At 41.3% G+C, this 72,089-nt stretch overlaps 2 protein-coding genes across 4 annotated transcripts; one reads left to right on the top strand and one right to left on the bottom strand.

The window, feature by feature from the left end:
* The first annotated feature begins 13,531 nt into the window (after positions 1-13,531).
* UPK1B (uroplakin 1B) lies at positions 13,532-45,769 on the top strand. Of its 3 annotated transcripts, none has more exons than XM_090265212.1 (9): positions 13,532-13,685; positions 19,215-19,327; positions 29,041-29,130; positions 30,136-30,336; positions 32,932-33,006; positions 33,711-33,833; positions 35,720-35,899; positions 41,238-41,321; positions 44,737-45,769. In XM_090265212.1, exons 3-9 carry the CDS (start codon positions 29,062-29,064, stop codon positions 44,785-44,787), a joined length of 783 nt encoding a protein of 260 aa, XP_090121338.1. In that variant the 5' UTR covers positions 13,532-13,685; positions 19,215-19,327; positions 29,041-29,061; the 3' UTR covers positions 44,788-45,769. The 3 variants fall into 3 exon arrangements, with proteins under 3 accessions (XP_090121338.1, XP_090121406.1, XP_090121311.1); XM_090265280.1 differs by having other exon boundaries at positions 19,218-19,327; XM_090265185.1 differs by lacking the exon at positions 19,215-19,327 and having other exon boundaries at positions 29,043-29,130.
* A 6,241-nt stretch (positions 45,770-52,010) lies between these two features.
* On the bottom strand, positions 52,011-71,028 carry B4GALT4 (beta-1,4-galactosyltransferase 4). Its single transcript, XM_090265403.1, has 6 exons — positions 70,635-71,028; positions 68,853-69,085; positions 66,644-66,831; positions 57,685-57,807; positions 55,525-55,629; positions 52,011-52,943 (listed from the first exon to the last, which is right to left on the bottom strand). Exons 1-6 carry the CDS (start codon positions 70,885-70,887, stop codon positions 52,811-52,813), a joined length of 1,035 nt encoding a protein of 344 aa, XP_090121529.1. The 5' UTR covers positions 70,888-71,028; the 3' UTR covers positions 52,011-52,810.
* Between the last annotated feature and the right edge of the window lie 1,061 nt (positions 71,029-72,089).

Genomic DNA, 72,089 nt, shown 5'->3' on the forward strand with positions numbered 1-72,089 from the left:
TATTGATAGTTTCTATGTTCTTTTTTATGCTGGTGTAGTTCTCTGTAAGTTCCTTGTAGCTTCCCTGGAGTTCTTTGTAGTTTCCCTGGAGTTTTTTGTAATTCCCCTGGAGTTCATTGTAATTTTCTTGAGTTTGTCAAGTTCATCGAGCTTCCTTATAACCATTTTTTAAAATTCCATGTCTGATAGTTGGCTTACATCTTTTCCATTTATCTCTCTTTCTGGGGATTCCTCTTTTCCTTTCATTGGGAGGTAGTTTCTGTATCTCCCCATGTTGGATGCTTCTTGTTTGTTTCTGTTTCTTAGATTTGTCTGCTTTGGTTTCCCGCCTTTGTGGTGTGAGATTTTTTATAGGAGACCTAGAGGATTCAGTGGTGCAGTCTCTTGGATCTCCTGAGCCTGATGCTCTTGGGATGCCCTTTATGCAATTTGTTTAAGCTGTCTGGTTTTATTTCAGTTACTCTTTGGTGGATTCTTCCCTCTGTCTAGTTCATTGAGAGTTACTCTGCCTGCCTTGTCTTGAGCTCTTTTGTGTAGATGCTGTTAAAACATAAACACACAACCGAGGCAAGAAACCCACACCCTCGAAAATATCCCCCACCCACAATCACACTATCAGCAGCAAATGAGCCAGTATTTATATAAATGTAAAGAGTTTAAGACTATTATACTATAGGAGAAACAGGTAAGAGTTATTTTAAATGTTAGAAAGATGATTTTTGAGAGGGAAGCTGATAGAATAATAATAGTAGTAGCAAGTAGGGTCAAGGCTATGTGAGACAGTAAGTAATATTTACAGTGTATGCTTAAAAAGGGGAGGCAAGAATGCAGAATGAAGTGAGAAATTGCAAGTGTATAGTGTTAGGTTTATATAGCAGTTATATGCTATATGTTTAGTGTGAGAAGGAGGATAAACAAAACAGACAAACAAACAAAATTAAAGAAGAAAAATAGGAGAAAGAAAAAGTAGGAAACAGATTAAAGAGTTTTTACCCAGTACAACCTTTGGGCGCTGTCTTCTTTTTCTGGATCCACCCGTCATCAAAATTCCATGAACTTCAAATCTTTTCTGGCTGGCTGGCTGTGAGGCGGTCCAGTTTGATTCTGGGGTTGCTATTCTCTCACTCATGGGCCTGCCGCATCTCTGCTGTGAGCCGCACTTAGTTGAGTCCCCTCCCCCCTGGTCCTGCAGCAACCTCAGCCCTCCTCAGGCTTGTCTAGCAATGCTGTTCTGCTGGTGAGCCAGTGCGCACATGCCAAGTCCTGTCTCTGTTCCTCCAAAAAAGTTTCTGTGTTGCCTCCAAGCTGCAGTATCGGCCTGCATCCCTGCCTGTACACCTGTGTATGCCACTTGCCTGCCTGGGGTCCCTACCGAGTCTGCAGTTCTCTCGCAGCTTTCCCATATTGGCCCCTCTCCCTGGCTCAGTTCTGCTTTTTGGTTTTGGTGGAGTTTGGTGCAAGCACCCAGTGCACAGAGTTGTCATCCCAGGGTTGCTGGCCAAGGGGGTCCCCACCTAGACTCAGTTCACACAGTTTCTCACAGTCTGAGCTGTTCATTGTCTTCCCACACCTCCGGCCATTTCAACCAAACCTTCTCGCTGACTCCCTCTGGGACTTTGCTGGTCGGTGCACCTACGACAGGGGGAAGCTTCCAAGCAGATCCTGACTAATGAGCTGGTCAGCAGCTGCCCCTTTTGGGTGCAGTGTGGCAGAGGCTCTGGGCTGGGAGGCCCAGCGACTCCACTTGGAGAGCTTGGGCCAAGCTTTCTGCCCTCTTTCACGCCACTCCCACACTCCCTTCCCTGTTCGCACTGTCTGAAATTCACACTCACTCACTCCTCTTCGTGTTTGTACTCCAAGTCCTTCCATGAACAGAGCAAGCAGACAACACTGCTACCTACTCCACTGCCATCTTTTCTCCCTCAAAATAGCATATATTATCATTTTATTATTATTAATATCTGACAAGCTTTTAATTAAAAATTTTGGTCCATTTATATCTGATGTTATTAAAGATATATTTGGTTGACATTCTTTTTTCTGTCATAGCTATCTATTTGTCTTACCTGTTCTGTGTCTTTTCCTTTACTTTTTATTTTCTTTTATCATTCCATTTTTCTCTCTATTAATTTAGAAGTTATATTCTCTTAAATTTTTTTGGTTTCACATTGGGCTGACCTTTTAAAATTAATAGACTTGATTCTTTAGAGTAGTTTTAGGTTTATAGAAACATTAAAGTACGATGAGTTCCCATTCCCTCCCTTTCCCCATCCCTGGTGTCCCCTATTATTAATATCTTGCATTGTTACAGTTCATGAGCCAATATAGATATTAAAGTCCACAGTTTACATAGGGTTCTCTCTTTGTGTTGTACATTCTATAGGTTTTTTAAAAAATGTATATCATATGTATCTGTAATTACACTATCATACAGAATAGGGTCACTGCCCTAATATCCTCATATTTTTACTGGTCCCTCTAGAGATTACATGTATTCTTGACTTACCAAAGTCTAAATTATTTGTCTAGTGCAGTAGAAGGGCTCAGTACAACGTCTATACATTTTAACCCCACAACTACTTGGTAATTCCAAGTAGATCAAAATTGCAATTGAAAAAAATTCTTTTTCATTCTCCTCAGGTACAGAAAATGATAAAAAACAGAGACAAAAACAAAACCTGCGAAGAATGAATCTCTCTTCAGCATTGTTTACAACCACCAGTGTCAACACTATGCTCTGTTTCCTACTCTAAAAAAATGGTTTTTGAATGCTTGTTATTAGTGACACTGCCTAAATGTGTTCTTAACTTTTAAGTAAAAATCTATAGGATATATTTGCACAATTCACATAACAAGTACAGATACCTCTGGCTAATCATACAAAAATATACACATTACACTTATCCATACATTGATATTTTAACATGCATTCTTCCTAAATACTGAACAATAACAAATCCCAAAAAAGATCAGAAACAGAATGCTAGCAAATTACATGCAATTCTAAAGAATAAAAACCTATCATGTCTCCAAGCTGTTTGTAAAAATTACAGCCAGAAAATGTGTGGAAAATAATTTGTAACAGCGCCTTTTTCTCTCTTAATGGAAGATAATTACTGTAATATCTTTTCTTGTTTCTTAATACCTCCAACATATTTCTACTACTTTCCTCTTTGATGCTGACTGTTACTTTCTGCCATTAGAATGTGTAATTTAACCTATTCACGGGGCCAGATATCTTCTGATGTCTAACCTACAGCAAAATCCAAACATGTTATACTACTCTGTACAAACCTGTGGGAGAGGCAGAATGTCTCTTTCCCATTACCTTTATTCCCTGAAGAGTATCTACACTGATGGAATGTGTAACCAGTCGAACTGGTATTTCAAAACTAAAAGCCTTAACGAAGTCTGTCTGATACGAGAGTATCTGCCCAACAGTCATAACTGAGATGATCATCTGATACTTCTTTTGTGAGCTGAATCTTTATTTAATTTCTATTTAGACATTAAAACAGACTTGATTTTTTTAATATTGTTTAACTGGTGACTTGGTGTGATTATGTGGTTGCATTGTAATGAATTAAGCTTCTGTTTGAACATTCATGCGTAAATCTTACTTTTTATACCTGAATTATATTTCCAATAATTTCACCCCAAATCCCTGCTTATAACTTCAAAGTTTATTGAGTTTTTCTTTCAGTTGTCCACAAAGTGTGCATGTGTTCACACTCAATAAATGATAGCCACTCAGACAGCTTGTTCGTTGACTGTGGGCTGGCGAAACTAGGCGAAAGCTGATAAATTTGCAGTGAACTTCTGTGAAAAGTTTCAGTGACATGACTAAGGTTACAGTTAATCAGTTGGCTGAACAAAATAACCCAGAGATTGAAGGGGCAACAATATTATCAGTGATTGAACACTGGGGTGTTATCAATAACATCTGAAATTAAGTATTGAATTTAATTCACTGGTTTTCAACTCTGATACCAGACAGCTTTAGTATATCTATTAAAGCAGATCACCTCAAACCAGTCTACACCAGCTACTTCAGCCTTTTCATTGGCTTTCTGTGATACATTTCACAACTGTCACTTTGACCTTTCCATGAGGCAGTGGACCAGAGGGATGGCTTGTTATGGTTCAATGATCCTGTCTAAACATATTTGACTGAAAGGAGAAGGGAGAAAATGGAGATCAAACCTCGCTTTCAGTGAGTCAGGCTCCCTACAAAACAGGCTTTCTTGTACAGATCAATCAGCTAAAAGTACTTATACTTATTTCTTAGTCCTTAGGTGGTAGGCTGTAGTCTCAGGTGAGGAGAAAACACTGCAGGTGAGAATTATTTGGGTGGGAAGTAAAGCTAAAACTCAGAGATAATTTTTTTTATGAGTGACAAACAATATTAGTCTCCTAGTAGCTTTTTAGGTTCTCAAAGGCTTTTTCTTGCAGCATTGTCAGGATTTGCAATGAGCTAACGCTAGTGAGTGGTAGTGTGACCTAGTCATATGAACAGGTAGGATCCCAACAGACAGAGTAGTTTCCCTAATTCTGTGTTATATTGTTTTTTAAAGGAAAGAGCAATTATTCTTAAATTCCATTAAAAATATAGTAAAAATTACAAAAAGAAGTAAAGTATTTTAATACTCAAAGCAGGAGGGAAAAAGAACAGAGATTTTTATTTCTGAAAACAGAAAGCAGATGGGATAGCAATGACAGATAAACCAGGGGGGAGACCCCATCTCAGAACCTACAAAGGCAGCTAAGTGAAGGCAGCAGACATTTTTTCCAGGCAGAGCCTCAGATTGCTCCAACCACAGTGTGGGCAGGTACAGGAGAAAGGCATGAGCTGTGAATAACAAAGGACTCCTCCTTCCTAATGACTTTTACACTCTAGTTTAGTCACCTACCACCAAAACTACCCCACAGTGAAATCACTTATATAGACAAATTACACTTTCAGAAATGACAATAAACCAGGAGAATTTTATAGGGAAAATTTGTGTCAAATTTGTATGATGAGAAAAAAGTGAGATAATTGTCCAACCACATAATTGTTCAACCACAGATGGATCAAAGAAATTGTGACATATTCTTGCAATGAAACTTAATGCAGCTGATTAACAAAATTATTGTTTATTTGAATGCATATAGTTAGTTCTATCCCATATCATATACCAACATATACATACATAAGAATTTACACATACATATAAAGAGTCAAATAGAGAAAGAGAAAACTGAAAGAAATAAAAGAATAAGGAAATATGAAATCTTGAGTTGGAAAGCTCCTTTTAAGCATAATGCCAAAGACAGAAATTATTAAGAAAAATAAATAATTCATATAAAATATAAAAAGTATTGAGAAAAAAAGTTAGCAAAATAGCAAATGATTAACTGAGGATAATAGCTGCAATAAACATGGCAGGTCAATATTCTAAATCTGTAACAACTTCCCACAAATAAATTTAAAAACCATAAATATAACCAAGCAAAAAAGAGGTCTAAGAATATGAATGAGAACTTTATTGAGAAAAACATGTAATTAGCCAAAGAAATAGAAATTAAAACAAAAATCAGATACCAATTAAATATCTTTTATAGATATTTTTTAAGGTACCTAACCTGGCTAAAAGTGTAGAGAAATTGCCACTTTCTTGCACTGTTATGGGGAGTATGCATTTTACAAACTCTCTGGAATGCAATTTCACCACATAAATCCAAAACTTTAAAATGAGCATACCCTAAAGTCAGAAATTCTGATTCTAAGACTTCTTACTAAGGAAATAATGGAACATGTTTAAAATTTTATGTACAAGAATATTCTCAATGGCATTATTTATAATGTTGAAAAATTGAAAATCTATATTTTCAACTTGAGGGATTCAATTAAATACCTGATAGCATAGTCATGTGGTAAGATTAAAACATTCATTAAAATTATGTTGTAGGAGAATCTTGTAGGAAATGTCCACACCATATTGTAAGGAAAAATAACTGGTTTGGAAGACTGTAAATAAGAATGATCCCAATTACATAGGGGAAATGCAAAGGAGAAAGATAGAAAGTATCACCAGGGTAGATTTTTTCTATTTTATTCCTGCTAGAACTGTACCCAACACATATTAGTACCTCAAATAGTTTCTGAATGGATAATTCTATACCAAAATGTTCATTGTGTTTATCACTGGGTGAGGAAGTATAATGATTTTTATTTTCTACAATGAACATACATTAATTTTGTTATCAGAATAGAATAATGAATGTTGTTTTTAAAAGCAGAGAAAATTTTAGAGCAATCCTTTAAAAAATGCAGATACGATCATGCACTTTTGGCTCTTTTCAAGCATTACTTAATGCAAGGTGGTGGTGGTTGTTTTTCCAGGACAAGTAGACCTAATTCATCTTAAACCTCTCAAATTAGAAATTTATTCATTCACTCAAAAGTATTCTAGTTTGGGTGAGGCAGCAAGGGTGGAGAGAGAAAGACAACAAATAAATAAGAGAATACAAAACTCTGGTTACATGTGCAAAAGAAATAAAACATAATGCTATGAGAGACAGTAAGTGGAGTAAAGAGGGCAGGTACTTGATTAGGGTGGTCAGGAAAAGCTTCTCAGAGAAAGTGAGCTGAGCTGCACCTGAAGGGTATAAGGTATCAGCCCTGGGAACTGCTAGGAGAAATGGATTTCCACTAATGGGAAAAACGAATTCAAAAGCCATGTGTTTGGAGCATACAGTACATAGGGTGTAAGTAGTCTCTAACGAAGTTGGGAAGAATACATGGACTACTTGGGAGCCATTGTAAGGCATTTGGACCTTACACTGAGCTGAAAAGGAAGCCAGCAAACTATTTTAAGTAGAGGAACAACAAAGTCTATTTTGTGGTCTTAAAAGTTCTCAGAATGTTTTTGATTAAGAGAGTAGCTTTAAATTGCATCACAGAACCTTCCAACCCAATACCCAATAAAATAAACAAAAACTTTAAAAAATAAAAAGTATATATACTTGTCAGATATCAAATTAAGAGAGGCCACCACCTAATTCACTGTTCTTCCAAAGCAGATGGCCAAGAACAGACAAAGTCTCCAGAGGAAAAGCAGAGAAATACAGCTGTATTTGTAAAAAGGCAAAGGCCTGAGACTTTTACTATTGCCCTTAAATCCAGACAGTGTTGCTTTATCATTTTGAGCTTCTGACCAGGAAGTAGTGGGAAAGATTGAAAGGGGGTGGTGGCTGACTCCTGATGGAAGTGCAAATTTAAAGCTAGACTCAGACTTGAGGTCTGGGTTCAAGCCCTGGAGTCTTCTAACATAATTAGTCAAGCCAAAGAGGAGACAGCAATGGGGAGAAGGAACTGAAAAGGATCAACCAGACAAACAGGAGAAGCACAAAGAGAACATGGTGTTATGGAAGCCAGAAAGGAAAGTAGTATAAGAAGGATGGAGTCATCAGCTGTATCAGTTGCTGCTAAGTGATTGACTGAAATGAAGACAGAGAGGTGTCCGCTGAATGTGGCACCATAGAGGTTTTTTGAAACTCAACAAGCAGTTTCAATGGAGTAGTAAGAATGGAGGCAAGATTGAATCTTGTTGTAAGTTTTTTATAGATAGTATCCAACAGATAAAAACAAATCAGTTGATTAGTAAAAGTATGATCATTCCAGATACTGAGATCAGAGGTCATGTTTTCTCTTAGGACCTCTTACACCCAACATGTACAATTGTGCACAACATTCTCAATAATATCTCTGCGATAAACAGAACAGGTTTCATAGACTTGATGACCTTTAATATTGGACATCAGAGATATTATAAAGGATTTTCTTCATTGGGTGAAAAATTGGGCTAACTGGTCATTTTATTAGAATATGATTATTCCATATAATAATTTCATATAATAACCATAAATGACCTTAAGTCCCTTCTAATTGTAAGATTCTATTAATACTGGCTTGTCCCTTTTTTGGGAGAGGGTTGGATTTCCTTCCAGAAGTCATCTTCTGGTGGCCATAATCGAAAAATATGAACTAGGTAAGCATTTATCGTCCACAGAAACTGAAGGGGATATAAGAATGTCAATATTGAGCAAATGGATTGCTGAGTATGAGAGAGGACCCATTAAAGATCAAGAAATCTGAATTTCTATATTTTAGTAAAATTTGCAAAGAGAGTCAAGACCTGCCGGAGAAAAAGCAATTTTCAGAGCTACTAGAATATTGTGTGGACCTGGGCACCTCAGAAATACAGTTTTCAGATTTGGTTCAGTTGTTTTTAATACAGAAGCTGAGTTTTAATACCATTTTGAAATTTATAGTGACAGTTTAACTACGCTCAAACAATATAGCCTAGTATTTAAGAGTGTAGGCTGTAAGGACAGACCAACTGAAGTCTTTACCTCTAAATAGCTCTGTGACCATGGGCAAGTTAACCTTCTCAATCTGCAGGTCACTCATCTGCAAAATAGGGTGTAATAATAGTATATAATTGACAGAGCCATTGTGAAGAGTAAATTTGACAAGGCCTGGGACTTTTAGTAAGTACTAAAAATGTGGTAAACAGACTCATGGCTTGAGATGTCTTTCCTAAAGCTGGTGATTAGAGCAAAATGGATTATGTAACCCACATTTCTAGTTCTGAGAACTTCCAGGTATGAGACCATCTCTTTTCCACCAGTTGACACTACAACTTCCTCCCTCCCCCATAAAAAAAAGTGGGTTTTAAGTGAGGGGTCTCTTTAGGGAGTGAAGTGTTTGTGAATAGAAACATTCCAGTGGTTCCTTGTCCCGAGGTGACGGTGAAAAGCCCCATGAGCCCTGGCTGCTGTGGCTCAATGGATTGAGCGTCGGCCTGCGAGCCAAGTGTCGCTGGTTCAATTCCCAGTCAGGGCACATTACTAGGTTGCACGTCAGGTCCCCAGTTGGGGGCGAGAGTGAGAGGCAACCACACAGTGATGTTTCTCTCCCTCTCTTTCTCCTTTCCCCTCTCTCTAAAAATAAAATAAACAGACAAACAAATAAATAATTTAAAAAAAAAAAAGCCCCATGAAGTTTTGGAAAGTTTGAGTGTGTGTGTAAGACCAACATCTTGTAACACAGTTAGAAATCGCATTAGTCATCAGCCCTGAGAAATTGCCTTGAAATGACCACAGAGAAGGGAAGCTTTGGAGGGTAATGGTGCACTGTATTATGGCCAGGCAGAGAGGGGACAAGTATACCTTCGTTTAGTTGCTGTAATGTCCTGGAGATGGATTCAGTTTGAGAACTGGGGTTTTGGAGCATGGATGAGATTGGAGGATACAAACTGGCTGCAAACCAATGAAGGGAGCAGAGCACCCTTTGAGGTTTAGGAGAACTAGCTGGGTTTGGGTGAGAACTCTCATTAGCCAGACCTGCGCACCAACCACTGCCTGCACTGAGGCTGCTGGAGATGAGCCAGATCGTGGATGGTGGTGATGACCCAGAGGAAGGGACAGCAGCCTGTCCCAGACCAGTCATATAAGATGACATTGCTTCACTCTCATAGGAATATATACAGAGATTGGGGGGGGGGGGTTGTTGAAGAAAAGACTACCCCCCCACCCCCACAACTGCTCCCTAAGCCTCCCAAAGCAGTGGAGTCTCAACTCTAAATTATAGTGATAAGAAGAAAATATCCAGTCATTCTAACTGAACTGAGATTCTTAGTAATGAGAATTCAGTAATGAGCTTTGAAATTGAATTAAGATATGCTTAAGGAAAAGGAGAGATTAGCAGAATACAATTAGAAGGTAATTATTGGAAAAATAAACCAGTCATACTAATATATCATGTACCTGAAATTCCTCATCTAATCAGTTGCAGTTATTATCTGAAAATTAATCTAGCTAGTCTCTTGTTTCTTGTTATGGGTTTTGTGTTCACATTATCTATTTTGAAAAGATTCTTGTTTATTTTCTCTCCATATAATTCTAGTAATATAACATAAAAGGCCGACTTCTGGCCAAGATTGAGGCGTAAATACACGCGCTGCTTCTCACAACTAAGAAATTTACAACCACTTCAAAACTAAAAAAAAAAAAAAAAAAAAAGGCAGAAAATCAAAAAAATCAAAACTTCAGGGAAGTTCAGCAACACATAAGGAAGAAATAATCAACCAGAAAGGTAGGAGGGGCGGAGCCAGGATGAAGAGAAAAAGGAGCGGAGCAGGGGCTGCGGGGGCGTGCTCCCCGGCAGCATGGCTAGAGGCAGCGGCAGCTTGCGGGAGAGTGGCTGGCGGGCGGGCAGGGCTGGCAACTGCCCTGACAAAAAACACAGTCATACTGATTAAACCCAAGAAGTGATTCAAGCCCCAAACTAGACCACACAGCTTCCAGTTCCAGAGCCTGGGAAAATAGAGCCACATTACTTCTGACTGTGAAGGCAAGTCGGGGTGGGGGCTCAGGAAGAAGCTGCCGGTCTTGAAAAGAAGGCTACTTGCTTAGTACGGAAAGGGGAAGAAGTGCCTGGAAAAGCTGCGGCTTATCCCTCTCAGACCTCTCCCCCAAATACAGCGCCAAAATGCGGTGAACCAGTTGCCAGCACTAACAAATACCTAAGGCTCCGCCCCCTATAATGTAAGAGGTGTGACAGCCCTTGCCCAAGTCACAGAGGCAAACGCAGAAAGACGAGGAGACAGAGAAGTATGACCCAGAAGCAGGGGCAGATCAAGGTCCCAGTGGCACAACTAAGCAATAAGCAGATAGCACGCCTAACGGATGAGGAGGCAGACAACAGGTGCACAGTTTAAGGCAGTGGTGATTAGGATGCTTACAGCTCTGACAACAAAGAGTAAACAGGACGGGGAGAGAATGAAGGCTACCCTGGCTGAAATGAAGGAAAATCCATATGAAACAAGTGGTGAAGGAAAGGAAACCAGGGTTCAAATGAACAAATTGGAACATAATGAAGAAACAAACAGTCAACCAGTAAGAAGGAGGAAATGAGAATTGAAAAAACTGGGCAGAGGCTTAGAAACCTCTGGGACAGCTATAAACGTGCCAACATCAGAATCACAGGGTTGCCAGAAGGTGAATAGGGAGAGCAAGAAGTTGAAAAATTATGTGAAAAAATAATGAAGGAAAACTTCCCTACTTTGGGGGAGGAAATGGACATACGGGTCCAGGAAGCACAGGGAGTCCCAAACAAACTAGACCCATGGACGACCACCCCAAGACACATCATAATTAAAATGCCAAAGATTAAGGATGAAGAGAGAGTCTTAAAAGCAGCAAGAGAGAAGAGGAGAATTACTTACAAAGGGGTACCTATAAGACTGTCAGCTGATTTCTCAAAAGAAACTTTGCAGGCAAGAAGGGACTGGCAGGAGATATCCAAAAGGAGGAAAGCAAGGACCTACAACCAACATTACTCTATCCAGCAAAGATATCATTCCGAATGGAAGGGCAGGTAAAGTGCTTCCCAGACAAAGTAAAGCTGAAGGGGTTCATCATCACCAAGACATTATAATATGAAATGTTAAAGGGACTTATTTAAGAAAAAGGATATCAAAACTATGAACATTAAAATGAAAACAGTATCACAACTATCAACAACAGAAGCTAGGGAATGGAACAAAGGTAAACCAAGCAAACAACTAGAGTGGGAACAGAATCATAGGTATGGGGAGCATGTGGGGGGAGGACAGCTGGGAGGGGGAAGGGGGAGAGGAAGGGAAATGGTGCAGGAATTAAGGAGCAAGGTAGAAGGGTGGGAAATAGACAGGGGGATGTTGAGAAGAGCTTTATGCACAACCCATGGGCATGGACTAAGAGTGGGGAACTGCTGGAGGGAGGAGGGTTGCTGGGTGGAGGGGAGCAAAGGGAAAAGAAATTGGGACAATTGTAACAGCATAATCAATAGAACATACACACACAAAAAAGAACATAAAATGCCTAAGATATAAATGGAGACATGCCTTTGCTTGCTTTTTTGTTACATTTATCATAAAGATTTCTGAAAGAGTACATGTTTTAAATAACTTACATGGTTCTCTTTTTATAATTGTAGTATAGATCCTTTGCAAACATGTAAACTATAAAAACATCATCTGCATCACATTATCCAGATATAACCCTGTTAATATTTACAGTCTTCCTAACTTTTAAATTTACATACATAATAAATACACTTCAAAAAAATAAAAGTGTGTCAAATTGTACAGACTATTTTGTAACCTACTTTTTTCACTTTTTGCACTTACAAGAGTATTTGGTGTATCATAAGTTTTCAATAAATATTTGTTGAATAAATGAGTGAACATATTTTTGTCATTAAACATTTTTCTGTAGCATCCATTTCCATAGCAATTACATAGAATTCCATCGTGTGAATTATCATGCTGTATCTAACCAGTTCCTGAAGAGCTGAGTGGGGACAAAGGGTGTGACAGACACACAGATGCCTCCTGTGGACCCCCTCAAGGGGGGGATGTGCTGCCTGGCTGCTGGAAACACTGGCAGCCTCCACTGTCAGCCCCCTTCAGGGATTATTGCCTGAGCCACAGAAAGCCACCTTCTCAGGGTGACACGTATGTAAGGACTGATCACCCATGGGCCCAATGCAGAGCAACTGTAGCAGTTTCCTGGGTTGGGCAAGGGGTGAGGCCTGAGGCTGTCCCACCTGCGTAGCGGCTCAACTTCTCCCTCAGCCCAATGTTATTTCTTCCCTCTCCTTTCCATGGGTGTTTAATCCCCAATAAATACACTGTACGTTAAATTCTGTCTCAGAGTTGGCTTCCTGCAATACCTAACCTGTTACAGAGATGGTCCTGACCCATGAGAACTCCTGAGTCTATTGATTTAAAACACCCAGTAAATTCTAACATTATTTCCATTACTCATTGCTAAACCAGGCAAAATAAACTGTGGTTCATGTCTACCATTATATGCAGTCATTAAAAGAAATGTGGTTCCTTTTGTTCATGTATTGTTGGTGCGGTGTATGACACACAGTGGCTCCAGAGAAGGTGGGAAAGGAAGGGGAGAAAGCAGAGGGAGGAGGAGGGGAGGGAGGAATTGGACACTATCGGATAATTACTTGAGCACTCTCTCTATGCCTGAATTTCTCCCAATCTATTTGTTCCCAGATCTCTGTTCCTCTTTCTTTGGACCACTTCAGTGAGAGCATTACTTGAGCAATGACTAGTCCCATAAATGTAACATATGCAAGTTATAAAAAAAAATGAGACTAGACATGACCCTGGGCAGATACATATACATGAACCAGCATGACTATGGGCAGTCGGAACAATAAGTAGGCCTTTTAATGCACAAAAAATCAGAATAAAGGATCAAATCACACTAATAGAAACAAACAAACAAAAAAAGCCTTGAGAGGGAATTTGAGGAAAGCCCAGACCTAGGAAGGAGCTGGGAGTGATGCGCTGAGCCCTGTCCAGGTGCTTTCATCTGTCAGAATCGCACATTCCAAAGCAGCAAAAATCTACTGACCGAAAACTTCCTGTTACTTCCGACCTGAGGAGGCAGGCTCAGACAGCGTCAGGTTCAGCCCGTGAGCTGCCTCCTCCCAATCACAGACCATCCTTCCCTAGTCCTGAAGGCTCAAAGACTTGCTGCAGGGTAGAAAAGCACCTCAGGCTAGTTTGGCTTGCAGAAGGGGCCAGCACTGCTCCAGGAGGAGAAGGAAGAGGAAGAGGAGGAAGGGCACCGTAAGTAAACTGGTTTCACTCAGCAGGGAAGACAACAGGGCTCTCAAATGTTTGGGTTGCTTTCTCAGGAGGGCAGCTAGCAGTCTGAACGGGGAGGAAGTTAATTTCCTGTCATTTTTTTGTAATTCAGGATATTGTGACTGTTCTGTTCTCTTTTACTTTAAACTATACAAATACTTTCTTAAGTCCTTTGGTATTGTCCAGTTCTCAGAACTCAGGTTGAAGTTATTCTGGGGGTGTTATTCATCAACCCTGATTTCAAACTCAGATTTCCTCACAGAAAGACCAAGAACCCTTGGAAAACGTGTATCTCCTGATTAAAACTCAGAAAAACATCTTTGTGGACCTCACCCCCAACCCCCCACTTTTCTCATGGAGTCAGAAAAGTAAAACAAAATTTGGGGAAACTGGTCATATTCTTAATAATCATTCTCTTAGCCTAGCAGAGAGAAAGTTTTCTGGTCTTTTTGTCAGAAATCATTTGCTTCTGCCAACTTGTAATGGGATTTGTGAGGAGGTAATTTGCTGGGGTTTCTCCTCTGCAAACAACTCTGCTTTAAAAATGTGTCAATTGAAATAAGTCAACAAATTAGCTATATCTATACACTGTCATTTTTATTCTTCACCAATTGGTCCACAGGTCCTAAATATATTTTTGGCCTAACATTTCTGCATATTACACAAATTAGGTTTCAAATAATGCTAGTATTATTTTTATAAGTTTAAACCCCCAGTTATAACTACCTTTAAAGATTTTTATGACTTTTGAATTTTTATTAATTTTAATGTCCTTTTTAAAATCAAGGTCAATGTTTATTGACCATTTCTTGCTTGAAGAGAGTTGCTAAGCATAATAAGAAAGAATTCAGATTTATATATATGTTTCAGTTATATATATACAACTTGGGTTATACAGTTTTTAAACTTTGTGAAGAACTGGTTTTTATTTTGATTAACTCATCAATGGGGATAAAAATTTCTTATTTTTCTTTTTGCTACAACAGATATATTGCTTTCTTCTAGGTTTAAAAATCAACTCACTGACTGTAATTGAAAAAAATAATCAACTCATTTTAACTACCTGGAAAGAATTATAGACTTTTAGATTCAAAGCATACTTTAGACACCATATTAAAAAAAGAAAGAAAGAAAAGAAAAGAAAAAGAAATCTCAGAATTCTTTTTTTAACATTTTATTTATTTATTTTTTAGAGAGAGGAGAAGGGAGAGAGAAAGAGAGGGAGACGAATATTGGTGTGAGAGAGAAACATCCATTGGTTGCCTCTTTTATGTGCCCCAACTGACCCCACAGCCCTGGCATGTGCCCTTACTAGGATTAGAACCTGGTGACCTTTCACTTTGCAGACTGACGCCCAACCAACTGAACCACACCAGTCAGGGTTCAGAATTTCTTTTTGGCCTCTCCTCATACACTCTTGCCCAGATCAAACACTGACCAGCCCTAGAATATGCTGTAATTTGCTATTGGTATCTGAGTTTCATGGCCAGACAGACTCCCCACAACCCTGATGAATTTCTGTTCCTTAACCAGAGCAGAGAGCAAACTCATGAAGAAGGATTCCAATCTCACATCCCCCAAGGATTCTCCCATCATATCTGAGACCTGGGGTTGGACAGCCCACTGGCATGACCATGACCCATGCCTGAGGTCCTCACTTGGCTGAGAGTGCCTGAGCCATTGCTCATCTTAGTCCTTGATTTCAGGTGGGTGTATGATGCTGAGATCATCACAGCCGTCATCTGGAGTCTAGAGTACACTGTCCCATAGAACTTTCTGTGAGGATGGAAATGTTCTCTGCAGGGTGGAGCAAAAGTATGTTTACAGTTGTTCATATGGAAACTAATACAATAATGAATAAATTATAATAACTAACTATAATACAAGAATAAACCCTGAGTTTTGAATGCTGGCAACTGCAAATCTACTTTTCCCCCACCTTGTATAATGGCTACTAACCACATGTGGCTATTGAGCAGTTGAGATGTGGCTAGCACAACAAAATAATTGAATTCTGGACTTCTGGTCAAGATGGCAGCGTAGGCAGACATGGCTTGCCTCTTCGCAGAACCACATCAAAATTAAAACTAAAATATAGAACAGCCATCACTCAGAACCATCAGAAACTGAGTTGAATGGAAGTAAAACACAGTGGGGGCTGTCATTGGCTTGTACGATGCGAGAAACCCCAAAACCAGCACACCCTGTGGACAGCTACAGACCATATCAAAGCATCACCACCTGCCCCTACACAGCTGATCTTCCACTGAAGGCAGAGAATGGTTGCGAGATGAGAAGGAATGGATGAAGAGATGGTGGGATTAAGAAGTACAAATAGGTAGTTACAGAATAGCAATGGGGATATAAAGTATAGTATGGGAAATGGAGTAGCCAAAGAACTTACATGCGTGACCCATGGACATAAACAAATGTGAGAGGACTGCCAGAAGGAATGGGGGTTGCGGAGTGGAGGTGGGGCAAAGGGCCAGATCAGGACAACTGTAATAGCATAACCAATAAAATAATTTTTTTTCAAAAAAGAATTTAATTTTTAATTGAAATAATTAGAATGTAAATAGCTACTTGCAGCTACTAGGTACCATTTTGGTCAGGTCAGGTTTAGAGCTTTAAAGCAAGAAAAACTAATGGGTTTTGTGATCTGTGGATGTCATGGTCATGAGAACAAGCTCCTCTTTTCATCATCCCCAGGGACTCATCCCACCCTACATTTAAGTAGACTAGTGCTTGTCCTGATAGAAAACCTCCATACCCATTTTTATTCTCACCTCTGTCATACAACTGTCTTCTCTTACTCTGCGTTTCAGGCTCAGGGCTAAGGCAACAGCATATTGTGTTTCGTGTTTCTTCCCATCCTATTTCTCCTTTTATTTTCTTTTGTTAATACAAATTTCTCTAGCATGAAACAGAGTTTGAGGTGTGGTTTGTGTTATTTGGTCCAACAAACTTAGGTGCAGAAAAGAGGTAATGAACTTGAAAAAATGATCTCATGCTTAGTGGGTGAGTCTCACTGGTCCTTTGAAGATTGGTTTGTTTAGTGAGCAATCAATGTTCTTTAGACCTATTCGATGTGCATGGAAACATCAACACTATGGATATAAATAATATTTATAAGAAAACAAACTGAATGAAGTCACACACACACACACACACACAAAGAAATGAAACTCCAGCCTTTGAAAACAATCTCCACTCCTCAGAGCAGAAGAACTCCCAGGATGTTGAGTAATTTAAATAAGTCATCTTGGTGCCAGGCCACTGGGCAGATTTCCGTAAAGTTGGGCTCATAAGAGCTGTTTCTTACATGGAAAACATATGGAGGTGAGCTGCATACTTTGAGTTGGGGGCAATATCATTTTTGATGCTGCTATGCCCTCTGCCATTTATCAATCCCACTCTTAAACATTTACCCCATCCCATCTTCATCTTTGTAGCCTTACCAGGTTTAAGGAAAAAAAAAAAAAAAAAAAAAAAAAAAAGACCTATTACATATGCAGGAAGTCTTTCTTTGGAATAACAAGGAAGTTTCAGTAAATCCCATATTTGAAATAACTCATACATACTGGGGGCTAAAAGGGAAAGGAAAAGGGAAGATACATTATATTATCAGGAATCAGTCTCTGTCCACAGAGAAAGCCCCAAGCCCCAAATCATGAGTTAGGAGTTGTGTCTTTGTAAGTTCTACCCTCTCCTTGGATCCCTTTCCCTTTCATGGCATTGTCTTTCTCCCTTTGGAAACAGCAGGAAGGGGTCTGATAATATTCACAATAAGGCATTGATTGATGACTCATGAGACTCAGTGTGCCTCTTTTATATGTAGCATTTGCATTCTAATCAGAGGCAGCAAAGGAGTGATTCTCTAGTTGTGGGATTTCAGAAATTAGGGTGAAGAGTGAGGAAGACTTTGAGAGGGGGGCAAAAGTGAAAGGCTCTCTTCTCTCCTTTCTAGCTTTGTTATGTGACTCCCCTTGTAGCTTAAATTGTAAGAGAAAAGTGCAGTCTCAAGGGCAGAGCATTGGGAGTTACTCTTAATTTTAAGAAACATAGAGGAAGATAGTATTTCTCTGCCTTAAAAAAAGGAATGATTAGCAACAAATTCAATATAAGGCTGGCTTAAGAGTCAGGAGATCAGGTCTCAGATCTTGACTCTGCAATGACACATCGATGATCTTAAGCAAGTCACTGCCCCTCTTGGAGCCTAAGTTTACTCATCTGTACAGTTAGGGAGCTGACTACCAAGCCTCTAAGTCTGCAATCAGAGCTGATATTCTACCATGATATGAATGGGCATGTGGCCAATAATGGCCCAAAGATAAATAACACTTTCATTTCTTCCTAATCATGTACCTTCTTAGTAAGACAAAAACTACCAACTCAAACTACCATTGACTTCTAGGTGTGTCACTCATCAATTAATATAAAGGCTTATAATTTTATTTCTTTAGTGTAATTATTTGTCAAATTTTTTTAATGTAATCTATTCCTTTGTGGGTTCAGAAAAACTGATTAAACAACCTTTGGTAAAGAAAAGAGGTAACCAAGTACCAAGCTAGATTGCCATGGAGGAGGCTAGTAGGGGAGAAAAGCCACGCTCACATATCCACCCCACAGGATGTGTCCGGAGAGCTGTTTGCTTAGGGCAAAGAGAGGGAAGAAAGAATAATTTGGGTCAAGGGTACTTGGGAAAAGAAGAGCTTTTTCAGCTGAGCTTCAGACAATGGTATGGAGTTCAATAGGCAGAAACGAGAGTCGGGATCCCAAAGGGAGAGACAACATAAGCACAGCCCAGACACTCAGGGTAGCAGAGGAGGATGAGCAGCAGGCCATTTGAAACCTGGCTGGCACTGTCTTGAATGCAAGCTAAGGAATCTGAGCTGTATCTCAGGCTGTCCAGCCTCTCTTCCACAGACTAGATGGAGAATGAAATGGTTGGATCTGGACAAATACTGTAGATACAGGTGAAGGGAAGACATTGGTGTGTCTCAAAGAGCTGGAAAGTCAAAACGCTTTCAAATTCATGAGAAATCTGTATTTGAAGAGATTGGCCAGCAAGAGAGCATGGGTGGACAAGAGGAGCCATCTGGCAATAGGAAGTAAGAAGGAGCCTGTGGCAGAGCTTTGGGGGCAGCAGGAGCTCGCTTGGGCTCTCCTTTGAATGAAGACTATAGGGAGCCTTTGTGGGTGTTTAAGCAGGGGAGAGATATAAAATCAGAGCTGTGGTTTAGGACAGTGAGTCTCAAGACTGACTGAGTGGCTGGCACTTGGCATGTTTATCTTTGTCAAACACCACAAAGCATTAATATATTAAATTTACAATAATTAAGTAGATTATTTTGGCCTAAATTTATAGTAGAAACTAGATAGGTGGTAGCAAGCACACAAGATTTAAGAAAATTTTGTGAAAGGAAAATGACAAATTTTGTTCATTAATTTTTCTTCAAACTATGAAATGACTGCAATTATTCAATTTTGGCTCAAAACATGTTGCCCCAGTAGGTGGAATATCTGTGCTCTGTAGGATCATTTAAGAACCTCTGCTTTAGAAGTTCACTCTGGAAGCACTGTGTGGAATGGAAACAGAAACTTTTGAATTCATTTGAGCCAGAAGATAAGAGCTGTCGGTAGGTCTCAGGAAACATCAGAAAATGATCATTTTTGCTTCTATCAAAAATATGTCAATCCAAATTGGGGGTTCTTCACAGAAACAGAACATTTGGAGACATCTCTCTCTCTCTCTCTCTCTCTCTCTCTCTCTCTCTCTCTCTCTCTCTCTCTCTCTCTCTCTCTATATATATATATATATATATATATATATATATATATATATATCGTCGTCGTCGGCAGCCGTCCGTCTCGAGAGACGATGGTGTAGCTTCTTAAGTGTCTATCTGCACCGCCGAGAATGGCTGTGCAGTCCGACTCGGGAGTGACACGGTATCTGTCTCCTCCCGTGTTGAATCGACATCTTGCGATGACGCTGGAGTGTCCTCTCCGGTGAAGCTGAAGCTACAGAGCCTGGGCAGGGTGATATGGAGGGTCTGCTGTTGCCCATGCAGCAGACCCCCCCTCTCTTCGCAGCTGAAGGGTCCAAGGGAAAGACGGAGTCAATACAGCTTGGCTTCAGGTGCGCCGCAGGAGTTGCCGGTGTTGACTACAATGTCAAACCGCCTTAGGGACTCCGGCTCCGGATTTTCTGTCGGGGTTTACTCCCTTAGCCTTTCCCCTGAAGAGGTATGCCGCAAGGCAGCGGAGGTTTTTTGGAGTCAGAGTTTTCCTTCTCTGATGTGCCCTGACTGGAAGATCGAACCAGCGACACTTAGCTCGCAGGCCAACGCTCAATCCACTGAGCCAAACCAGCCAGGGTTATATATATATATATATATATAATTGGTTCTTTTTCTATTTGTTCTGTTTCTGTGAAGAGCCTCTTTCTAGACAGAGAGATTTATTAAGAAACTGGCTCATGTGATTATAGGGGCTGTCAAGTCAGAAACCTGTAGAGCAGGCCTGCAGATTGATAATTCATGTAAGAAGTTGATGTTGCCATTTTGAGCCTGAAACCTGCAGACTGGCAACTCAGACAGGGTTTCTAGGTTGCAAACTTGCAGCAAAATCACCTCTTCTTCAGAAAACCTGTCTTTGCTGTTAAGCCCTTTGACTGATTGAATGAGGCCCAATCAAATTATGGAGGATAATCTGTTTTTACTGATTTCAATGTTAATCCCATCTAAAAAATATCTTCACAAAAACATCTAGACTGGCATGTGACCAAACAACTGGGCACCATATCCTAGTCAATTGACAAATAAAATTAACCATCACAGAGTGTTCATTTTGGTACTTCCATATCAAGCAGGCAGGGACAAAACTCAAGAATTCATATTAACTTCTCAAGGCACAATGACTGACTACAGGCCCCAGAGACCACCACCGTTTATGTTCTAGACATGACCCATTCGTCCATCCCTTCTGTCCTCTCTCCATGACTGTCCTTTCTGGAAAGGTCAACAAATTTATAATTTTTTAAATAGCCATTGGTGTGAAACATCATCAAAGGTTTTCTTTTTTTTTTTAAATATGTTTTATTGATTATACTGTTACAGTTGTCCCAATTTCCCTTCCCTCTGCTCCCCTCCACCCAGTGGCCCCCCTCCCTCCAGTTGTCCCCCCTTTTAGTCTATGTCCATTGGTTGTGCATATAGTTCTTTTCAACATCTTCCTGTCTATTCCATTCCCTCCTACTATGCTTCTTAATTCCTGTACCATCTCCCTCCCTTTCCCCCTCCCCACTCCCTGCTGACCTCTCCCCAGTATGTTCCCCATACCTATAGTATTTGGTTTGCCTTTGTTTCGATTCCCTAGCTTCTGTTGTTGGTTCTTGTGATGCAATTTTCATTTTAATGTTCATAGTTTTGATCCTCCTTTCTCTAAACCAGTCCCTTTAACATTTGATATAATAGTGGTTTGGATCTAATGAACTCTTTCAGTTTTATTTTGTCCTGGAAGCACTTTCTCTGCCCTTCTATTCTGAATGACAATTTTGATGGATAGAGTATTCCTGGCTGTAGGTTTTGGATTTTCATTCATTTGAATATTTCTTGCCAGTCCCTCCTTGCCTGCAGGGTCTCCCTTGAGAAGTCAGCTGATAGCCTAATTGGGACCCCTTTGTACATGATTCTTTTCTTCTTTCTTGCTGCTTTTAAGATTCTCTCTTTATCTTTAATTTTTGACATTTTAATTATAATATGTCTTGGAGTGTTTCTCCCTGCGTCCAGTTTTTCTTGAACTCTCTGTGCTTCCTGGACCTCTAAGTCTATTTCCTTCCCCGAGTTCAGGAAATTCTGATTTATTATATTTCCACTTAATTTTTCAATTTCTAGTTCTTCTTCTTCACCCTCTGGCAATCCTATAATCCGTATGTTCAATCTCTTATAGCTGTCCCAGAGGTTTCTGATCCTCTAATCATTTTCCTTGCTTCCCGTTTTTTCTCTCTGCACTGGTTGACTGTTTGTTCCTTCTTTGTGTTCTAGTTTGTTGAATTGATCTCTGGATTTTATTTCCTCACCACTTGTCTCATATGTGTTTTTGTTCTTTTCAGTATGAGTGGCTTTCAATCCTTTCTCGTCTTGTTCCAAGTCTTTTGTTAATTCTGTAAGCCACCTAATGACTATAGCTCTGAATTGAGCCTCTGAAAGGTTTCTTATTTGTTCGTCTGTCAAATTCTTCATCTATTGCCTGGTGAGCTGCGTCACCAGGATTTCTATAGTCGTCTGCCTCATTTTGACAGATTTGTGTTTTGCTTTGCTTCTTGAGCAGGCTATAGGGGTCGGAGCCCATGTACTCATCACTACCCGGCAACCGGCGGCGACCCACAACCTTTTTCTTGGAGCTGTGGCCCTTTGTTGTCACCACCCAGCGATCAGTGGCGGTCTGCAACCTTTTTTGCGGCGCTGTGGCGCTTTGTGTGGGGGCGGGGGTCCAAGATGGATTCCTGCCGTTATTCTCTGCTGGGAGACCAGGATCCGTCCTCCCGCCTTCTGGGTCTCGCCCTCCGAGGTAATGCGGGTGCTGTCTTTCCCAGCGTTGGGGTCACGAGCTGCCGGGAGTCGACTACAGCTGGGATTGCTCTCCATGCCGCTGTCCCTGTTGCTACTGCAAACAGCACCGACTGATTTCCGCTCTTCCTACCTGTCCGATGAGCACTGCTGGTTTATAACTTCATACGATGGGCTTCTGTGTAGTTTTATTTTCTGGAATTTCTAGTTATCTTTTGTTTTGAAATAGTTGTATTCCTTTCTAGTAGAGGGAGACCGAGCGTGTCAGTCTAAGCCTCCATCTTGGCCGGAAGTCATAGGTTTTCTTTTTTAAAGCTATATAAGCTTTTAGTCTGCCCTATGCACAAGAGTATAATAGCTTTCAAAGAATTCTAAGAGATTAGCCTGACCTGATTGTTTTCTTTCACAGAAATCACATTGCCTTTCCTCTAGCACACCAGGACTGCAGCCCTTCCTCGAGATTCCTCTAGCTGCTCTATTATGGAAGTAAATTCATTTGCCCCAGTTTTCTAGGGGTCTTTCTTAGAAATCTTCCTCTGAATGGCAGTCTCTTTTTAAATTTTTTAAAGATTTTATTTATTTTATTTTTAGAGAGAGGGGAAGAGAGGGAGAAAGAGAGGGAGAAAAACATCACCGTGTGAGAGAAACATCAATCAGTTCCCTCTCACACACACCCCTAAGCCAGGGACCTGGCTGCAACCCAGACATGTGCCCTGACTGGGAATCAGACTGGAGACCTTTCACTGCATGAAACGACGCTCAACCAACTGAGCCAGAGTGGTCAAGGCTCCTTCGTGTTTCTTCTCCACTAATTCTAGAATCGTGGTTTCTAACTATTCTGGGGCCAGCCATATGATTAGGAAGTTTAGAGCTGATTAGGGGAAACTCTGTGAGGCCCGGACTCCCTACTCTAGTTTCAGCCAGATTTTTATCTGTGTTTATCTATGAGTTACATATGGAAATAATATTTTCATATTTCCTTTGAAAATGTGGCTCTGTTTTAAAACACAATTAAATCACTAGTTTTAGGTACCTTCACCATACAATAATAGCATATTAGCTCTGATCTGTCTGCTTTAAGTAACTGAGGCAAAATGTAAAGAAAGTTTATGTTGTGTGGGTAATATTGTGTTAGAGTTTCATATATATTCTCATTTAATTTTCACAGTAACTCTTCAAGTTCAATATTACAATGCCCAGTGGTAGGCAGTAAGCGCTCAACAAATTAAACAACTACCTGAGGTCACAAAACTGCTAAGTGGTGGAGCTGACATTCAAACTCAGGTCTGTCCAAAGCCCATGTTCTTTCTACCTCACAACTCTAACCAGTTCTTGCATTAGTATAGTCATTCACCCATTCAGATACACATGCTTTCCCACTTACTGTACCTTTTTTACATTTTTATTTTCCATCACCATTTATCCCCCCATACTGTCTTCCAACCCCACCCACCCCTCCTCCCCTACAATCGCCACACTGTTCTCTGTCCATGAGTTCTTTCTCTCTGTCTCTCTTTTTAAAACTTTTTTTGCTCAATTCCTCTGCCCCTCCATTCCTCCCCAGAGCTAACAAGCAACTTAGAGACAGACTTAGAGATACGGAGCAGACTGACAAATACACATCTTTTAAAATGTGTTTTATCTGGCAAAATAATTTGAGTGCATACTGCGTTTCAAGCATTGTGCCACCTTGGACCTACAAGGACAAATAAAATGGTCCCAGTGCCTTCTCCTGCTTTGGAGATTCTTACATTAAAAAGGCTTTCCTTGGGTGATACAAGGAAAACGGAATGAACAAGGGGAGCAGAACAGAGTCCTTCCTGAAGAATTTCTGCGTCAGGGAGAAAGCAGCCCAGGTACAGAGGAACGAGGACCTCAAGGCTCACCTCTGCATCACCTGCCAAAGCCAGAGGGCTGAGGCCCAATGGCGGGGAGTAACCGTCCAGAAATGCTAATGGAATGCACAGAGGGCCTCTCCCATCTGAATGTGCTGCCTGGTACCTGACTCTGGCCACACCCCAAGCAAAACTAGGAAGTTTTTTTTTCTCTTTCAAAGAGAGATTCCCCACCCGCCATGAACACTTCTGTGGAAAATAAAAGGAGGCACATGTGGGTAAGGCCTCCAGGCCCCTCCAGCAGAGCAGCCCCTGGGCAGGGAGCAGAGGGAAGGTGGAAGAGGCTGCTTCACCTCAACCTCCAAGCCCTCAGTAGTGGGACCATTGATGTAGACCTTCCCTCCTAGGCCCCAAGGGTCCGTGGTACATAAAGCAAAATCATAACCTAATACCCTGTGCTTCTTAAATATCCCCCTGGTTATTAATCATAATTTCTGATGTTTGTAAATAATTTTAATGTTTGCCAACCACTTCTTCACCTTTTATCTTGTCACAACAATCCCATCAAATGAGGTGTGTTTCACCCATTTTATAAATGCAGAAGTAGACACTGAGTGGCATTGCCCAGGGCTACACTGTAAGAACAGGCCTGGCTGGTGTTTGAATCTGGGCTTTCTGATGCCAGGTGCAGTGTGCTCACCATTAGAGCACAGCCATGAGACTGCCACCTCAGCTGTGAGCCAACCAGCAGAAGCCTAGACTTGACTCCCTAACTGCCATCCCTTTTAACATTTATGGCTATTTAGGGGGTGGAACATATGTTCTGTAGATACCAACCAAGTCTAAATACAAGTGGCCAAGGAGAGGCTATGAAATGTGAACTCTCATATTGACCTGCACATTTATACCTTTTACTTCCAAGAATTTCAATACCGAGGGGTAGGTGAGAGAGCTCCAGGTGTGGGGTACATCTACACGGATTTGCTGGGGGTGGGAAGTGTGGGTGCAGCACTGGGTTGGGGGAAAATGTGCAAGTGTTAGTGCAGGATCAAGGGGCTAAAGAGGCAAGATCCTGGAGAAGTCAATGAAGAGAGGCTCTGTGATTCTGACCTCTGCAAAGGCAGATCATCTGAGCAGGGAAAGTGTGTCTGCTCTCTCTGCTCCCAGGTTTAGCAAGGAAGTGAACCAGGTGGTTTTGTCTTGTTTTGTTTTTTTCCTGCTGAAAGTATTAGCTATGGGACAGGACTTTATAAACTGCAGAGTGTTCAGTAAATGACCTGGAGCCCAGCAAACCTGGTTTTGAATCTCAGCCTTTGCATTTTCTAGCAATGTGGCCAAGCAAAATAATCTCTTCAAGCCTCCTTTTCTTCATCTTCAAAATGACAATAAAGCAGATTCTCCCCTAGACCTTCCAACAACAGGGAAGTTCTGCTCCCACCTCAATTTTAGCCCAGTGAGACTCATTTTACACTTCCGATCTCCAGAACCGTAAGAGAATATATTTGTGTGGGTTTCTTTTTTCTTTTCTTTCTTTCTTTATTTTAATTAAATTTATTGGAGTGACATCGGATGAGATTATATAGGTTTCAAGTCTATATTTCTATGATGCATGATCTGTATGATGCCTTGTGTGCCCACCACCCAAAGTCAAACCATCTTCCGTCACCATATATTTGGCCCCTTTTACCCTCTACTACCTCTGCCACCCACTTCCCTCTAGTAACCACCATGCTATTGTCTGTGTCTATGAGTTTAAGTTTTATATCTCACATATGAGTGAAATCACATAGTCCCTAGTTTTTCTGACTTTCTTAGCTTAGTGTAATATTCTCAAGGGGCATCCATGTGGTTGCAAATGTCAGCATTGCATCTTTTCTTGTGGTTGAGTACTATTCCATTGTCAGCCACTGAGTTTGTGTAATTTGTTACAGCAGCAACAGGGTCCTAATCCAGATTTTGGTAAAAATTCCATCTCTCAGGTCTGTTGAGAGGATGAACATAAGTGCTGAGCATGTACTGAGACCCTCATAAGTGCTTGTTAAATGACAGCTTTCTTCATCATTTTGTTACTTTAAAAGAAAGAGCAACTTTCTAAGTTATTATGAGCCACCAATACCAAGGGCCTGAAGGAGAAGAGGATGCTTAGTGAAAAAGGAGAAAAATCCAATGATCCTCACCTTCAGAATATCTTGTCCATCTTTCTATTCCTGCGTTACATCCATCAACCCACAGCCAAGCTGCCTCCTGGCATTTCCTACAACATGCTCATCTAGATTTCCTCAATTCACTTTTCTTTTTGCTCAAACCAACCTCCTATATGCCTCTTCTTTTATCCCACTCTTGTCAGCATTTTTCACCCTGAGTCGACTTACAATTCTCCCACGGAGTATTCAGTCATCTCTCCCCATTTTAAAACTGTGTGGCAGAGTTGCCTTTAGGAAAGTATGAATGTTATGGAACATAATTGGGTCACCGGGGGCAAGTCACTATTTGGGGTCCCTTCAGCTCCTTTCTGGATCAATAAAACCCCTCTTTGGCAGTCTACCATCCTTCTTCCTTTTCTCCATGGCCGCATTTCCCCCTTTATTCTACGGTCATTTGTGTACTGATTCTGCATTGCTGTAATCACACTTAAAATTCCTTGAAAGAACAAACTTCTTTTTCTGTTCTTTAGGCCCAACTAATCACCACAAACAGGCTGCAACCTGGCAAATGGGTGCATCGTCGATAGTGGTTGATAACCATGCTGGATTGGGCCTCTCCAGATTTTTCCCCTTTACTCTATATTTGCATTGTCTGAACTTCTACCTTTCACAGTCTGTTTTCTTGTGTCTCAAGTTTTGATGGTAACCCAACTGGTCAGGAGCAATGTCTGTACATACCTCTAATGAACTTGACAATGTGATTGAGCCAGCTGCATGAGTAAGATTCCCTTGGGGAAGTTTGTGCATTAACTCATTCAGGGCACTCAGGCTCCTCTCAGTCTATGTGTAACAATCTCTGAATAGAATGAATGCCATTTCTAAGCATGAAATGACATTTCCACAGAAAGAAATGAATGGCATTTCTAAGCAGAAACTATACTTGAGGATCTCAAAACAATGGCCAGATTCTTCTATTCATTCAACAAACATTAATGGAAGGACCATTCACTTTAACTCTTTTAGTTCTCACAGATTCTCAGGTGAACAAAAAAAGGAAAATATTTAGAGATATTTAAGATTACTTGGAAGGTTGTTAATACTCACATTAGAGTGTAACAATGAAGTTAAAATTTAGCAAGGTCTGAGTCAAATAAAAGGCTTGTCTCCCACCAATCCCCACACAAACCAGGATTTCAGCCAAAGCAGCTAGAATGCAATCCTGGCTCTTCAGCCTCTAGTGCCCAACGACCTTCCCTTTACCTGGAATGTCACCCACCCCACCTCCAGTCTACTTACCAAAACCATATATATTCTGCCATGCTTACATCTTCCCTTCTCCAAACCCCCACAGTACTTAGGGTCTTTCTAGATGTATTATAACTATTTAGAAACATATCTCAGCTTCTCTGGAGCATAAAATCCTAGACTACAACAATCTGCATTGTATACCTCAAAATGCAGGTTTTATCATTTAATACATTTTATTCAGACCATGAATGTATGAGTTAATTAGTTAATCAATTTAATTAATAAAACAGTGAGAGAATTGGATGGCTTTTCTCAAAGTGGTTCAAGTGCAAAAGCCAAACATTTACCCTTGTGTTCCTTCCAGAGAGTCCTCAAGGAGAGAAAAGCCCACTCATTTTTAGTGCCATACAAAGCAATAAACCTTGTAAATGATTTCTGGGAGCCAGTGTGGGCTGGACAGACAAACCAAAGTCCCCAGCCTATCTCTTCCACAAACTGGCTGTATAACTCCAGGGAACTTAATTTACCTAAATTAAAGCTTCAGTTTCCTCATCTGCAAAATGAGCCTCCTCACCTTTTTCCTTTTTCTACCTAATCGGGTTATGAGACTTAGAAGAGTGTATATGAAATACCCAGTAGAGTGACATGTAGAAGGAACTAAATATGTTAGTCCCTCTTTTCTCCCACCCCTCCTCTTATGTAACAATGTTATTTTTTATTTGCCAATTATTTTTTATTAATCTATTTTTAATTATAATCGACATACAGTATTATATTAGTTTCAGGTATGTAGCATAGTGATTCAGCATTTATATACCTTACCAAGTGATCGCCACAATTAATCTAGGAACCATTCCCTGTACCTAGTTATTAAAAGTTTTTGACTCTATTCCCTATGCTCTATATTACATCTCCATGACTTATTTTAAAAATGGAAATTTACCCTTCTTAATCCCCTTTCCCTTTTCTACCCCTCCCCCGTCCCCTCTGATTTCACTAATACATGGAATCAAAAAAACAAATGAACCAACAAAATGAAACAGAAACAAACTCATAGATCAGAGAACAAATGCCAACTGTTCTTGAAGACAACAAAAGAGTCTGAAAATAATGGTCTTTAGCAGCTATCTATAGTCCCGCTGGGAACCAACTGCCCTTTGGGTTTCATCCAAGGACCCTCGGTGAGCTTCAGCCCTGCCCAGTCATCACCCCACAGGTCTGCCCTTGATGACTTGCAGGACCTCAGTTCATCACTCAGAGGTATGCAGTCCATATGTTCCATACCTTTAAGAACTCCTGAAAATGATTAATCAGACTCTGGCAAGACTGACCTTCTTTTTTCTCCTTTATAAAATGACAATGATTACTGAGTTTAGTAACCAAATTTCCTCCATTGGGAAATGATTTCATGACTTTGAATTGGATGCTTTGAAATGAGAAGGCAAAACACAATGGTGTGACATAGTCATGTTATGGCATTTGTAGTAGTATTTGTCACCCGCTCCTATTAAATCGCAATGTTCTCAACTGTGTCTCCAGCGTGGGGGAAATCCTGAAGATGGCCAAAGATGACTCCACTGTTCGTTGCTTCCAGGGCCTCCTGATTTTTGGAAATGTGATTATTGGTGTAAGTAATGAGCATTTTTCAGGCAATTCTGCTCTTTCTGTAATCATGACTTTAGATCAAGCACAAGTGAAGGTTTAAAGGAAAATAATGATGTAATTACTGGCTCCCTAGATCTTTTTTCTTCATCTTAAGAAATGTATTAATAAAATATATTAGCTCAAGTTTAACTATGTAAATAGTTACATATAGCTATGTAACATGGAAAGAATAGATTGAAAAAATAGGTATTTCCTTCCTAAGTTTAAAGCACAAGAATCTAAAAGGAGTCATGTCAGTCATGGCCAGCGTCCCAACTCTCCCACCCTCACAGGCTCTGGTGTTTCCTTCCTGTTTTACTTTCACTTGATTTCATGGGACTCTGCTTTTAAGGTTGTTGGGAGCAGTTGTTTGCGTCTTTTTGTTCTTGTCACATGGGGACCACTTCAGGATGTGCAAGTAGCTCTGAGGCCAAGCTGTGGGGCATGTTGTTGTGGGAGAGCACTTACGAGTCAGGATCCGTGGCTCTTGGCCCAGCCCAGCTTCTGACTCCATGTGACTCTGGACAAGTCTTTCAGGGCCAAGACCACTATCCATAAAACACGGGGTAGGAAAGATACCCACCAACGTTCATTCCAGCTCTAACACTCAGTGGTTCTCTAGCACTGATAAATATGACCAGGACCAGTCCAGAAATTTGGATGACGGGGACTGGACATGGGAGATTATCGTCATACAAGAAGACATTGATTGAATGGTTCATGTCCCCAAGAACTTTATAATGGTCTGAAATTAGGTCTTTTCCCCAATAGCAATGAGATAGGCAGAGCAACATGTGGACAGAAGTATACAACCAATTAGTAGGATGAAAAGAGCTGTTTGAGTTCCTGGCAATGAGGAGTTTGAGTCACTTGCTAAAGGCTATGGAGGGGACAGAGTTAGTCCCTCTTACCTGCCCCCTCTCCCACTTCTCCATCCCTTCCCAATGCTGCTCTCCCGCCAGCCTGACAGAAGTCCCTCTGCCCCCAGATGTGCGGCATCGCCCTGACTGCGGAGTGCATCTTCTTTGTATCTGACCAACATAGCCTCTACCCACTGCTTGAAGCCACCGACAATGATGACATCTATGGGGCAGCCTGGATTGGCATGTTTGTTGGCATTTGCCTCTTCTGCCTGTCTGTCCTAGGCATCATAGGCATTATGAAGTCTAGCAGGAAACTCCTTCTGGCGGTAAGACCTTCAAACTCTCTACAGTTGTCTCCTGGACCAATGCTGATGGATTGTTTCTTCTTCCCTGAGCACAGTGCTTTGGCCTTAAGTGGGATAGAGGGTGTCACGAGGGATGGGAGGAGGAGAAGACTCCCTGCAGTGAAACTTGTCCAAGTGGGGGCAAGGATGCCTTCTGCTATTGCAACTGCTGAAGATTCCAGTGTAGGGAACCCAAAGGGGTGACCCCTGGTGGTGACCCTGTTGAGTGCTTCCCAGGTCTCTTCTCCAGCTGGTGTCTGCATGCCCCCTACTGGTACAGCCAAGAGTTACGTAGCCCATAGGACAGTAAAAACTTCGTAAGTAGATTTTTTTTCCCTTGACAATAAGAAATTTAAAATATTATTGTAATATTAGCCAGTATTAAAACTAAGATATAAAATATAACATTTAATATTAGGATATCGTCGGCAGCCGTCCGTCTCGAGAGACGATGGTGTAGCTTCTTAAGAGTCTATCTGCACCGCCGAGAATGGCTGTGCAGTCCGACTCGGGAGTGACACGGTATCTGTCTCCTCCCGTGTTGAATCAACATCTTGCGATGACGCTGGAGTGTCCTCTCCAGTGAAGCTGAAGCTACAGAGCCTGGGCAGGGTGATATGGAGGGTCTGCTGTTGCCCATGCAGCAGACCCCCCCTCTCTTCGCAGCTGAAGGGTCCAAGGGAAAGACGGAGTCAATACAGCTTGGCTTCAGGTGCGCCGCAGGAGTTGCCGGTGTTGACTACAACGTCAAACCGCCTTAGGGACTCCGGCTCCGGATTTTCTGTCGGGGTTTACTCCCTTAGCCTTTTCCCTGAAGAGGTATGCCGCAAGGCAGCGGAGGTTTTTTGGAGTCAGAGTTTTCCTTCTCTGATGTGCCCTGACTGGAAGATCGAACCAGCGACACTTAGCTCGCAGGCCGACGCTCAATCCACTGAGCCAAACCAGCCAGGGGAGTATTAGGATATAAAATAAAAAATATGCATGAGTTTTTAAGAGGAAGCATGAACTTTTTCAGACATTTTTTAGCTCAAGGCTGATGATTTTGTGTTGGCCTGCACTTCTTATATTGTGCATTCACCGTGCTTTTCAGGGATCCTGGAGGAACTTGATGCACAGGGTCTAGAGTGCAGCCCCAGGTCCCACATGCCCATGGGGGCTCTAACTCTTTGTACCCACAGGGAGGCTTTGGCCCCAAACCACAGGCAGCAATACAATGCCCTGCCTTTGCAGAGGAAATAAACTTGAGATATTTTTCAAAAATCAACAGCTAAGAACCCTGGGGGTTGGGCCTAGGTATCTACTCTCTACCCCCAAGCTCGAGACAGTAGTTTCTCACACTATGATGGGGTCCCACCCCCACTCCTACCCTACCTGAGTTCCACCTTTATGAAACCAGTCCAGCAACTTACGGTGCTTGTTGTTTCACTTTTCCTGTGCTCCCACATTGTCCTGGCACCCAGGGAATGCAGAACATTTACATTCTCTGTTTCTTCAGTGTGAGTTAGTTCCAGAGCAAAAGCACTCACTTTTGGAGGGCTGAAAAAATAATTCAGGGGAAGGTAGGGTAGACACAGATGTCCCTAAAGACAAGCTTCAGCTGCATCTCAGACTCACTGTGGGCCAGTCACGCGTGCCTGACACGGTCAGGAGAACTGAGCTGGGAAAGAACATTCTTCACCCTGTCCCTGAAGAGAAGAAGCAGGACACTCGCCAAGGAGTTGACAGAGAAAATCTCTGTACCCTATGCCTCCTTTCCAGAGTGTCTCTAAGGGGTTTCTGAGCTTCTTTGACAGAAGCCAGCCAAGTTCATGACAAAGAGCAAGACAGCAGCTCATAGAGGAAGGAAAATGTGTGAGGCCTCTGAAGGTGCTCCTGCTGTTTACCCTCTAGCCAAAGTTTTGCCCTGGGCCTAGTGGTGAGGGCAGCAGAGGGTTGTGCTGGGGGGGCAGGAGGGCGTGGGAGTGCAGTTTCGTCCACCAACACTGATGGAAGTACCACTTTCCCAGAAGAACACAGGACCAAAAGTGTATGTGCAAAGCTGAGGAAAGGAAAGTCAGAATTCTTGCAAATAGTCATCATTCCAGATTTAAGTCATTTGCCTGTTCAGAAATTTTCCAGACATAAATAGGGGTGGTGTGGTGTGAGCACATTGTGTGCACACGCATGCGCGCCTACACGCCAGTTCATCCTCTTTCTCAGTAAAGACAGAAATGCAGGATACTGGACTGAGAAGGCTCTACATTCAATGTGCATTTGTTCTCTGAAGAAAAGGCGAGAATTAAGCTATTTAGCACCATGTCTTGCTCCAAGCAGCTGATCAGCAAGTGTTTGTGAATTATTAGATGATTATATTTATGTGAATATACAGGGGTGGGAAAAAGTAGGTTTGTAATTGTGAGTACACAAAACACAGAGTTTATTCTTGTATTATTATTTCTTGATCACTATATTATTTATTACTATTAACCTACTTTTGCCCACCCTTGTCCTGAGAAAACATAACAATTATTTGTTTTAAAAAATCTTCTCTTGGAGATAAATGTAACTCTTTTTTTAAAAAATTTGTTTCCCTTCCAGTATTTTATTCTGATGTTTATCGTCTATGGCTTTGAAGTGGCATCTTGTATCACAGCAGCAACACAAAGAGACTTCGTGAGTACAATCCCAAAAGGCACAGAGCAAAGCAATCATATGAATCATTATCATTATAATGAGATAATAGCTAACATGCATTAAGACCTTACTCCATACCAGGCACCCTAATATGCACATTAATAATAAATATATAAGTTTAATTAATCCTAATAATAACCCTATGAAATAGGGATTATGGCTATTGTCATTTTATAGATGAAAAAAGTGAGACCTAACCAGGGTAAAGTAACTTGTCCAAGGTTACACAGCTGGTAAGTAGAAGGAGAGATTCCTGAGTCCAGGCAGTGTGACTACCAGGGCTCAAGCTCGTAACCCTATGCTTGTGCCCTTCACTACTCTGCCACGGCCACTAGCTCCCCAATAGAATAGTCAACAAGCCACCACATCTAAGACTTCTTTCCAGTTCAGCATCTTGCTCTCTCTTCTTTTCTGCAATCCCTAGGCTGAGTCACCGGGCAATCAATGCCTGTCCACTCTGGGCTCCCGGAGATTTCTTTGAAGACTGGGATTTCTCCTTACATGGGGGACTTTGGCCAAACAGAGCAGCCACATATCTTCCCCTACCTTTAGTCAGTGCCTCAGAGCAGTATTACTCCAGGAGACAGGGTTCAGTGCCCCAGCAATGGGCCGAGCCAGTCACTTTGCCTCCTCGAGGATTAGTGGGCTAACTCTCCCTCTTGTGTCCTTTCTTCCCTCCGTAGTTCACACCCAACCTCTTCCTGAAGCAGATGCTAGAGAGGTACCAAAACAACAGCCCCCCAAGCAATGATGACCAGTGGAAAAACAACGGAGTCACCAAGACCTGGGACAGGCTTATGCTCCAGGTAATGCCTATGATCATGGGAAGATGCTATTTTGTACTCAGACCAGTCTCCAGGAGTGTATGTATGGTTGGGAGTAAAGTCAAAATGTGGGGACCACAGCCCCTAAAAGGATTTCCCTCACAAAGGGGCTTGACAGAGGTGAGTTTATCTATTGCTTTTATTTACCAGTAGGGGACAGGAGTTATACACATGAGTCAGTGGGACTTTTAGATCTATATTTTATTTCAAGAGCCATGATGTTAATTGGCTTGCATGAATAGGGATAAAGACATTTTCAGGGGATTTAGATTAATCACACACTCTGTCTCTTAGGACTCAGGCATCACTTACATTAAAAGAAAAATGTTGCCTCCTCTGTTTCACAGTGAACTCAAGTGGCAATTACTATCCATGTTGCTTCTTTAGTACCTTTTCACACTTCCTGTGGACTAGTCCTGCTAAGGACCAAGGACTATGGCTTGACTTGAGCACCCAGTTGTCTCTACCTGGCAATCATACCTCATATCCAATTTTACGTCAAATATCCTCAAAAGTCCAAATTTTTTAGAATATCCATCATCACCGCTCTATTGCTGTATGTATGTAAATTCTTGTTCCCTGCATAAACCAACTCTCACACTGCCTTCCACTCCCCACCCCAACCCCATCCCATCATCGCTGCTTCAGTCTGCCATCAGCCAACTCTCTTATGGCCTCCACCCTTCTTTGAACTCTCTCTTCACCCTCTATCTTCTATAATTTATTTAATTTACTTTAATAGTCCCATTTCAATAACTATTTTTACCCTATTTGGACTATCAATTCATTCACCAACTTTTTCACTTTCTGTTATTCTCTTGTTAGCAAGAATTAAGCTCTGCGAATGAAAATGTGAATGCTCACACATCTGAAAAATCCACTTCCCGGCCTTTTAAAGCCCAGTCTGAAATAAGCTTGGCTCAAACTTAACCATTTTTTTCCCAAAACGCTCAGGTCCAAATACAGGATGATTATTTTCTTTGCTAAGACACTTTCCATAATCCAGTAGCAAAAAAACACATGCTTTCAAGATAGTTAATTTATCATCAAGTTTACTTGAATATATTTATTCTAAAAGTTGAGAGATGCCCATAGTTTCAACTTTTTTCCTTGAAATATTATAGCAGAAATTATAAAAAGGAAGGTAAGCAATATGAATTGTGTTTTATTGTCTATCCTCAATCCTGACCAGAGTGTAAGGATATTAGCTATGTGTTAATTAATCTTCCTTCTGTAGTGGCATAGCTGTGTTTCACAAGATTTAGATTATTTTTCCAATTTATTTTCTTTCATTATAAAAGTAATAGATAATTACTATAGAAAAATATTTAAAATATTAAAAAGTAAAGCAAAAAGGATTATTCATAATTCCTTTATTACTAGAAATTTTAATTTTCTGATTCTCAATTTGCTCATATGTAATATGAGACTAATTATACCTCTCTTACATTGCTGTATCAAGATATTAGTATTTCTTAAGTATTAGTATTTATTGAGGGCTTACAGTGAGCCAGGCAGCATACTAAATATGTTAAGTGTATTAACTAATTTAATTCTCGCAACAACTCTGTGGGGTAAGTACTTTATTTATCCCAATTTTACAATTAAGAAAATGTTTTAAAAGACAAAAAAATTAATGATATTGAGGTCTAGAGAGTTTAAATAACTTGTCAAAGGTTACAGAGATCATTAATGGCTAGTAAAGTATTAAATTACAAACTCTAAAATGTAAGTTATCTTCAGCGTTCATTGGGGGATTTTTAGTAAATGTAAAATATGGCACTTTTCATGTTTTCACTCTCCATAAAATTTCCATTGCTACACTGATAGCTATGGAAGAGAATTTTGTATCTCTCATCTGCCAACAGGACAGTTGCTGCGGTGTGAATGGTCCATCAGACTGGCAGAAATATACATCTGCCTTCCGGACTGAAAATAATGATGCTGACTATCCCTGGCCTCGTCAGTGCTGTGTTATGAACAAGCTGAAAGAACCTCTCAACCTGGATGCCTGCAAACTAGGAGTGCCTGGTTATTATCACAGTCAGGTGAGTCCTTTCCCCGCAAGGCCTGCCAGAAGTTTCTTCTGTTCTTAATGAGGAACATGCTGGTTATCTATAGGTAATAGTATCTCAGTAAGGAATTCTGCAGCCTTTTTCCTATAGCTTATATTAATTATTTTCTTCTCTTTTAGTAAAATGTGAATGCTAACTTAGGGCTGACCTGAGGAATTTTAATAAAATTAACAGAACATGAGAATAGCAATAGGAAAATCCAACTTTGTTTAAATGGAAACGATTTGTACAATGTGTAGAACTGGTGTCTCAAAAAAAAAAAAAAGTCTATTTTTGCAAAATGTGAATTGGAAGGAATGATATGAAAAAAGAATGTTTTTCCAGTTCCAAAGCAATGGTAATTGCTGGGAGTAAGTGTAGTAATTATATATCCACATTCCTTATTCAGTAATAATATAGGATAGTCTTAATAAAAGATTAAAATGATGATTTTGGTAGAAGGTAATTTACATACAGATGGTTTCTGAAAAAGTATCTCCAGCCTAATGAGGATGATATAATGATGATGGAAACTAACATTTATTAAGTACTTACTAAATGCCAGAAACCATTCCAAGTGCTATGCATATAGTAACCCATTTAAGGCTCAAAAGTAGGTGCCAGTAGAATCCCTATTTCACCACGTTGTGGTGCTGTATGTGGGGGAGGGGGTCTGAGAGGGAACAATGCCACTTGCTCAGCACTCACCCCTTTTCCAAGCACTTCTCCCACTTCTGTATGGGTCTGGTGCCTCTCCAGCTGTTGCCCTGGCCGTTGTTTCCAGAGTGTGTGGGTCCGTGGATGTTCTAGGACGATGGGGGCCCTTTAAACAAGCGGGCTCTACTAAGAGACCAGCAGTTTCTTCTTCTGCCCCAACCCCACTGGTTTGCACAGTGAGAAGCATTGAGGCTTGATTTTCCCCAGTGCTGGAACCCTGAGCTGTGTGGTTTGGTCTAGTGCTGGGAGTGCTCCCCAGGTGTCCCTCCCTACTTTTTAAAATGTGTGACTGCACTTTCTGCCAGCCTCTCACTGCTGCTGCTGCTGCCACCACAACACCAAGTCCTCTCTGTCCTGGCTTCGCCCCTCCTACCTGTCTGGATGAGTATTTCTTCTTTATATCTTTGTCTGTTGGAGTTCCATGCAGCTCGGTTTTCTGGAACTTCTGGTTGTCTTTACTTTGAGGTAGCTATATTCCTTCTTAGCTGTGGAGCGCATCTGTCTAGGCCTTCATCTTGGCTGGAAGTCCTACGTACCTATTTTTACAACCCTTCCAGCACCCTCTCTTACGATTCTTTGGCATCACCTTGTCCTTAATATTTCCACCTCTACTACACACTAGATGCACCACAACTACTAATTTATCACTCAGCCCTATTCCCAAGCCAGATTTCTAAATTCTGAAATTCTTCTCTGTCCCTGACTCCCTGTGTTCCTACTTTCTCAGTCTCACTCATTTTTCATCCTCAACATAATCTCTTATCTATTAATCCTTTCCAATTCTCCTCATCCCTGCTCCCCAAATTCTTACACACCACCATTCTTCTAAGTTATAGGGCCTGCTAATTTTCCTATAGCATTCCTGCTCCACAAAGCAAAATAAGCCATCCTAGTACCTCTTATGCTTCATTTCTGTTATTGCAGTTGCCACCTTGAACTAAATTGTAACTGCTTGTTTGCAAGTCTGTTTTTTCTATTAGCCTACTTGAGGGCCATGAATTATTTAGTTCTATATCTTCAATACATAGCATAATACCTGGCACAAAGCAGGCATTGATAAATGTTTGGTGAGTAGGCAAATTAAAAGATGAATGGCTCTCTTTTTCATGTTAATATTGTAGCTTTTCAAGATCTACATTGTACAAATGAATGCTAACAAAATTAGGGAAGTCATCATAAGTGTGGTAATAATGGGAATCAACCAAATTTTACATAACATGTCAGGTGCAGGTGTGCATATTCTTACGAGGTCTGTCCAGAAAAAATCCAGCCATTGTTAATATAATGAGAATTGTTTGCATGACATCGTTGTAACCTGGTAGCCAAGGAGAGTGGACTGGAATGCACATGTGTAACAATGATGGCTTCACTGTACTAGTCAGTGGGGGCGGTAGACACCATTGAGTAAGCGTGTGTCCTGTGTGGCTGCCACATTCAAAATGACTAAGCGAGTAGAGCAACAAATCTGCATCAGATTTTGTGCTAAGCTTGAGCATTCCTCTGCAGAAACTATTCAGATGATTCAGAAGGCTGCACCTGTGGGCAACTGGGGATTGGCAGCTTCATCATGGTAACACACCCACTCATGCATCATGTCTCATGCAGAGTTTTTTGGTAAAACATTAAATCACCCAGATTACTCAGCTCTCTTACAGCCCAGATTTGGCGCCCTGTAACTTCTGGCTTTTCCCAAAATTAAAATCACCTTCGAAAGGGAATAGATTTCAGACCATCAATGTGATTCAGGAAAATATGATGGGGCAGCTGATTGTGATTGGGAATACGATGTGAGGTCCCAAGGTACCCACTTTGAAGGGGACCGAGGTGTCATTGTCCTATGTATAATGTTTGTTGTATCTTGTATCTTCTTCAGTAAATGTCTCTATTTGTCATATTATATGGCTGGATACCTTCTGGACAGACCTCATACAATCATGGTCTATCTGCCACAGAAATGCAATGTGAAAGTTTTGATTACCACACTCAAGAAGGTTATGATGGATGAAGCTAAGGAACATCCAGTTAAGCACCACTATAATGATGAAAAGGCACTAAATGAGAAGAGGTGAAAAAACTGAGTTTTTGTTTGTGAGCTCCATGAGAGCAAGACCCATTTCTGTCTTGTCACAACTGAATGCCCAGCCCAGAGCCTGGCGCCAGACATAAGTGGACTCATACATATTATTGGACAAATGATCACATCCCAGGATTGTTGGGAGGATCAAGCGAAAAATGAATATAAGAGTGTTTGTGAATCATCAACTGTGTCACATATGATATTGCTGTATCATTATTTCCTATCATGTTTCATTCATCCTATCAGTGTTTATTAGGTGGCTACTTTGTGCCAGGCACTTGTTCTAGAGATTCTAGAGATCCAAAAACAAACAGGATAAAATCCCTGCCCTCTTAACAGTCTGGTTCCAGAGCCCAGACTCAAAGTCAAGAAAGAACATGGAAATATTCCCCAAAGGCCCTAAAGAGACAGACAATAAACAAATCACCAAATACATGATAAATTTCAGGTAGTGATAAATGCCATAAGCAGAAATAAAGCAGGATAAGTATATAAAGAATGATGGGGGAAAGGTTATTTGTCTCTGTGGTTGTCAAAAAAGGCTTTGTTGAAATGATATTTGTGCAGAGTTCTGAATTAGGTGAGTAAATGAGACCCTCCCTTAAAGAAGATTGGGGAAGAGGGTTCTAAATGAAGGAGGCAGCAAGTACAAAGTCCCTGAAGGAAGAGCATTCTTAGCTTTTTGAAGGAACATCAACGACATCAATATGGCAAGACCAGAATGAGTGAAGGAAGAGTGGAATGATAGGATGGGTCTAGATTTTGTAAAAACTGAATCTTATAAGATTTGTAGAAAGGAATCCTCCTTAGAAAAAAACAATTACAAATACGCACACAAAATTAGGTATAGGACTTCTCTGACCAGCATGGCTCAATGGGTTGGGCATAATCCTGAAAAACAAAAGGTCGCTAGTTCGATTCCAGGTCAGTACACATGCCTAGGTTGTGGGCCAGTTCCCCATTTGGGAGCATGTGAAAGGCAACCAATCAATGTTTTCTCCCTCTCTTTCTCCCTCCCTTCCCTCTAAAAATAAATAAATAGAATCATTTTAAAAATACAAAATTAGGTACAGGGCTTTGAAATGTTCTTGCAAATAGCAGCCCTGAAGCTCAAGCTCATTAGTTTTACAGTAAAATAGCCTCTGGCAGTGAAGCTGGGGTCATAGAGAGAGGCAGGGCCATATCATACAGTGCCTGTAGGCCATTGTGAGGGCTTAGAATGTCATTTTAAGGATGACGGGAAGCCATTGGCGGGTTTGGAGCAGGGATGTGAAGTGATCGGACTCCTGTTTTACAGGGATCCCTCTGGCATTGTATGAAGACTAGTAGAGTGCCAAGAGTGGACTCAGGCCGCAGGGAGACCAGTTAGAAGGCTCTTGTAGTAATCCTGGAGTGAGAAGGACATGATAGACCAACATGGTAGCAGAAAGTAATATGTGTTTGGATTTGAGATATATTGTAGAAGTAGACCTGAGAGGATTATATTTGACATCAAATAAGAGAAAAACAGTTTAGGGTAATTCCAGGATTTTTCATTTGAGCATCTAGTTGAATGGAGGTGCTTGTAACATAGATGGAGAAGAATTGTGAGAAATCAAGGCATTGCAAAGGCAGGGCTTGCCAGTGGATTGCCAAGGGACTGGGGCGGGGTCAGAAAGGACAGAACCTCAAGCAGCCACCTGTAGCCACTGGGCAGGGCCTAAACTTCAAGGTCATCCTTTTGAAGACACTTTCCTGTGAACCTCTGTGGTTCAGGGAACCAGCCTGTTTTTTGCATTTTGTAGGCATTCCATGTGATTCCCAGGGCTTTAGGGAGGTCACTCAGAGAGCAGGTCTGGCCCTACATGTGTGTGTCGTATCACTCCAGCACTTTGCACAGTGACTAGAACGGAGTGTGCCATGTATAAAACTTACTGGATTATGGCATGCATGAATGAATAACTTGATGGATGAAAAATGAATCATGCTTTTGCACACATACTGAGACTCTTCAAGGTCTCACTAGAACCAATAAAGATATGTTGAAATATGATGTCAAATGAAAATTTAGAAAGTATGGTACTTTCTAAAGGGGTCCCTTTAATGATTTTTTAAAAAATCCCTCTGGTTTTCATAGACCAGAAGCACTTTTATTCAAAAACAAACAAATCAAAAAGTAACTTTGCCCTGAAACAAATCAGCAATACAATCTTTTGGAAAAGAAAAAATGCAATTTTTATTAAAAATATTTTACATTACCCACATTTTCAATAAGAAACAACGTTAGGCTAAAATAGCAGCACCTTTTTTAAAAAAAGCTTTACTTGGAGGTGATTACAAAAAAAAAATAGCAAGACCTTTATTAGACTGAATGATAAAGACATAAATAATGGTGATAATGAAAAGTAGTTTGACAGAATTATTTCTATTCCCTGGGCAAAGCACTGTTAATAACTGGCATCGGGATGTGGAAATAGGGTAGATGTGGATTCACACCCATCTCTTACATCTGTTTTTCTGGTTCTTCTCACACTGATGTGGAATCGCCCACTCCTCCAGGGCTGCTATGAACTGATCTCTGGGCCAATGAACCGACATGCCTGGGGCGTTGCCTGGTTTGGATTTGCCATTCTCTGCTGGACTGTGAGTATTTTCTGGCATGTGCTTTATTTCTGAGAGGAGATAATAAGGAGAGACCTTGAGACTGTTCCTGGTTAGCCCAAGCACACTAGACTGTCTGGAAGCAAAACCTCAGACCTGAGGGCTAGCCAGGAAGCTAGCTGCTGGCACCTGAGCAAGGCCAGCGCATTCCCTTGGGAGGTAGGAATACCTTCCCATGCCAGGGAAAGGATGTGCCCTGTGAACCAGATCCTTCTTCTGGGTGGTTGGGATGCACTTGCCTGATCCTCCAGGTCTCGAAATCTCATTAATTCATTACAGTGAGCTATCAAAGACTGCCATCTCTCTACATGGCTCCTGCCAGACACTAATCTGCCTAGCTCCTTCCAAAGAGCTTCCTCAGCCAGTCTCACCTGTCTCAATGCCCACGTTACTGGAAACACGTGCAGCCAGAGGGTGGAGGGGTGGTTCTCTCAGCCCTGGCTGTGAATCAAAATCTCCTGTGGGTGCTTGAAGAAACCAAAGCATGCCTAGACCCCAACTTCTGAGATTCTAGTTCAGTTGATCTAAGAGCAGAGCCCAGACATTTTTAAAATTTTTTCCAGATGATTCTAATTTGCTGTCAGGATTAAGAGTCATTGTATTAGGGAAGCAGTTCTAAACTTTTAAATTCAGAACCTCTCTCAAATTATCAAGATCTTCAAAGAGCTTTTGTATATGGAGGCTCTCTCTACTGATGTTTACACTATTGAAAGGTAACACAGAAACTTCAAAATACTTACTAATTTGTTTAAAATAACAATGTTAAATCAATTGCATGTTAGCATTAATAACATATTTTTGTAGAAAAAAGGATTGTTTTCCAAAACAAAACAAAAAAGAGAGAGAGAGAAAAGTGGCATTGTTTTACATTTTTGAAACCTTCTTTAATGTGTGGCTTAAGAGAAGACAGCTGGATTCTCATATTGGGTTTTTCAGCCAATCTGTTATAATATGTTGCTTGGGTTGAAGGATTTGAAGAAAATCCATCCTCACACAGATAAGTAGTTGAAAAAAATACAGGAATGTTTCAAACACCTTACTGAAAGATAAGCGTGAATATTCTCCTTCAGTATTACACAAAACTTGACAAGTAGTATGAACTATGTCTATGAACTTTTCAACTCTGCTACATTAGAATATATTACATTGGTTTGTCTTGCACTTGGCATAAACCTTTTACTCATGCATGAGTCTATAACATCATGCATTGGTTATCTGGAAAAATACTGATTCATTGTGTTATGTAATCTTCCAAATGTTGGTTGATTTCTTCATGCAATACCAAGAAATCACATTCACTGATATTGCCATGTTGGAAAAGAATTTAAGCATTGGGGTAGTGCAAGTTCATGGTGACAAATACAAGTTTTATGATTTTGGTTTGAAAGCTCAAATGTATCACTAGCAACAAATATTGTCAGCTGTTTTCCTCAAAGTGGAAGACTCACTTTATAACTTTTCCAGAAAATGTCTGTCAAACACCCAACTCTAAATAACCATAGGCTCATCTGTTAGTGTTTTTTGTTTTCCCCAAGTAAAAATGGTTTCCATGAAAAAATATCCTGTTCAGTGCACAACTCAAATAATCACCAAAGTGCTTTTCCTCAAGACAACCCTCATATTTCAATTTGCAACAAAACTGCTTTAAGCATACTTCCTTTCTAACATACAGAATATTAAGAAGATGTGTACTCAAAGGTCAACATTTAATAAAATTAGTAATTGTTACTGCTTCATCAAGGACATTTCAAGTAAACTTGGCTTTTTTTTTCCTCCAAGCACATAGCAGTGAAGAATACAATGACAATTAAGATGACAGCAGTTGTACCTTCCACTGCCTTTGCACCGTCCATGCAAATGTGGAAATAGCAAAAAGGGCAAATAAAGTCATAATATTGTTATGTAAATATTCTCTCATTGTAGACCCCTAAAAGGGCCCATCAGTTGTTTGTATACCACACTTTAAGAAAGGTTGGAAATTGTGCACTTGGAACCTATATAGTTTTTATTAACCAATGTCACCTCAATCAACTCAATGATAAATAAATAAAATAAAATAAATGTTGGGTTTGGGGTGAGAAACTGAGTGAGGCAGGAAGGAAAGGAAAAGCAGCTCCATCGAGAGGTCTTCTATGAGCCCTCGATCCACCCTCTTAGGAGCCCGTGCGACACCCTGCACACACCTCTAGCTGGGACCCGCTCCACTGTGAGGGATTTGTCTCTGCCCAAAGCCTGGCAGCCATCTGCTTTTTGTATCCCCAGTGCCTAGCAGAGCAGAGCATGCAGTAAGTGCTTAAAAACCTGTTGAATGAATGAGAAATGATAACAGTGAAGTTTGTTTTGTGCAATGCTAGCAGAAACTATATGGGCTAATGTGTAAAGGCTTTTGAGAATCTTTGAACTCGAGACCAGTTGAAACCTTTGATATTTCTACAAGCATCAAATAGACTGGACTCTGGATATTGTAAGTCCCTTGAAGTGCAAAATAGGAATGGAAACTAGATCTATTGAAGGCCTGCCACAGACAAGGCACTATGTCAAACACTCTTAACATTAAATCCCCACAATAGTAGCTAGGTAGTTAGCCAGACTCCTGTCGTACAAGGAACAGAGAAATACAAGGGTTCCAAAGAATTGTGCTTAAGGAGGGCTCCTGGGCACATCCAGTTAAGTGCTGCTTACTGCAGGCTTTTCCACAGTGGTTAAACAACTAAACTCTGAAGCTGGCTGCCTGAGCTCGAACCCCAGCTTCACCACCTACTAGTTCTGTGACCTTGTTTAAGTTGCTTATCTTCTCTGGGCCTCGGTTTCTTCCTAGGGTTTTGGAAGCATTAACTTGAGTTATAGGTGCAGGTATTAGAACAGGGCCTGATATATAGTAAGTTATCAGTAAACATTAGACACTATTATTATTACTTCACTATCTCATTCAATCTCCTAACTCTGGGATCAGTGAAGATGTTATTATATTACTTTACAAATATTGGGAGTGACTGGCAGATCTGCCACAGAACCCATATATTCTAACCCCTTGCCTGAGGCAAATATCTTGAGTTCCTTGAGGGCAGTTGTTCCAGGTCACAAGCACTTTTGGGAAAAGAGAGAGTACCCTGGGAACAGAAGTTCATACCAGAAGCAAGAAACTCATATTCCAAATGACACATACTAGAAGCAGGAATCCACTAGAGGGTAATCAGCCCTGATGGGACGAAGGAAGAATTCCCAAGGGGGCTAGTTTAACACAGAAATGACTGACATTGCTTAGGCAAGAGTACCCTTAAAAATCCAGTGTCACAAAGCCTGAATGAACCTAATGTCATTTTTCTCCCAAGCATGAGATGTTCCTAAACCATTTCTTTTATTATTTTTCTGTTTTTGTTTTTCTTTTGTATTCTAGTTTTGGGTTCTCCTGGGTACCATGTTCTACTGGAGCAGAATTGAATATTAAGAAGACAGTGTCACCATAGTCCCACCTTCCCCTAGTGACTCTGGATCTGGTGCTGGAACTGCTCTCTCCCGCTACTCCACATGTGTGTCCCCAGGAGCATGTGTTCTCACTCAAGTTGCCATGTCAGTTGTATGGTGTTCCTTCAGGCTCTCAGGCTCCTGAACTTCTCACCACTGTGTTTTCACCCTGGTCTAGGATTCTGCAACATCTTTATTGACTATAGGAGTGGAAGAATTGGGAAAGGAGGTAGTAACTACTCCCATCCATGTTTATTTTTAATTTGGGGGCAGAAAGACATTCATGGGAACATGTGTTATTACAGCCAGCCAAGTCTATTTGGACAGCAAATCTGCCTATATTTCTCACTACTTTCTGAAGAACACTTTCACTGGCTTTCACTCATCTCAGTATTGTCCATGTGAAAGAGCTAAGGGAAGGTGCCAAAATGCATCTTTTGCCTTTTGTCCTATGGTGGCTCCCATATACAGAGACTCGGGTGATTCTTTGAATGCCACCTTGGGATCCTTTTACTCACCAGGACAATACCCAATCTGGAGTTAACAATGGCTGAAATTTCCTCTTGGACATTGTAGAGTGATACGTGTTTAGCAACCTCAACCTCCCCTTAATTAAATGATTACCTAACACCAGAAATGTGTCACTCTAACTCTGGGGTGTGTTTTACCTGATTGCAACACCAGAGGGGTCATTATGCCCTCTTGATTGGCCGTTGCCTCCCCAGCTTGCTACTCAGGCTGGGCTTTTGGGGACAAAGTAGGGGCCTATTATATACATTTACTGCTCTCAACTGGAAATACCTTTCAAACTGAGGAGAAGCAAGCCAGCTACTAAATAGGTGATTTATGGTAATTTTCATTTACTGTCAAAATATTTCTCTTTTAAACTATGTTTTCATTTATGGCCCTAGAAAGTTCATATAACTCAACATCTGTCTTACAAATAAAGAGGGCTTTTAAATATATTCACTTTCTTTTGTTTTTACCAGTGTCCTAATTGGTCACATATGAGTCTAACAAAATCGATTTTCCAACTCGAGAGCTTATTAGGCTATGGAAACTCAAGTTTAGAAGATGGAAAATGCAATAGGGTGTGGTTTTCTGTTGGGCATCAGTAACCCTGCTGTACAGTTGAATGGTTAGAACTTCGACATTTACCTTTACTTTTTGCTCCTGCTATACTTCAGCCCAGAAGTGGTAATGGAGACGCTATCTCTCAAATCCTTTTCCTCTTGCCCACGGAAGCAAGGAAAGGATCCCTGACTCCAACTACCGAACTGTCTTCTGTGAAGAAAATGTACCTGTCACTTCAGGGCCTTTCTCCCTGTTGACTCAGTCACAGGGCGTACCCCAATGCCACACCCCCGCCCAGGTTGCTGTGAGTTAGGCTGAGCCCTGGGACAGGGAGAGACAAGATAGGAGCAGAGGGCACGCCTCTGCTGTACACCTGGGGGGCTAAAGGCGCACATCCTGACACACAATCACTTGTCCTGCCCGTCTCACCTTATCTCTCCAGGCAGGACTTGGGTGTCAAGATAAATGACACTTCCACTTGGCTGAGAAGCTTCTGTGTGTGCTTTTTATAAGTGAGGAGAGAGGAGAAACTTACTCTGGGCTAAGCTTCGAAACATCTCTCTTCCACCTCCCTTTCCATACTCTCTCCTGTGTTCTGGCACCTTTTTCTCCCAGTGCTAACCAGGTTTTCCATTGTCTTGCTCACCACTGGCTGAGCAGGTCCTGCCCGCCCTGCCTTCTTTGCCAAGGCTTTATGGTTCATGTACAAAATCCCCTTCTCCTTGTGACTGGATCTCAGCTAGGTTAAGGTAAAACCTTTTGGAAAACTAATTCATACTAAGCGGTGAGTGACAACTAGTGCCCACTCTCTTGATCTTCTCTGTAGGCTTTTCCTTGATAACAGAGATAGATCTTGAGTTGGTGGAATCTGAGGCAGCCATGGGAGCAGGAAAGAACTACTGTGAGGCAAGATGGCCCATCTGCTGCTCCTTAAATCTTACCACCTGCCTTCTCTCCTGAGAAGTAACTAGTAAGAGAATGAGTCTTCAGTTAGCAACTGCCCCACCTACTCCAGCCAGCTTCTACCTGGAGCCTCTTCCTTCACAAAAGGTGCCAATTCCCCTACAGATGTATGTGGACAGGCTCTGCTGCTCCCCAAACCAAATAAGGCCCTGAACCCAGGTACCCACTATGCCCAAGCCCCCAGTACTTGGGAAGGACACGGCTTTCAGCCATGACAGACCTAGGCCTGATGATTCCCCTACAGAAAGTCCAGCCATTCAAGACTTCTGGGCCTCTTGCTAAAGAGCCTTTGGTTTAACTTCAGGGCAGTTTGTACTCTGCCCAGTTCCTGCTTCCATCCCCCTCTGCCTTTCCTGGAAACCCAGCCTTTCCCCTCTTCCATCCATAGCTGACACTAGAAGGAGGCCTCACAGTGAGACCCAAGCCATTGTTCAGGGTGAGGCCCAGGCCCAGCCTCCCCAAAGACACTTCCAGCGACACCAGACAAGGGAGGGGAAAGAGCTGGAGAGTCTGATTACTGGCAGGTTGCTGGACTTAAGACACATCTACACAAAGCCATCTTATGAAACTTCCCACTTCTCCAACAGTCTGTCCTCTGCTTATCAGGTGGGCAAGGAAAAATGATTACCTAACACCGGGAACGTGTCAGACTAACTCTGGGGTAGGTTTACCTGATTGCAACACCAGAGAGGGGTCATTATGCTCTCTTGATACTCAGGCTTCTGGCAGGCTGTTTACACTGAGCATTAGAAAGCTCATTTCTCATATTATCAGCACTGTAGCTTTTTTTTTTTTCCATCAGCTAGAATAAATAGGAACTGCTTCTATTCTAAGCAGCAGATCAGGTAGTTTCTGGATACCCATGAAAAGAAGGAATCATAATCATGAGAATTTAACAATCTAATCTACTCTCTTCCACCCCAACCCCAGCCTAACTGACTGACAAACTGGGCTGTGGCTGAGGGACTGGAAACTGAGCGTGTTTCTCATTTCTATTGACTGAACAATTTCCTTTCTCCTTCTGTAGCTAATATTTACTCTAGTGTCTCTGCCCTGCTTCACCTCACCCAGATCCTTATCACATCCTATATGGGAGACTAAATCAAAGAAGAAACCCAAAGGAGGCTAGTTGTAAGCTATTGAGTTTACTTTCATGTGTGACATTTTTATTACAGCTCAGGTGGCCACATCCAATGAGGAGATCCAAAAACATCTTAGAAAAAGGCAGCATTCCTGAGAAATTCAGTTCCCAGATCCTACTCCAACCCTCTCTGCCCCCAGGCCCACACCAACTCCCAACACACACACCTGAGGAAGACAAATAGCCAGATCCTGGGGTTAAAGAGAAATGGTGCCATCGTGCCCTACTTTCTCGTGGCCTCTACTCTGAGTTACTCTTGAAAAAGAAAAAAAGAGAAGTCCCTGACATTCAGAATCCAGGCTGGCACTCACAACTAGGCCAAGCTATTCTCCTATTAGACATAAAGAATCTCAGAATCCCTACCTCAGATAAGGTTACTCTGTGACCAAGATAAAATGAGGCAAAGCAAGGCCACTTTATAACTCTAAGCACAGACAAAAACAAGGTCACTGTGCCACCCACAAAATACCAAACACACCCTTTTTTAGCTAGAATGAGTGGCTGTTACCTATTACAGCTCTATTTTCCTGCTAGTCCTTCCCTATGGATAAAATGTATGGAGATGTACCATCACAGAATTGTCCCCATTTCTGACAGTGTCCCATACAGAGCACATCTTGCTTCCTCAGACCCTTCCCAAGTGACCCAACACAAACCCAAATGCTAGATTCTTTCTAACTCCCTTTTCCTGAGATACCTCATTGTTTCCCATGGCAATGAGTCATCATCCCAATTTATTTATCTGCAGATGTGTTCCTGAGGGGTCTTTGGTTGAAGGACATGACACTCTCCAAATGTTTTCCCCCCCTCCCCTTATTTCCTCTCTATGTGTATTTGTTGTCTATTGCCGTGAAGTGGTTAACATGAGCTTTGGAGTCAGATACCTGGCTCCAAATCCCAGCTCTGCATGACTGTGGCAGGTCACCTGGCCTTTCAGAAACTGCTTCAGGAAATCTTGTCTATCCTCACACGGAACTGGAAGAATTCAGCAAGATATGCAAAGTGTGCATTAAAATGGATAACAATCTGTAAGAAATTCCAACAAAAAATTATAGCATAAATCTGGTCCAAAGAACTCTACTTGGACCATAATCCCTGGGACCATGCCAACTAATGTCATCTTGCTTCAATTTACTGCAATAAGTTTAATGACCAAATATTTTGGTCCACATTAACTGGCCCTCAAACAATAGCTATGAGTAATAGCTTTTCAGCAAAACTCCTACTCCATAAGTGTAAGAATGTACTAGGGTCATTAACATAAGGCATTTTAATGGAGACATCTCAAGTTCTGTGTATTATTTTTAGCTACAAATGATATCTCTGCCCATGCTGCCTTCACAGAGAAATCTCATAATATCCTCACAATGTGATATTCTGAGGGGAGGGAGAACCAAGATATTAGAGTCAAGAGAGCCCTCGGTTCAAGTCTTATCTCTTCCTCTTACTGACTTTGGGAAGTTACTTAACTTGAATCTGTTTTCTCTTTGCAGTGTGTATACACTTACAGAGCTGTTGGAAAGTTAAATTAAAAACACAAGGGAAATTGACTAATAAGCAGCAATTATTGTTATGCCCTATCCAAAATTACGCACACACATACACACACACAAACCCACATGCACGTGGGGTTTAATTTTATTTGCATTTTTAACTTCAACAGTAGTCAATGGAACCATGGGGACTTTGTCTGTGTAGGTATTCTCCCCAGGGATGGGACCTCTCAGCCCTTCCAAGACCTATCAGACCCTCTCAAGGAGGCAATAGCTTTAATATATAAGGAACTAAGAAACAGACCTTTAAAAAGAAGTTTTGGAATGCAACTGGCAAAAAAGAAATTATGAAAAGTACCTAACTATGCTCCCTCTTGTGGGGCATGTTAATGGCTTTTGACTGTGTATATATATATAGGACTTGGGTAAAGTGGAGGTTTCGAGTCTGGCAGAAAATGTCTCATCTCACCCAAGAGCCCACTCACAGACATTTTGGGGCCTCTGGGAAGCCTGTCTGAGAGCAGCTTGAGTGGAAGTGAGAGCACTAAGGGCCAAAAAAACGGGGAGGATGTCTAGAAAAAAGGTCAGAGGCCAAATGAGAATGGAACATATTCTTTAAGGCCCAGAAGTACCAACCTTCTCTAGGAGCTAGGACAGGGATTTAGATTCAGAAAAACGACCTCAAAGAATGAGAGAAGCCAGGAGAAGAAATTACTGTGTAATGATCTTGTAGACAGAAGACCTGAGTTTGTGCCACAAGTCTGCCACTTACCAGCTGCTGGACATCTCCCAAGTCGCCACCTGTTTTTCACCTCCACTTCCTCAGTTATCTCAGGATGCCACAGGACCAATAAAGTACATGTAAAAACACTGCAAGCTATCAAGTGCTATGAGTGGCAGTGTGAGAAAATAATAAAAACTTCAAAGTAGCACAGCTTCATGCGTAGTATTGTGATATCCAAATAGACAGCACCCATATAATCCCTAGCAAGTATGGTAGGCTTATCTACAATACACACAAAAAAATTGGCTTTTTAGTGGCAGTTAACAACGAAAAACACACAGGGCAGGAATCAGGGGAAACCTCACTTCCTCGGAGACTGAGCTCTCCCGCCCAGCTGTGGCCGGGCAGCAGGAGGCAGCCCTCAGGGAGGCGGCCACAGCCCCCAGCCAGGCACTACACCTTGGTTTTCATGCAGGTGAAGTGGTACAGTGGCAAAATAAAGGTATTGAAACATTATCTTCTGCCTTAAGAAGTTTCATAATGAGTCATTTAAATGATTTGTACCTTATCTTGGTTGAAAGAATTATCTGAAGAATAGTAGCAGGCATAGTACAATGATCACTAACATTTTAAAAAATGCAGATGGCTTGTTCATAGCTGAAAATGCACAGGGAGTTTCCACTTGGTAGTAACTGTATTTCCTTTCCACTGAGTGAGAAATGGAGTTCTCAGATATGGATCCTCAAATTCCTTATACACGATTCTCTTGCTTTACCCTCCCCAACCATGAGGGAACCACAGACTCCAAATTGGGGACCCTTCGCATAGGCTGCTGGCCATTACAATGTATGTTATTATATTTAAGAAAATTGGAACAGAATGCTACAGAAGATTCTGCAGGAAAGAGAGAAGAGCAAGAGAGGGAAAATATAAAAACTGTCACTCTTTCTGTGCTAATAAAGAAGAAAATCAAGTTTTTACTTGTCCCTGAGTTAAAGGTAAACCGGGCCAGCCCTAGGTAAACCAATCATGTCTATAAAATATATTTTTCTTTCAAATTCTTTCCCCATTTGGGTGGTGACTGTTGTCTTTCTTGGGAGCCGCATTCCCTCCCTCTTCCTGTTTGAGAAGGATATTATTTACACTTCTTGGCTGGTACTCATTCAAGTTAAAAGTTTAACGAAGTATCATATAATAATGATGGATTGAGAGATCCTGGGGCACAGTGGCATAATACTTAAGAACATCCATATCTACATTATCTTTGTTTCCATTCACCTATGCAAATGAAGTACTTTTCTTTCTGTTGACTCAGTATCCATCTCCTATTACCTTCCTTAGATTATCCTCCCACTTGCAGGCTCCGTCCCCAGGAAGCTCAGCAGTGCTGGTGGCTTCCTTCCCTCCCAAGCCACTGCCACTACTCAGATCCCTGCCATGGCCCCACCTTCCTTCCAAATGAAAGGCTTTCCAAGCCTTGGGCTCCACCCCTTCCTACCCTATGACCAAGCAGCTGTGCCCCTTCAGCCAGCCTGCTGCACCCATGACCCATCATGAGAAAGGAACAGAAGACTATGGCGATGTGGCCCAGGAAACTACACGCAGAGGCACCTGCCACGGGCCTGGAGCTGGTTATATAAGGTTGGCTGTACACAGGAAGGACAGGGGAAAGGAACAGAGGATGAAGAAGAGATGGAGTAGGAGGTCTTGGTCTCTTTTGTTTTGTTTTTAAGCTGTTTAAAATTATGGGTACTGAAATAAACACATCTGTAGGCCTCACACAACAGTAAAAAAGAAGACTGAGCACCCAAAACTTTTTAAAGTTTTACTGCAGAGGTATTTTTTATGTATTATTAGTTAATATGTGATTTGTAAACTGCTAATTCATATCTTACATGTACAAAATCATTTTACAAAAGTGCTAAAAAACTAGTAGATAATGTATTTCCTGCTGCGGTCTTATTGGAAAGAACACCTGGCAGGTGACACCACCTGCAGTATTAGCAGCGGCAGCAACCAGTGCACCCGTGGCTGCCTCTCCATCGGACGGTCCTCCTGCCACCTCTTCAGTTCCCAAATGCACTGCATCTTGGTTCTTCACCTTTCTCCCCTCTCCTGCCGCTGACTTCTCCCGTGGGACCCACCTCTTCACAGATGACCATGCAAGATTAACGAGTAAAGGAAATAAATCTTCGTACCTTTCTTCCTCCATTAAGAACAATTCTGGTTTTCTGGGACATTCAGCAGTCTTATTTCCTGTGGCCTTTTTTATCCCACAATGTATCACTTCAAACTTAAATAAATCTCCTTCAATTAGCGTTGTCAAGCAGCCTGCATATCTTTTGAGTCTTCCTTTTACACTTAGTCCTTCAAGTATCTATATTATAATATTCTAACCTTCATGATCAAAACAACTAAGAAAGAATTTTTGTTAGAATTATTTTACATCCCATCTCACCGGGGGCTCTACTAAGAAAATATGAAAAGGAAAAGTTCCGCTTGGTAACTAGCTGCAACAAGTTCTTAATATGTGCAACTAGGGCAAGTCTCTAGTCCAAAATTATTGCAATCAAATATTCAGTTCTTCCAAACATCACCAGACAATCTAGAGTCATGGGCCAGACCAGAAATCCACTGTGATGTTGATATATAAAGGATTGTAATCCACAGATAGTAATTTATAAACACAACTGTTCAGCCCATCTGTTCTCCAGACTCGTGACACCTGATGTAAGAGCTTCATCCTAAAGACAAAAAGAACAAATGTGAACAGTAAGACAAAAATTAACATATATTTCCATTGCTTTTTGTCTTGCCACAAAATTTAACAAAACCATCTTGATAAATTATTACACCTGTTGGGTTTCCTACTGCAAAAATGTTTATTTTCCCCATCTAAAATAAGGGACACCAATGACAGTCATATGTTCATGTGCTGAACCCCAAGTGAGACTGGAGACCAGTGATGGAAAGTGTAATATAATAATGACACTTACATGCAGTGAGTCCCCAGTCTACAGGACAGAAGGACATACAGGTAACACTGATACAATGTGACATGTGTCATCCACTGCTAATAGGTCCTTGGATAAGCTTCGGGCACCTGTGAATCCTCCGATGTTGTTGGGGAAATTGTGTCTGTATGCAGGGAGGGTACAGAGCTCTTCCTAACAGTCTCAAACAAAGTTAGAATATACGTAGAGAAGGAAGAATTAAGGGTACCTAACTTCATGATGGAGTCTGAAGAGTGGTCGGAGAGAAGGATAATTAGACTGAAGCTTAAAAGAAGAAATTCACTAAGTGAAGAAGGCGAAGGAAAGGATTCAGAGGAAGAGAAACCACCCTGTGCAGATGCACAGACATGCAAACCAGCAGAATGCATTTGAAGAAGAATAACTAATTGTGTGGCTGGAGCCCTGGGATGTGGGAAGAGTGGGTGGGTGGTGAATGAGCTGGTCTCTGAGAGCCTAGCAGTGAAAAATAATCCATTTCAGTGACAGTGGCAATGTGGGTGGAATCAGAAGCCTAACAGTGAGCTAAATAAAATCAGAGGAAAACAATACAGCATGATTTCATTTATATAAAATTGAAAAATATGAAAACTAAATAAACTTTTGTATAGGGATACAAATAAATGGAAAAACAAGAAAACTGAGAAAGAGCACAAATAATTATCACAAAAATTCAGGGAAATGTAGCCTCTTGCCATGGAGGTGGGGCAGATATGGAATTAGGGAGGGCCACAAAGGTAACAGGCATCAGTTGGGTGGTATCATGGTATAAAGAATCTTTGGATTTTTCATACAATTTATAAGTATTCTTTTTATATACTCAGTAATAAGTACTTTTTATTCAAAGAGAAAAACGCATGCCTATGGACAGAGGCTAATAAGACACATGGAAAATAGAAATAGCTATTTTGTTAAAGTGATAAAGCCTTTTAATATTGTTTTAAATATAGACTCTAATAAAGCCCTGTAATATTGTGCTAAAAGCCCACTAGTATTGTTTTAAAATGTACCCTAACAAAAGGGCCAAGAGTCCTTTAACGCTGTTTTAAAAGTTAGAAGGAAAACAGAACAAAGAAATATAGATTCTTCAGTCACAGTCCCATAAAGAACTGGTTTATCTGTCAGGATTCCTTAGTGAAAGGGCTAATTCCTAAGGCAGAAGTACAAGATGAGCCTAGAACAGCTCATCCCACCAGAGCATAGGGAAGGACACTCTAAAAAGCAATGCTGATTCGTTCCCTTTATTCTGCCTTTTCTATAAGAACCATACCCCAATGCACTCAAATAGATGAAGAGGGCAAGTTCTTCTTTGTAGAAAGATCTATCTAAAAGATGCAGAAGGAATTAAACACTATCAGAATTTTGTAATCCTTAACTGAGTCATAAATGTAGACAACAATCAGCAATAACAATGGCACCTAAAATTATTAGGTGAAAAACTGATGGGAAACCTCACAATGAGAAGCTGGGGCTGACAGTGCCTGAACCCACAGATCCTGACATCACAAAGACACAACCAGATATCCTGTCTTGTTGTGACACAAGAGGAGGTACATGGCACCATCTGTGAAGTGCTCTTGCCCCCAAATAGTATTGACTCTGTCAAGCCTCAAGATCTAGCTCCTAGTTCACAAGGAAATGCAGAGGTCAGGGGCACATATTAAGTTTTGTCACTGGGATAGAGCTGGCAAAATCCCCAATGTAGGAAATTCCATAGGACAAATAACTTGGTTTGTTCAACAAATAAATTGCAACGGGGAAAGAAAAAGGTAGAGGAAATCTACAGATCAAGAGATTTCAGAGAGATCATCCAATGCAATGTGTAGATGGAGCTTGTCGAGATCCTAATTGGAATAAAGCGTGTGTGTGTGTGTGTGTGTGTGTGTGTGTTTAAGCATTATGAGACAATAAGGAAAATCTAAACACTGGACGTTTGACGATATTAAGAAAGGATTGTTAATTTTATTTTAGGTATGATAATGATATAGTAGTTCTTTTCTAAAGACTTCTTATATATTAAGGATACATACTGAAGTATTTACACATGAAATGCTGTGATATCTAGGATCTGCTTCTAAATAATCCAGTGGAGGCGGAGAAAGAAAAGAGGCCATGAATTGATAACTGTTGAAGCTAAGTGTGAAGCACATGAGGGTGCAATATATCACTGCCTCTACTTCTGTGTCGGCCTGAAAATTATCTCAATAAAAACGTAAACAAAATAAACTGGCTCATCTGATCAGATTCGGCAGTGTCCTTATTGACAGGAGAGACTAAGTAGATAGCCTGACAGGCATGTGAAGCCAGGACTTACCGTTCTATATTCACCTCATTGCCTTGGTCTCTAGTGTGGAAGATCATTGTATATTTACCCACATCAGGCATTGGCCGGATTATTTTCATTCTATGAAGCTCAACCCTAGAAAAATAACAGAGGTGGTTTTTAAAAAATTCCATCCTAGTTACCTACCACTAGGCACTTGAAAAAAATTATTTCCAAAAAGTCACATGTGCACACACACACAGACACATGTAGTTTGATTATTGGGGTATTAAAAAAAGAATTTTCTTATAATGTTGGGCCTCAGGCAGTAAGTCCATAAAAAATCATATTTAACATTTACTCCTGGGGTACAAAAGAGATGTGTCAATTCATAGTTTGTCATTTTCCAAAACAACTGAGAAAACACATTTTAAAACATCATGACATAAGGCATATAATGTCTAATCACTCTGTATACCTAAAATTAATATAACATTGTATATCAACTATAATTGAAAAAGAAATTTTTAAAAATTATGATGATAGAAGAATCAAGTCTCTTGGGATCCCTAGTTTATTTACTGCTTCCTTCTTTTAACAAAGAAAGTAATTATCTTTTAAAGTGACAAGTGTTAAAACCCATGAACCTAGGTTCAAATCTAGACTTTGTTATTTTCAATCTTGATAAGTCAGTTCATTGTTCCAGGTCTTGGTTTCCCATCTGTAAAATGCCAGTGTTCTTATAGAGTTGATCAGACAGGCTCAAATGAGAGCGTCCACAAAGAACATGTTTTGCAAACTGTAACGTACTATATCGTATGTGCAAGGAAGAGTGGCACCTGCTGCACAAGTGAGTAAATAAGTATTTAGTGAATAAACCTCAACCAACTTTTATGTTGAAATCATTTAGTTATCAATAGCATTAGTCAAGAACCACTCTGAAGGCTCTGATGTTCTTATCAAACAAAAGCAAAATCTGGGGCTCCCTTTGACCTTGAAGCCAAGGAAAGCAGCATGAAAATAGACAGTGATGATACATGATCAGTGAAAAATTCTAACCTTCCCATCTGGGCAGTAATGTGGATTTAGGGGAGATGATAGATATTGTTTACATCTAGCCTTTGCTACTCTTGCCCTGAAATCTAGCTCTGTCTACTTCATAAGCCCTGGCCACACAGGCTGCTGATGGGCTGGCCTTGAAGAGCTGTTGCCCATCATGTGGTCATTTCTAAGGAGAATTTGGTCAGGGAAATCCACACTCCTCCTGCAAGGAATATCCCAGGGACTCTCAACCTACACATGGGAACAAGATCAGCAGGGAGCCCTGGCTCCTTTGTGCTGGAGGGGAGAGTTCTGGCAGTCACATATCTATTCATTCAAAACTCCAGCTAAGAAAGTTCCTTTCCAAGAGACAACAGCATAAGGAAAGCGGGTCTCCTGATAGCTAGGAAGGCTTTGTTATTACAAGTCTAAAGATACTGGCCCCAGGCTCTTGAATAATTATTTATTTCTGGTAGGCAGGGCTACCCATACTATCTGGCCATGAAAACCAAGTTCAGGGGAGGGAGCTGAGAGAGGCGGCCAGGTATAGTCCTTCTGAAGCCCCCAGGACAGAAAATAGTCCAGGAGAATATGTGGATAATGATAGCAGCCTGGAGCCTGGCCTGGGAGTCAGGCCAGCAGCCACCCCCCCAGTAGGTGGGGCTGGCAAATGCCTAATGGAGAGGACATCTTGGCCTGCTTCAGGGTGTGCAGGTCCTCACAGGCTGTTGGCACTCCCTGCTCTGGGCACTGGGAACTGTGCAGGATTCCCTGGGGCCTTGAGGGAAGCATAGTCTTGTACTGGGGCCTCTGGCCACTGTCCTCAAATTGTATCTTTGTGGACCCTCCACAATTTGGGACTTTTCATTCACTGGTGAGACCCTTCTTGGTAAGCAATACCCACTGTCAAATCCACAGAAATCTCCATCAACGCTTGTGGACCCGTAATGCCCATGAGCCAGAAACAGGCCACCTTCCATTATTTCCACATTGCCAGTGGCAAAGAGCAACTGAGGTCATCCTGCCCTCCCTCCGCACCTGCCTCCTAAAGCCTAAATCTGTAGCCTCCTGCCCTTCTGGACTGGCATCTACAGGTACTATAAAATGTAGGTTTCCAGAGCCATCACTGACAGCAGAGCCCCGTGAAGGGGACCTGTCTCTGTTGTTCACCTGAGTCTGAGGTCATCGTCTTCGCCTCCCCATCCCCAGTAGTTGTTAGAGAATCCATTCACCTTGAAAAATTGCTCTCTTCTTAGGGCGGTAACACCCCCAAAATACCCGCTGTAACGTAACCTGGAGCAGAAGAGAGGAGAAAGCATAAAAACATTAGCATGGCCTTTTTGTTCTCCACAGGCACTTGAGAAGTCTCTGACTCAAGGCTGGCATTCTAGGAACACAGAGAAGACCAAGCACTCCACCCCCTCCCCCTCTTGCTGGGCATCCACCTCCCAACATTCCTGGCTTGCCTTGTCTGCTGAGACAAGTGTTCATATACCCTCACTAAGCAAGGTGCTACTACTCACCTGTTAATGTCCATGTGCAAAGGTCTATATATGTACCTCTAAGTGTGCACCATAACACGAGATGTCAATGACAGATTTCATCTCATGCGCCAATCCAATGAATAGACACAGCTATCAAGGGCACTGGGTTAAGGAATCTGAGGTTGCATCCAAGTTTAGCATAAATAAGTTTCATATAGAATATACTGATTTTTGCTGTGAGCTCCATGGCAGCTCAGGTGCCTGACTGACGTCGTGCCCCACCGCAGGGAGCTGGTGTGAACCAGGACCGGTTCATCAGAAAATCGAGGAAGTCGCACAACCAAGGATTTAAAGAAGCCACATTCATCCAGACAGATGCATTTTCTACAATAGGCCATATTACTAAGATGGGGAGTCAAAGCAGCTCTACTTAATACACAGAAATAAACACAGGGAGGCTGCCAAATTGAGGAGACAAAGAAATATGGTTTAAATGAAAGAACAGAACAAAACTCCAGGGAAAGAACTAAATGAAATGGAGATAAGCAACCTGTCATATGCAGAGTTCAAAACACTGGTGATCAGGATGCTCAGAGAAATCACTGAGTACTGCAACAGCATAAAAAATACCCAGGCAGAAATGAAGGTTGCATTAAGTGAAATAAAGAAAAATCCACAGGGAACCAACAGTGAAGGAGAAGAAGCCAAGATTCAAATCAACAATTTGGAACATAAGGAAGAAAAAAAGCATTCAATCAGAAGAGTATGAAGAAAAAAGAACTTGAAAAATGAGAATAGAATAAGGAGCCTCTGGGACATTGCCAAACACACCAACATCCAAATCATAGTGGTGCCAGAAGAAGAGCAAGAAATTGAGAACTTACTTGAAAAAATAATGAAAGAAAAAATTTCTAATTTGGTGAAGCAAATAGACATACAAGTCCAGGAAGAACAGAGAGTCCCAAACAAGCTAGACCCAAAGAGGACCACACCAAGACACATCATAATTAAACTGCCAAAGGTTAAGGATAAAGAGAGAATCTTAAAAGCAGCAAGAGAAAGGCAGAGAGTTACCTACAAAGGAGTTTCCATAAGACTGTCAGCTGATTTCTCAAAAGAAACTTTGTAGGCAAGAAGGGACTGGCAAGAAGTATTCAATGTAATGAAAAGGAAGGACCTACAACCTAGATTACTCTATCCAGCAAAGCTATCATTTAGAACAGAAGGGCAGATAAAGTGCTTCCCAGACAAGGTAAAGCTAAAGGAGTTCATCATCACCAAGCCATTATTACATGAAATGTTAAAGAGACATATTTAAGAAAAAAAAGAAGATCCAAACTATGAACATTAAAATGGCAACAAATCAACAACTGAATCTAAAAAACAAATTGAGCAAACAAGCAGAACAGGAACAGAACCATAGATATGGAGATCATTTGGAGGGTTATCAGTTGGGAGGGGGAAGGGGAAGAATGGCAGAAAAGGTGCAGGGATTAAGCACAAATTGGTAGGTACAAAATAGGCAGGGGGATGTTAAGAACAGCATAGGAAATGGAGAAACCAAAGAACTTATATGCATGACCATGGACATGAATTAATGGACGGAATTGGGGGAGGGAATGGGGTACTGGGCAGAGGGGGGCACAGGGGTAAAATTGGGAAAACTATAATAGCAAAATTAATAATATATATGAAAAATAAAAAAATAAAAATAAATTAAAAAAAGAATATACTGAATTTTTACTTTCACTTTTTGGGGGAAGAGGGTAGAGAGCAGAAAACAGCTCCTGCAAACACTGTGTGTGCAAATCTCCACATCTATGCATGCAAAGCTCCATACCAGAGTCTGTTTCTTGAAGAACTCAATATACTTCAACAAATCTGATGTTTCTAGCTTGAGCAATTAGGTAGATGATTGTGCCTTTCACAAAAAAATAGAATATACAGAGCCCTGGCTGCTGTGGCTCAGTGGATTGAGCATTAGCCTGTGAGCCACGTGTCACTGGTTCGATTCCCAGTCAGGGCACATGACTAGGTTGCACGTCAGGTCCCCAGTAGGGGGCGCGAGTGAGAGGCAACCACACAGTGATGTTTCTCTCCCTCTCTTTATGAATAAATAAATAAACAAATAAATAAAAAAATTTTAAATAAATATACAAAACAATAAATGGGCTTTGAAAGGAAGACAGTAAATTTTGGATCAAGTGGAATCTGAGATACCTCTGGGGCTTTTGCTGGTGGTCAAAAGGATATGGGGTCAGAGCTCAGAAGAGAAGAGAGACTAAAATATGGCTTTGGAAATAAGCTATTAAGAGGTGGCACGTGGAGCGCAGAAGTAGGAGAACTACCCTGCCCGAGGACAATACAGTAAGTGAGGAGAGGACAGAGGGTGGAGCCATGAGAACAGCAACAGGGAAAGGGGGAAAGAGAAGAGATCAAGAGGGACTAGTCAGAGGGCACCTCCCAGTCACATGGAACTTTTATGATTGCTGGGGGGCCAACTGGCAAATCTAAGAAATAAAGATATCCCTGAAGATAACACTGTAACAATTCAGAGATGTAAAGGTAGGCAGCTTATTAACCTGGATGTTACTGAGAAAACTTTAATTAAAGCCTCTAAGACATATGAAATATTTCTGATTTTCCAGATAAGAAAAAAAACAAAAGGAGGGGTTAATCAGCACATAGACACTTGCCGTCTAACAGGTGGAGCCAGAAAAGGTAATTTGTAGTTCAACTGTATTTCTGTGTCCTGAGTATAGATGGGGAGGGCCTGTTTAACCCAGTATGGAAACAGATTTATTTATATACCCTTAACCTAAAATTCTAGAAAATGTGTTATTATAGCCTAAAACAAACAAAAAGAAAGAAAGTGCTCAGAAGGCAGCTATTACAGCCCCAGGCATCTATAACAGCAACCTGTTGCCGGGTTATTAAACTCTGACTATGAATGGATTCTTAACTACCTAAAGACCAGTAGCTTCATCAGGACAGAGTAGAACCACTGCCCAGGAATAACATGCTGAGCACCACAGAGGGGTTGCCAGGAGAGAACAGCATTTATGATCTGAGAGTGATCTATTAAGTAACCAGTATCCACTGTGAGCAAGGCAGCTGGCTAAAGACTGTAATCCCTGGGCTCTGCCCTCAAAGAGTTTATAGTCTAACGAGAGAGGTGAGCATTGTCAGGGTTGTGAGGAAGGAGAGGCCACAATCAAAGGATTCTGAGAGACAGAAAAATGGGAACCTCGACGTGGCCAGAACTCCATGAGAAAAAGGAAAAAGGGGAAAAGTGCAGGCTGTCTGAGCAGCACCTAGAGACCAGTTTAGCTGCAGTAGGAAGTACAGAAGGAGACCAGTTGGAAGGAAAGATAAAAACACTCCGTTTCAGCCCTGTCCTGTGTGGCTCAGTTAGCTGGTCATTGTACCGCCAAGCAAAACGTCACTGGTTCAAATCCCAGCCAGGGCACATGCCTGAGTTTCGGGCCAGGTCCCTAGTTGGGGCTGTACAAGAGGCAACCAATCAATATTTCTCACACATATTTCTCTCCCTCTCTTTCTCTCTTCTTTCCCCTCTCTCTAAAAATAAATAATTTTTTTTTAAAAGAACTCCATTTCTCAGTGACCTTTTAGATAGCAATATCTATGTGTTTATAGATGTTTCCTTTTGGTTTTTCTTCTTATCTGGAAACACATAAGTATTTGATTGGACCTGTAACAGTTTTATTTAGTTTTAAAAGGCAGTAAGATTGGGAAAATGTAATAAAATATCAGTAGAGTCCTTGTAGAGGGCAGGCAGGTACCAAAGGAATTCTTGGCAGTAAAATTTGCCAAAAGCAGGTCCAGAGCTTTATCACTGACTCATAGTCAGTGGGATAGATAAGATTTATTACTGGCTTCACCAGAACCCAAGACAGTTGGGTCAAGTTACCTTAACTTCTTCCCTCTGCATGTGTGCAAAGTGAAAACATTTTTATTTTTTTATTTTTTTATTTTAATTATATTTTATTGATTATGCTATTACAGTTGTCCTGATTTTCTCCATTTGCCCCCCTCCACCCTGCACCCCCACTCCCTCAGGAAATCTTCCCACCATTATTCATGTCCATGGGTCATGGTATAAGTTCTTTGGCTACTTTATTTCCTTTATTGTACTTTACGTCCCTGTGGCTATTTTGTGACTACCTGTTTGTACTTCTTAATCCCCTCACCTCTTCACCCATTTGCTCAAACCCCCTCCCATCTAGCAACTATCAAAACACTCTGTAGCCATAATTCTGTCTCTTTTCTTGTTTGCTTAGTTTGCTTTTTAGATTCAATTGTTGATAGATATGTATTTATTGCCATTTTATTGTTCATAGTTTTGATCTTCTTTTTCTTCAATAAGTCCATTTAACATTTCATATAATAGTAGTTTGATGATCATGAACTCCTTTAGTTTTTTGTTGTCTGGGAAGCTTTTTATCTGCCTTTCGATTCTAAATGAGAGCTGTGCTGGATAGAGCAATCTAGGTTGTAGGTCCCTGCTTTTCATGACTTTGGCTATTTCTTGCCAATCCCTTCTAGCCTGCAAAGTTTCTTTTGAGAATTCAGCCTACAGTCTTATGGCAACGCCCCTGTAGGTAACTAACTTCCTTTCTCTTGCTGATTTTAAGATTCTCTCTTTATCATTAACCTTTGGCATTTTAATTATGATGTGTCTGGAGTGGGCCTCTTTGCATCCGTCTTATTTGGGACTCTGTGTGCTTCCTGGACTTGCATGTCTATTTCCTTCACTAAATTAGGGAGGTTTCTTTCATTATGCTTTCAAATAGATTTCTAGTTTTTTATTCTTTCTGTCTTCCTTCTGGCACCCCTATGATGTGAATGTTGGACTGTTTGAAATTGTCCCAGAGGCTGCTTACACTATCCTCATTTTGGGAGATTTTTTCTTCTTGTTCAGATTAGTTGTTTTGTGCTTCCTTATGTCAAATCATTGATTTGATTCTCAGCTTCAGCCACTCTACTGTTGTTTCCCTGTAAACTGTTCTTTTTTTCAATTAGTGTATCCTTTGTTTCTGACAGGACCATTTTATGCTGCTGAGGTCTGCACTAAGTTCCTTGAGCATCCTTATAACCAGTGTTTTGAATTCTGCATCTGACAGATTGCTTATCTCCATTTCGTTTAGCCCTTTTGATGGAGTTTTGATCTGTTCTTTCATTTGGGCCCTGTTTCTTTGTCTCTACATTTTGGCAGCCTCCTTGTGTTTGTTTCTATGTATTCAGTAGAGCTGCTTTGACTCTGTCTTGGTAGTGTGGCCTAATGTAGTCAGTGTCCTGTAGGGGCCAGTGGCACAGCCCCCCCTATCAGCCAAGCTGGGTACTCAAGGTGCACACTTCGTGCGGGCTGAGTACTCCCTCCTTCCTTTTGTAGTTGAGCTTTGGTTGCTGTTGGCAGGTAAATGGGAAGGATTTACCCAGGCCAGTCGGCTGCAAGGACTGATTGTGACCACTGACCACCACCCTCTGCCCATCATGGAAGATCAGCCATGCGGGGGCAGGGTGGTGGTGCTCTGACGTGGTCGTTAGCTGCGCACTGGATGTGCAGGCTCTGTGGTTTCCCAGGTTGTACAGGCCGAGGTCAGCCTTCATCTGTGTTTTGCCCAGGGTCACCCTGCCTAAGCTATAAAGCAATCTGAGATGGCTGCTACTTGTGCTGGGCTTGGAGATTCCCAGGTGAAGCCAAGTAGCTGCTGCTAGTGCCAGGCCTGGACCCCAGTGAAGCCAGCTGTTGCTTGTTTGAGAGGATTTAGAAAGTTGTGAAGCATGAGCCAAGACCAGCCATTCATATGGAAAAGCAGCTTGGGTGGGCCTGTAAGTTGGGTGGGGCAGAGTCTCTGAGGATCTCCAGGGTGGGGCAAACAGAGTTAGCCAGGTTGCTGGAGTCTTGGATACGGCACCAGCTTGCTGGCTTTGTGGGGGAGGGTTTATAAAAGGGACAGTGACCTCTGCTCACCTTGATGCCAGACACTTCAGTTTCTCTCTGTGTGCCACTGGTGCCTTTCAAGCTGCTACCCCAGGGTTGGAGCTCAGAGGGAGTGAGTCTGAGTAGGTGAGTCCATGTGTGGGCTCTTTAAGAGAAACTGCTTGGAGCTCCAGCAATTTCTTCCACTGACTCAACCCCTGCTGGTTTTTGCAGCCAGAAGTTATGGGGACTTCTCTTACTGGCACCGGAACCCTGGCCTGGGGTGCCCGGTGTGGGGCTGGGATTCCTCACTCCTGTGATACCCCTCCTGAATTTTTCTTCACCATACGTGGACGTGGGGTCAGCCCATTCAATGTCTTCATGACCCCTACCAATCTGGATTGATGTGGTTTCTTTAATTGTTTAGTTGTCAGACTCCCATTCAACTAGATTTCTGACAGTTCTGAGTGATGGTTGTTCTATATTTTAGTCATAATTTGGTTGTAGGAGGAGGCAAGCCATGTCTACCTACATTGCCATCTTGACCAGAAGTACTTGAAAACATTTCTTAAACTTCCATACTCACGGGACCATTGTGACAATGAATAAAACCCTTGCTGATCTAATTTCTGTGGCTCAGTGACACACAGTTACCAACAGGGAGCAGATGCTTAGCTGCCTACCACCATAGCTGCCAGCTATGGAGGGATTCTACCCAAAGCAGCAAAGGAAAGGGGTGGGAAGGGCCGGGGAGATATATTATTACTTATGCATGTGTCTTCCTGGCCACAGTAGATGAGGCAAGTTACATGACACATGTAACAAAGTAAAAAAGAATGTATAAATGACATCAGGTCCAGAGGAAAACTTAAATCAGAAGAGAAGTTTAAAATGGGAAATAGAACTTCAACCTGCAAATAAGATTCTCTTCAGCTTTAAAAAGAAGGCTATGAATTGGCTCAGAGCTTCCTGCATCCAGAAGAAATAAGAGGACATATTCAATCCCCTGATTCACATTAAGAAAACCTTCCAGTTACACAAGGAAGACAAAGGCTTTCTGATAGCTAGTTATAAAAGAAATGTCTGTCCAGTTACAATACCAAGTTAAAACAGCAAGATTCATACAAGAGCTGTTTTTAGAGTGAGTAACCTCTGATGAAATCTATGATTGTGACATCAAAGTTTTATTCAAACTCAATTCCCAGCAGGAGTGCCCAAGAATTCAGTTTCTTGTGGTCTGGCTTAACACAAAGATAAAATCTAGAATTCCAACAAAAGGCCTGTCCTTAAAACAATCCTGTTATCTGCACTCAAAACAAACAAAAAAATGCTGTGTGATTGTAATTTCTCACCACAGATGTTTAGAAAGAACTGGGCAATGGGAAGTTATGTATGTCAGGGGTCCAATATACCTGTATTCTGTGCTGTAAATAGTGAAAACTTATTAATACGCAGTTAAGTGAAGAGATGGTTTGACATGCTTCTGAAAATACTGAGGTGCCCTACCATGATATGCTGCCTTCTTCAATGCAGAGGTAGCTCAGAGACCAGAAAGCAAAACCTCCAGGTAATAAGATTCAGATCCAAAGATCAGGTTCTCCAAAGGCAAAAAGCCTGTGATCTCTCCCAGCCCTGCAGGCCCACCACACCTGCCTTCATCCAGGTGCATGGCCTCCTTCCCACAGCTTTTTCTCCTTCCACCCCTTCCCCAACTCACTACCAGGTGCTTACAGTTAAACTGACAGAAGTTAAGGGCAAAACTGATGCAACTCCACTGTAGCTGTCTCCCCACTCCAGCACACAATAGGAAGCTCTTTGAGGGCAGGCACAGGGCCTATTCTAACTGGTCTCATGTCCCCATGTGCAGTAAGCAGAGCAGACATGAGCACAGGTAAATGGCAAGGCGGGGGGGTGAGGGGGGAGCTGACAGGTAAATGGCAAGGTGGAGGGGGGGAGCTGACAGGTAAATGTGCACACACATAAGCGAATATATAGTTTCATTTACAGAGAATTTCTTGGTCACTATTTCCCCTTGGTTGTGCTTAAATAGGAGCTGGTATAAAATAAAGTTGGAAATCAGATCTGCCTCTCCTAGGGGGCATAAGAAATGGGGAATGAAGACAGAAATGGTGGTGCCCAGCACTTCCCACAATGGCTTTGAGAGAAGAAACTTGTCCTGGGTGTTATGGCTCCTGAGCAGACTACTCAGTGGATAGTCCCCTCCCTACTCTCCCTCGGGACTCTGGAAAGATTCCACCATCTGAGAAGAGATGTCAATATTCATACAACAGAGGCCTGAAAGTTGAACTAAGGGGCATGCTTTTGATGCCCCCTAGAGGGGGAAGCCAAGGAATTCCAGGAAATTACCTGAATTCTGCACAGCAGGGGTCAGCTTGGAAAAGTTCCACTGTGTGGAAGCTGCAGGTGAGGCTAGCCATGCTTTGCAATGCCTGGATTATTTCCCCTCCCCTGTTCTTCCCATTTGTCTTTGGGATCCTCTGCCAAGGCTGTCGTAGGGCTTTGTGCTGAAAGGAAAATCCTAATTTCGCTAATTCCTGTTTTGAACTTTAAGTGATACGCCATGCGCCATTTTCCCTATTTCTCATTTACCTAAGACACTCTGGATACTCCATCCCACACAGCCTGATGACAGCAGGGCCAGCCCCTCCAGCTCAGCAGGCTGCAGGCAGAGCCGCCTTACCTGTACCCGGTGCTGTTCCTGCCCACCACCAGATGCTTGGGCTGATCCTCGCACTTGTAAAGGTTCAAGTCATTCTCAGGCACCAGGTCCACATCATGGAATATAAAGCAGTCCCAATTTTCATCGTTGAGAGCTTCTAGATAGCCCACATTCAAGAGTTTGGCTCGATTAAACTTTTTACTGCCGGCCTATAGATAGGGAAATTAAAGGTTGAAAAGTTCCTGAGACAAGGTTTCACACTGTGCCCCCTTGAGCCCAGATGCAGGAGCTGGTATTAATTAACTCCTGCTACCCACACAACTATACTTGTGACATGAAAATCTGACAGTAGATGCAATAAAATAAAGGACAGTTTGTTTCTTTACATTTCATATGTACTTAAATCCCATCATTTAAAAACAAACTTTGAAATGGGGAGCTGTTGTTTAATGGCTATAGATTCTCAGTTTTGCAAGATGAAAAAGTTCTAGATACTGGGTGCAGAATAATGTCACTATAATTAACACTGATGAACTGTACACTTAAAAATAGTTAAGGTGGTCAGTTTTATGTTGTGCATAATTATCACAATTTTTTTAAATGCATCATCTAAAAATACAAATAAAAATAACTCAAAAAACTTAAAAAACTACTTTTATATTTTCCATGTAAAACTACAAAACCTTTTTTACATACTCATCATACTGATAAGTATCACTGCTTCACTGTTCAACTCTCAACTCCTCCCAATCTTATCCTATGTAATCAATTTACACTAAGCTTCCAAAAAACAGAGCTTGCCAGAAAGGATCAAGAATTCTTGACCTATAAATAGAGAACTTCATTGCTAATATTTCTAAGCTACATAAAAGTCTCTTGGAATCACTGTAAGAGAATCCTGTTTTAATACTTAATGGCAGAAGCTAATCCTCACAGTGACCTTACTGAGGGGACCCGGCAATGGGTAAAAAAGGAACAACATTTCCGCCAGTAATAAGACCAGAGGTACAGTATGGAAAAATTTTTACAGTAGAGTTTTTTCATGGCTGTTTGGATCAAATTCCTACAGAATAAACTCCAGTTTGATACAGTTAATCATAACAAAAATATAAGCAGTTTTCTCAAAAGGTACCACAGTACTTTCCTGAAAAGAACAACACAAAGCAGACATATTTTTCTATTCATAAAAATATTATACATTAGGAGTGGCTGTCCTGAGAAAGAACTCAGAATGATTAACAATGTTAAGAACAAAAATAATTCTAAAACAAATATAATAGTAAAATTTTGTTTCAAACACTAAAATAATAGCTATAGATTATATATGCACATTACTTTTCAAGAAACTCAGTTTATTATCAAGTATACACTGCAGAGATTTTTTGTCAAAAGTTTTCATAAAACAAGTATTACCGCTTATAGTCAATATGTAGTAAGGATGAAATTAATGATTTTGCTTGCATTTTTAGCATTTGTAAAGATTTGAGAGGAAATTACTTGGAAGGCCCAGGGCAACTTTGAAAAGTTAGACATGGATAGTTAAGTTGAGGCCTTATTTTTTTCTTTCAATAAACAATAACACAAAATAAAGGCATCTGTAATCATCCATTCTACTTAGAGCTGAACTCTTCAAAAGTAGCTAAACTTACTGTGTTCCTGCTAAATCATGCTTCTGGAAGCCAAATAAGTAAATCAAGAAAGTGAAAAGGAAGGAAACAAACAAATAAATTGTGGCCCAGAAAAGTGAAAATTAAACACATTTTACAAAGTAAATAGTGGCAAAGTTAAAGGCAGAATGGTGCAGACGGTTACAGAACTCCATGGCTAGTAACGCACAGTAGTCTGTCAAATCCTCTGTCTAGATCCCCAGTGAGTAGCCATGCTTTAAATGCAAAACAATTTCAACACGTCATGTGCAGTATATAGCAAAAGCAGAGGAAAGCACAAGGTAAATCTCAGGGAAATTCTGAGCAGTCATTGGCTAACGTGGAAGCGCTGACAAAACAGGCTTCCTCCTGAGGTTTTTAAGAGGCAGTAAAATTTCCCAGCACTAAGTCCCATTGCTCCACACTCAGAGACAAGCATTTCCTTTACTCCTTTCAGGGAAGAACAAGGTAAGAGCCCTCTCCTTTGACAATAGTCTGATGTTCTTTTAACCAAGACAGACAAATGGTCAAGTCCATCAGAGAGGAGAACCTGAGGCAGAGCCCTGGTCTCTCCCCACACTCACCTGGTGGATGACATAGATGCCATATTCCAGCTGCTGCCTCTGCAGGAACGGATGAAGGTGTTTTAGCAGGTACATCAGGTGTCTCTCTCTGTTCCGGTGTGGAATGAGGATGGCGACCCGCTGTGAAGCCTTACATTCCTCAGGGTGATACCGGCCTCTGTGCACTTGGGGATTTTCTGCCTGCACGTCTTCCAGAGTAAGATCTGGCTGGAAAATGAGCTTGTCCTGACCTCCTACAATTAAAATAGGACACAGGAAACAACAGCAGCTATCTCATCAAGTGGTGAGAGGCTTACATGGGCTAGTACACGCAAAGCACTTAGAACATTGTCTGGCGCCCAGTGAACACTATATGTGTTAGCTTTTATTATTACTACTTTAAAACCTCATTGAGTCATAAACCACAACCACAGAACCATTCGACTGAGGTTATTGGCTATAAAAGCAAGAAAATGACATATAACAGCATTCCCTTGTGGCTGGATAACCAACGCCGGCTCTGTGATTCATCTGTAAATTAGAAATGCATTCTGTCCTGCTTTCAGCTTTCTGCTTGGAGGAGGCAAAGGTACAACTTTCTTCAGTTGTCCCAAATCCGGGTCCATCCGAAAGCAGCCGCCTCCATCATGCCACTGAAATACGACCCCAATGAGATCAAAGTCATATACCTGACGTACACCAGCAGGCAAGTCAGTGCCATCTGCCCTGGCCCCAAGATCGCCTGCTGGGCCTGTCTCCAAAAAGGTTGGTGATGACGTGGCCAAAGCACACATTCAGAACAAATAGGCCCAGATTGAGGTGGTGCCTTCTGCCCCTCCCTGATTATCAAAACCCTCAAAGAGCCGCCATGAGATAGAAAGGAGCAAAAAATATTAAGCACAGTGGAAATACCACTTTTGATGAGATTGTCCACATTGCCTGCCAGATGTGGCACTGATCTTCAGCTAGAGAACTCTCTGGAACCATTAATGTTCTGAAGAATCAGAGGTTTGATATATAATATCGCAGTGGAGTCCTTCTCTCTAATTAACGTGTTCACTAAAACCAATTTACTGTTCATTGAACTTGAAAGGCAAGACATCAAAGGGGAATCATAACATACAATATATTTAAGAAATAAACACTAAAGACAACACTGAAGGACAGACTCAGTCATGTCCCTCAATTGCATATTTTTGGCCAAGGGGATGCAAACAGATGGGACACAAAGAGGAGGCTGAAATGTGCCTGCATTTCTCCACTGTGGTGCACAGGTACCAGGACAGAAACAAGCCCTTGCTAGCCGGTTAGTCCCAGGAGAAGGAAGACACGTGGAGCAGAGCCAGCAGCCTAGACCAACTGACCCTGAGCTCATCCCACAGACTTGTAAGCTAAATGATGCCCACTGATGTATGCTGCTAAGATTTTTGTGTCTGGATAATAAAACTGGGTATGTTTATATTAGTGGCACACTCTGCATCAGCAGCATGGATACAGCTCATAAACATAATGTTGAACAATGGACATCAGACACAAAAGAGTATACAGTGTATGTTTCCAATTATGCAAAGTTCAAAACCAGGAAAAATCTATTAAAAACTTGAAGTAAAGGTAGTAACTGAAAGAAGTATGGGAACTTCTAGAGTTCCAGGAATATTCCATTTCTTAATTTACATACTGGCTGCACAGGTATGTTCATTTTGTACTTAACCAAGCTGTATACTTCTGATTCTTGTACTTTTCTGTACATGTATCTAATAAAGTTTACATAGCACTTGTAAAAAATAAAAAAAGAATACTTACTGAGGTGTGGAGAGACAGAAGGGCAGTTGTCAAGGTCTGCTTTTTTCACAGGTTCTTCATTAATGAGAGTTTCTTTCTTCCCCAAAACCATGGCCTTCTTGAAATTAGTAATGAAATCCTTTGCTCTAGGAATCTCTTGAATAGCACCCACAAAATAGTTACTGGTGGCCCACCCAACCACTGTCAGGCATAAAGTAAAAAGCAACAGTAATCTGAATTTGTAGGAAAGGTAGAAAGTCACATGGAAGCCCATGTCTTCTATTACGTGAGCAAGATGTTTCACTCTGCCTCACTACAGGCAGGAAACTCCAAGTTCAACTTTTCCGGTCTGATTGCACACTTGAGGACAACTAAAGATGCAATGCTTGCTTTTGCTCAGTAGTTCTGCTCCAACAATCTCTAGAAGGCAATCACAAAGACATGTTTCAAATGAAAATCCTATTCTGAAATAATTCACTTCAGCACAAACTGAAAACCTATCCCCAATGGATATTGACTAAGAGTAATGGGAGTTCTCCAAGCAGGGTTTAGAGATCAGAAACTCAGAGATTTTAAAGACAGAAGGTTCCAACTACCTACACATCACAGAAGTTCTCTCTGGGTCATCACCCAGGCTGTCTGTCACTTGAGAGAAAAGCCATGTCCAGATGTTGCACAGGAGGAGAAAGTAGAGACTGTAGTGTCTCCTCAGTTCTGAGCTGGGGCACAGCGTAAAACATAGCCTTACAGTCCTCTTTCTGGCATAGCTTTAGGAGAAAGTAAACAACATGAAATCTTGTCAAGGAGAACAGGACAAAAGCTCTTGTCTATGAAAGCTAGGAAAATGTGTTCCTCAACAGGGGATGAAAAATCAAGGCTTTCCACAATGAGGCACTGGCACGGGGCACATCCCAATAGGCTGGGGAAGAGGGGGCAAGAAACATAGGAGAATGACAACACAGGAGGCCGAGCATCTTTAAGAATAATAGGTAAACCCCTGGCTGCTGTGGTTCAGTGGATTGAGTGTTGGCCTGCAAGCCAAGTGTCGCTGGTTCGATTCCCAGTCAGGGCACACGACTAGGTTGCACGTCAGGTCCCCAGTTGGGGGCGCGAGTGAGAGGCAACCACACAGTGATGTTTCTCTCCCTCTCTTTCTCCTTTCCCCTCTCTCTAAAAATAAATAAAAAAAAACAAATAAAAAATATAAATTATAAAAAATAAAAAAAGAATAATAGGTAAAATTGTTTAAGGTCAGGGGTTCTGATTCTGACAGAAGCTACAGATCTACAACATACCTGCCATGAAACCTGGTCTTCCCTATAAAATGGGGGGATAAATATAGTACCTACCCAGAGAGGTTATTGTGGGGCCAGATGACCTAATGTATTCACACATCAAGTGTTAGCCCACGTCCTGATGCACAGTAAGCACCCATGGTGCCCATCCCTGTTGATATTGTTATATGACTTGACTTTA

This window comes from Furipterus horrens, unplaced genomic scaffold (assembly GCF_987537825.1).
Source record: "Furipterus horrens unplaced genomic scaffold, mFurHor1.1.pri manual_scaffold_1, whole genome shotgun sequence".
NCBI classification, from domain to species: Eukaryota; Metazoa; Chordata; class Mammalia; order Chiroptera; family Furipteridae; genus Furipterus; species Furipterus horrens.

Coding starts and splice junctions, on each gene's coding strand:
- B4GALT4 (XM_090265403.1), bottom strand. CDS start 70,887: ATGGGCTTCCATGTGACTTTCTACCTTTCCTACAAATTCAGATTACTG. Junction 55,630..57,684: donor GACGATGACCTCAGACTCAG/GTGAACAACAGA, acceptor TTATTTTTCTAG/GGTTGAGCTTCATAGAATGA. Junction 52,944..55,524: donor AATGAGGTGAATATAGAACG/GTAAGTCCTGGC, acceptor TTTTGTCTTTAG/GATGAAGCTCTTACATCAGG.
- UPK1B (XM_090265212.1), top strand. CDS start 29,062: ATGGCCAAAGATGACTCCACTGTTCGTTGCTTCCAGGGCCTCCTGATT. Junction 33,007..33,710: donor CAGCAACACAAAGAGACTTC/GTGAGTACAATC, acceptor TTCCCTCCGTAG/TTCACACCCAACCTCTTCCT. Junction 33,834..35,719: donor GGGACAGGCTTATGCTCCAG/GTAATGCCTATG, acceptor ATCTGCCAACAG/GACAGTTGCTGCGGTGTGAA.